Source organism: Galendromus occidentalis, unplaced genomic scaffold (genome assembly GCF_000255335.2).
Source record: "Galendromus occidentalis unplaced genomic scaffold, Mocc_1.1 scf7180000075612, whole genome shotgun sequence".
Taxonomy (NCBI): domain Eukaryota; kingdom Metazoa; phylum Arthropoda; class Arachnida; order Mesostigmata; family Phytoseiidae; genus Galendromus; species Galendromus occidentalis.
The window spans coordinates 1,780,543-1,840,949 of NW_003803602.1; the positions used below are offsets into that span (position 1 = coordinate 1,780,543).

The 60,407-nt window shown below is 52.6% G+C and overlaps 6 protein-coding genes across 6 annotated transcripts; all 6 read left to right on the top strand.

The window, feature by feature from the left end:
- Positions 1-2,691: 2,691 nt before the first annotated feature.
- Positions 2,692-8,305, top strand: LOC100909191 (uncharacterized). Its single transcript, XM_029111974.1, has 8 exons — positions 2,692-2,938; positions 3,289-3,506; positions 3,802-4,044; positions 4,224-4,961; positions 5,071-5,087; positions 5,307-6,389; positions 6,494-8,136; positions 8,298-8,305. Exons 1-8 carry the CDS (start codon positions 2,878-2,880, stop codon positions 8,303-8,305), a joined length of 4,011 nt encoding a protein of 1,336 aa, XP_028967807.1. The 5' UTR covers positions 2,692-2,877.
- Positions 8,306-8,374: 69 nt separating this feature from the next.
- Positions 8,375-13,374, top strand: LOC100906143 (uncharacterized). Its single transcript, XM_003737710.2, has 2 exons — positions 8,375-12,530; positions 12,678-13,374. Exons 1-2 carry the CDS (start codon positions 8,376-8,378, stop codon positions 13,308-13,310), a joined length of 4,788 nt encoding a protein of 1,595 aa, XP_003737758.2. The 5' UTR covers position 8,375; the 3' UTR covers positions 13,311-13,374.
- Positions 13,375-17,120: 3,746 nt separating this feature from the next.
- On the top strand, positions 17,121-48,083 carry Ptp36E (protein tyrosine phosphatase 36E). The gene is made up of 17 exons (XM_018640120.1): positions 17,121-17,270; positions 17,613-18,275; positions 18,710-18,868; positions 41,639-41,884; positions 42,000-42,087; positions 42,627-42,703; positions 42,837-42,873; positions 43,711-43,934; positions 44,096-44,383; positions 45,876-46,025; positions 46,134-46,233; positions 46,319-46,395; positions 46,575-46,706; positions 47,039-47,167; positions 47,265-47,457; positions 47,690-47,820; positions 47,925-48,083. The coding sequence occupies exons 1-17, from the start codon at positions 17,121-17,123 to the stop codon at positions 48,081-48,083; spliced, it is 3,003 nt and encodes a 1,000-aa protein (XP_018495636.1).
- A 4,566-nt stretch (positions 48,084-52,649) lies between these two features.
- LOC100897226 (MFS-type transporter SLC18B1) lies at positions 52,650-53,986 on the top strand. The gene is made up of 2 exons (XM_003737811.1): positions 52,650-52,740; positions 52,899-53,986. Exons 1-2 carry the CDS (start codon positions 52,650-52,652, stop codon positions 53,984-53,986), a joined length of 1,179 nt encoding a protein of 392 aa, XP_003737859.1.
- A 2,856-nt stretch (positions 53,987-56,842) lies between these two features.
- On the top strand, positions 56,843-58,171 carry LOC100897370 (lipase member K-like). The gene is made up of 4 exons (XM_029111986.1): positions 56,843-56,884; positions 56,985-57,128; positions 57,243-57,397; positions 58,015-58,171. Exons 1-4 carry the CDS (start codon positions 56,843-56,845, stop codon positions 58,169-58,171), a joined length of 498 nt encoding a protein of 165 aa, XP_028967819.1.
- Positions 58,172-58,333: 162 nt separating this feature from the next.
- LOC114828325 (gastric triacylglycerol lipase-like) lies at positions 58,334-59,534 on the top strand. Its single transcript, XM_029111990.1, has 4 exons — positions 58,334-58,345; positions 58,609-58,800; positions 58,917-59,081; positions 59,208-59,534. The coding sequence occupies exons 1-4, from the start codon at positions 58,334-58,336 to the stop codon at positions 59,532-59,534; spliced, it is 696 nt and encodes a 231-aa protein (XP_028967823.1).
- The last annotated feature ends 873 nt before the right edge of the window (positions 59,535-60,407 follow it).

Below are 60,407 nucleotides of genomic sequence, written 5' to 3' on the forward strand. Positions count from 1 at the left end.
TCCCGAATCAGGATTATATCCAGAACGAGAAGCTTTTCCCCCGAACTAGAGCTCCAAGAGTCCTTCGCGATAGAAGAGTTACTAACCGGCAGGCTGGAGGACATTCCTTAGAGCAGTTTTCGAACTTCGATCGTATGTTCTCGACACACATGACTGGAAACGTAAGGTGAACTGAAAACTTGAAATCTCGGAAGGATCCAGATTACCGGATAAAGTGAATGTCAATAACCTCCAGGATACGTACTTGACGTCACCAAGGAACAGCACTCGTCGTCAGCCGATGAGTACTGGTGCAAATGGCAGACAACGCAGCCACAATTCGCCCTCTCGACATTTTTCATGCAATCGTGTACGCAGGCGTCACGTAGAGCGTATCCAAAGGTTTCGGCATGGAGACCAGAAGCATCGTAGTTCTTACAGTTTGATCGAAACGGCTTCGGAAGTCTCTCGGAGATGGTCTGTTTCAGGAAATCTCTAGATCAGTCGCCCTCGATTATCGACCTGAATCTTGCTCTCATAGCTAATGGAAAAAACTGCTCAGCGGAAGGAACTATTCACGTTGATGAGAAAAACTATTAGCGACCATGGTTCCGAGATGATTAGATTGTGTCTGTCAACGAAGGAGATCACATAGTTCGTCGATTCAAACGAACCTGTCGCATGTTCAGAGAAAAATCCCTCCCGGGCTCGAGATAGATTTGAGCAAGCTGTTCAGGTACAGCTGTAAGAGGTCGCTGGACAAAAATCGGCATCGAGCCCGTGTCCATAATCGCCACGGTATCGTTGGTCCAGACGTTTGTGATTTGCAACTCTAAGGTCCGGAACGAACAAGGCGAAAACCGTCAGAAAATATCTCCCATCACATCGCACAGCGAAATCCGACCGCTTACCATACATCCATTTCTTGGTGCACTTGTGGAATGGGTGGATGCTGCTCGAGTACATATAGTTGTCCATCGTGTAGCAGTATTTCGACGATGGCCAAAACATGGTGCGAGCCATGCTGTCCGGTTGATCGAGAAAAATAGTGATAAAAATGATAGTGGTAAAAGAAGCGAAATCAGATATCTATATATATAGGATCGAATAGCTTCCGAAACATCGCCGCTACCGCCGCTATGCTCATCGGAATCTTTTTCTAAGGAAACGGACTCACTGGATCGAGCAATCGAACGTCGGGCATTCCGCAACCAGAGACTTCATAACACACTTAAATATGTCTCGCGGTTCATGTGCCATAGACGGAGCCATGGCCGGGTCGAATTGTACGCGAAATATTCCGAAAGTTATGTGTTGGCCTTTCCACGAACATAGTTCCGGCTCAGCGACACATCTCGCCGACTTGGTATTCATCCTTCGATTATCAAGAAGAAAAAATGGTCTTCATTTCGCATTCGGAAGATACGCGGGAAGAGAGAAGAAAAATGCTCTTTGCTTACAGGCATTCGAGAAGCCTTTTAACCTTTTCTCGCTATACTATCTTGCGGCCTTTTCGCTCAGAGGATAGTGTGATCGGAGGGATATCGAAGATCTGGCGAATCGTCGAGTCACAACGTCCATGAAAAATTACACGAGCGGCCGCACTCACCAGAAATCTGTGCATATGGTCACCGAAGGGAATTCAATGTTGACCGCACGTCTTCCGATCAGCAGCACGTCGTACGGGGACGAGTTATAAAGGTTGTAAAGGAAACGGATCTGTAAGCTGAAGCCGACGAAGCATCCGACGAATGTAAAAAATTTCGCCAGCGAGCGCAGAGCGTTCAGCACGGAAGAACGTTCATTCAGACGCATTCTGTTTTCTGCAGTGATCAGGCAGCACAAGAGGACTCCTGCTCTTAGGAGTTACTCGAGATAGGTCTCGAACGAACATCGAGGAGTTTAGCGATCTAGGGAGGACGACGACAAGAAAATTGCGGTCCATCGAAGGTATCGATTTCGTGTAGAAGTCGACTGACTCATGAAGTTTCGAGACGACGACGTCGACGACAATAACGCTGAACGCTCGACCATTATCGAGGTCGCGTACGAAAAAAAATCGAGGATTTCTTAAATGTCCCGAAGCGGAGCCCGAGAATTCGCGAGCCTTCCGAGGTCATTCTCTGTTTATCGCTGTCCCCTCCCACTCGAATTTGAGGCGACCATACCGCGATCGAGAGCAAATCCGAATCACCGAAGCCGTCTCGAAGCTGAGCTTTTCGCTCGGAGAGTAAACAAAATGCATCCCGATAATCCGGCAGACCGTCGGTATCGCGCTACGCGACGCCGCTGGTGGGCCAGCCTCCAAAAACAGCATCGAGACACGACGACGATCATCGCGAGCACTTCGGTCCTCCAGCGCCGCCTCGGCAGTATGACAGTCGAGTACAGGTAGAAATTATCAGAATGATATGACACTACTCCCAATAGGCTCACTCCGCGGCTCGCTCGGCAGACTGGTTAGCGAGTTCGACGGTCGGTTAGTTAGCCGGTCGGTCGGTTGGTAGCTCCGTCGGTCTGTCTATCCGTCCTTCTATCCGTCGGTCGCCTGGAACGGAAGGATCGTCTTTTCTTCGAGAGCTAAGTAGAGGTTGACCGATTCTCGAGCCGCGCTACAGCCTATCCAAAAAGATACACCGTTACACTTCTGGCCCCCCTCGCCGCCGAACTGGCCAGTTCACATATAAAAGCATCGGTTACCCTCAGAGAGCTATGCTTCGTGGTCTGTTAGAGCTTTAGCGATAAAGCGTTGGCAGATCGCTGGAAGCGTCTGAGTGGATCTCGACTGCGTAAAGTTAAACATCGAATTGAGCCGCGTACAAGTGAACGAGCCAGGATACTGTCGTGTTTGTTCTGCAGTGCAACTCGAGTCTGGGTCTCTCTTCGAACCGAGCGACCATGAAGGCTTTCGGGTGTGTAGCCGCGCTCGTTTGTGTCACAATTGGATTCGCATCTGCGGGTGAGTTTTCCTCCTCTTTTTGACTGTTTGTGTTTTAGTTTTTTATTTTTCTATCGCCGAAAAACATGCGTTTTCCGGCAGACTGTGCCATCGACCTTTTTATTATTTGAGTGACGTGTCTCAACTCGGCATATCTCGCTGAAAATCCGTTCCTCATGAGTATCGAGTTCTCATACGAATCATGGGAGGAAGATGATCGTTGAACTTTTTCGCATAAAATCCCTTCGGTCAATAGAATCTGAGGGCGAACAGGAACGCGAGTCGACGCTGTCTGAGACCCTCAGGTTCTAGGTAAGACGTAGTTTTTCAGGTTCTATCGGGCCACATTAGAAAAGTGCTTCCTCTTGCAGGTCCAGTGGCCGTGAGCGGCGATGGCAGCACTTCCATGTGTGATATCCAATGCGGTACTCAAAACAAATTCAAGTACAGTCCCGGTCAGAGTTATGTCTACAAGTACTCGACGAAAACAGAAACCGCTCTCGAGCAGAGCTCCGACGAGAAATCCACCATGTATCTCGACGCTGAAATCAGTCTCCACGTCATCGATTCTTGCCGATTCGCCCTGAAGGTCAGCGTTCGAACCCAATGATTCTGATTCTCGAGTGTCCTATCGCCTGGTGGATCAGAGAGAGACAGAGGGAGGGAGATAGAGATCATGCGTCGGCTACGAACTGTTGAACATCTTTGGATTATTTTGGAAAACTTTCCAGTATCTCGTATGTGGGTGTAGAGGATGACGTCACGAATCCGTAACGAAACCCCCTGTTTTGGGGTTTGGATCAGCGCTGAATGAGCCGCTTTTCTTTTTCGTCCGGCTGAGTCAGCTGAGTGGCCATTAGGCCTCATCGATTTGCAAATTCCAGGTGGACTCTGCAAAACTGGACGAGGAGCTTGCGGGCGGTGTCCGCAAAGCTTCGCTCGGAACTCAGGAACTCGCCGAGTCTCTGATGAGGAGCCCGCTCGTTTTCAACTATGAAAACGGCGTCGTGAGCCGACTGTGCCCGGCCGTGCACGAGTCGAAATCCGCTTTGAACATCAAGAGAGGAATTCTGTCAATGATCCAAAACAAAATGGCAGATTTGACCAAGGACGACACTACTTTCGAGGTCAGTATCTTGTTACCCCGAAATCCCGAACTTCACGACAGGGAATTGATTCGAATAATTTAGACGCGATACCACCTCCGCATCTTCCCCAAGGCCTCGCCCCAGGCAATGGATATGCTCTTTTGGAAGCATCTCGTAACGAAGATTGATCCCCGACTCAATGAATTTCCCTCCAACAGGACGACGTCGTCGGAGAATGCCGCGCGGTATACACTGTGCAGAAAGGTTTCGGCAATCAAGTGAACATCGTCAAAGAGAAGATGTTGTCTGAATGCAAGCGCGACAACGACCAACAGGTTATCAACGCAATCGCCCTGCCCCGTCGAATGGCGAAATCTTCGTCGATGATCAACGGAACTCAAGAATGTCGACAGGTCATCAAGGACTCAATCTACCAGAGTGTGGAATGTCACGAGCGTCACGTCGTGAAACCCTTCAGCCGTCAGGAGAAAGGCGCCGCGACCGAAATCCAACAGAGTCTTCGATTCCAGCGAAGTGGAGCGAATATTCCTGTCAACGAGTTGCGTTACCCTGAAGCCGAGGAGGAAACCATGCAATTCGACCCCATCGCTGAATCTGAAAGCGCGGACAACCAAATGGAAATGAGGGCCAAGGCCATCATCCAACGGCTAGCGGGCGGAAAGAACGAGGACATCAAGGAAACGAACGCTCAGTTCTCGGAACTCATGGAATCTCTCCGCAAATTGCGCTACGACTCCTTGAAGAAGCTCGCGACCGAGTTCGGAAACGAGCCCCGATTCGTCGACGCTCTCACGAGCACCTTGAGCGGTGACGCCATGAAACTCGTTGCGGAACGCGTCAAAGGACGACTTTTGAGCACTCAAGACGCAAAACTCTGGCTCTTCCGAGTCGCGCTCGCGACTGATGTTGATGCTTCCCGAATTCAGATGCTCATGGTAAGGAATTCCCACCCCCGAATTCCACTCCCTTTACGGGAACACTCAGCCAGTTTGATCGGGGATGCTTGTCTTTCTGAAAAATGTCTCCTTCCCCAATTGTATTCAGGGGAACACCTCTCTCTTGTGGGCTAATGCCTCAATTTTACATCGTACATCGATGATAGCTAGGGCTCGAATTTCGTCGCGGCTCTTTAGCCGGAAATTCGCGGCATTTCCAAGCTCCCAGAGACTTTCGATGGGAAATCGCCCCGCAGTGCAACCAAAAATCGCGGTCACGGACCGCGACGAAAGTCTAGCCCCAACGATAGCTGATTGGCTATAATTGCTCCCCGATCTACGGAGAAAATGGTGCCTGATATTTGGTCGATGCGTGATAGCGTCCCGTGGCTGGGCTTTGACTTGTGACGCAAAGCGAATCGTGGACGAGGTCTGTGACGCGAATCGCGCCTCGGTCACAGCTAATGGAGCGGTCGAGATCCTCAATCATTGTCCTTGTTCATTTGTCAGAATACTCAGAATACTCTCGTTCTTCCCTCAGCCCCTGCTCGAATCAGAGGACATCGTCGTTGAAGCGCACCTCGCCGTTTCTTCACTCGCTAGAACCTACATGGAAGAGAATCCGACGGAGATTCCCGAGGAGATCCACGACCTGCTCCGTAAGCTCTACGCTCAATTGAAACCCGAGACTGATAGCAAAACCTTGTTGGCCACCCTCAAGGCCATCGGCAATCTCGGCATCAGCAATGGCCAAGAGCAGAAGCTCCTCGAGACCACCGCTCAGAAGAGTCTGGAGACTCGCCTCGCCGCCATCGAAGCCTTCCGCCGTTTCCCCTGCGACACGGTCAAGCGCGATATGCTCATGAACATCTTCACCCGGCAATCGGAGGACACTGAGCTTCGAGTCGCCGCTTATCTCAACTCGATCATGTGTCCCACCGAGAAAATGCTCGCTACCGTCAGAGACACGATCATGAAAGAGCCGAAAGACAGTCAAATGTCCTCCTTCGTCTTCACCCACGTCACGAACCTCGCCAAGCGCTCATCGTTCCACGAGGACGTCTCTATCATCACGTCGAACGAAAGCCTGAAATCGCTTGAGCTCGACCGGCCGCAGTATTCGAAGAATTATTTCTACGAGATGTTCTTCAATCCGTTGGACATGGGATTCGAAATCGACGCCAACTCCATCTTCACTAATAAAGTCAGCTCCTTCATGCTGAACAGCACATTCGATATTTTCGGCCACAAACTCAACATCTTGGACTCCAAGGTGCGTGCCCAAAACGACCTTGCCCATCTCGACGGTTTCCTTCGATTCTTCGGAAAGGAGGTTCTCTACAAGAGCGTGAACGGAAAGAGCCACCACGCAGAGGTCGACGCCCTACTGAAGTCCGTTCTGTCGAACGCTGGCTGGAAGTTCTCACGGTACGTACCGGAACCCGAAATCTTTATCCTCCTGCTCGGGAAGAAGTCAAGTTTTTCTGTTTCCATATTTTTTATTCCCTCCTAAAACCTGGGGTTGCCTACAGATCGATGACGCTCCTCGACTCGGAGTCGATCATCCCCACCGGAACCGGTCTCCCGTTGGTCGTTGCCGTCAACGCCACCGCCTCGCTCGACGTGGTTCTGAAGGCCATGCCCCCGCAAGGACAACGAAACTCGAAGTTCGTCGCTGACGCCCGCTGTGCACCTTCGCTCGCCGTACGTTTCGGAGTCTCGATGATGACGAAGGCGCCGAAGACCACGTCCGGAATCAGGATGGTCGTCACCGGTTCCTCTCAATGGGATCTCAGTGGACGCATCAACGTCGACTTGTCGGACTCCCGAATGATTCGCAGTATCCAGATCGATGCCCCCCGTGACCGTTCTGACATCATCGACATCAAGTCGGACGTCTATCTCGTCGGTGCCAGCTCGCAGCGCGGAATCGAAGCAGCCGGAACCCAAAAGAAAAATTGGCAATGGTGCTCCGGAAGGAACACTCATGTTGTGACCGGACACGAAGCCTGCGTGACCGTCTCGTACCCCGAAGCGACCCGCGGCAGCGACGCCCCCCACGTTCTGCTCAGGGGCCCGAGCCGTTTCAACGTCAATTGGATCAAGACCGACAAGTCCCTGAAGATGTTCCAGATCCAATCGTCTTTCATCTACGGACAACGAGAACTTCTTGAGCTCGCCTTCGAGATGGACACCCCCGGCTCAGAAGTCGACCGCAAGTTCCAGGGCAGGCTCTACAGCAATGTCCGCGATCACAAGTTCGGTCTCGACCTGATTTCCCCGATGAAGAAAATCAACCTCGAAGGAACCTACCAGGAAACGCCCTCCAACAAGAAGACACAATTCCTCGTGAAGATCGACGGAGCCACCGAGATGTCCGTCGTCGGAAATATGGACGTCAAGCAGGGCCGCACCATGATCCTGAGTCCCGTCGTCGAAGTGTTCTGGCGCAACGAGCGCGTCATGCGGGTCAAGTCCGAGATCGCTTCCAACGGAAATCAGAAACTCGACGGCGAAGTAGAGATCCAATCGATCTGGAATCAGAGACCCATCAAGATCGACGGGGAGTATTCCATCGTGAACAAGGACAGGCGTCTCAGCCTCGGATTCGATTCCGCCTGGCTGCAGTCCAAGATCCAGTCCAAACTGACGACTAATCAGGGTCGTAATTGGGACGTGTCCGCGGAAGGCGACTACAGCTACCGGCAGGGTCCGAAGAACACTTTCAGCATCGGCGGTAAAGTGATCGACGACCACGACACGATCGCTATCGATGGTCACGTGAACAGGAACGGCGTTTCGTACGCGTCGGGCCGAGGAAAACTCGCATGGAACCTTCCCGCCAACTTCGACATGGCCTTCGATTTTCTCGAGGGTCGCTACAAGGGCGCCCTGGGCATCGCCACCGAAAACGACGAGATCACCCTCACCGCCATGGGTTTGAAGGACAAGGAGAAATACGCGACTTCGATCAAGTTCCAGCAGATGCCCCGTTTGACCTCTTTCACCGGGAAATTCGACCTCCCCAACAACGTCGAAAAACAATTCTCGCTCCAATACGATCTCGCCAGTCCCGTCAAGAGAGTAGTCTTTGAAACCGACCTCGTCGGCAAGACGTACAGCGCTCGGATGTCGTACACGCCCACTGGATATTCTCACAAGATCAGCGCTTTCGGTAAGATTGGCGACGAGAGCTTCCAAATCACCGGAGCCCTCGCTACCGATTCCGTCTACCAGACGAAACTCGACGTCAAACACAACGGAGCTAAGCTGCTGTCGTCTTCCTTCGGGGTCAATCCGAACCTCCGCAAGCCCGATATGAAAATTTTCCTGCAGTTCCGTGACCAGGTGCTCGCCGACGTGACCACCGACACGGTCATCGACCCGCAAAGACTCTCCGTCGACATGAAAATGATGGCTCCGCTCCAGCTCGACGCTATTTTCGGTGTCAAGAAATCTGGTTCCGTAGCCAACACCCTCAGTCTGGAGACCGAAATGGAGATCCGAAGCCCGGACGAGACGATCAACATGGGACTCACGTCGTCGGCGAAGATTTCCCTCTGGCAACGAAGCAACAAGGTCGACATCGAGACCACCGTCAATTCTTCCGGAAGAACGTCGACGATCGTTTTCAAGAACGTTCTCGACGCGACATCGTGGAGCATCGATTGGCGTTACCGAGGAGCCAGGCAACCCGAGCAGCGCATCCTCAGCTCTGGGACCTACAACCTCGAGCTTCCGAAACTCCACCTCCGCGGAGTGTTCGAAATGGACATGCGCCCTCTGGGAGAGCGCTTCGTGATCGAGCCCGTGGCTCTTAACTCCGAGCTCATGCTCCACCAGAACGAAATCGGTTTCCTGACCGAGCTCAGCGAGAACACCAAGGACACCATCCTCCGCGTGGCTGCGAAGGCCATCAACGAGCGAGCCCATAAGCAGCTCGACCTCGACCTCAACATCAGGGGCAAACCGTACCACGGTCGAATTCAGATCGACGGACAGGACCTGGGATCGGGATGGTCTCTCAACGTGGATACCAGGAACGGCGACAAGTCGTTCGGAGCGAGAGGAGGCCTCCGCCTTGAAGGGAACTCCTTCTCCGCCAATGTGGACCTCGAGTCGTCCTACCCGGAGTTCTCAAACGCCAAGCTCCTCCTCCAGAGCCAGAACGTCAAACCCGGCAGCCTGCTCCTCAACGCCGAATACGCTCTCGGAAAGCACTTCATGAAAGCTGAGGCGACCGCCACCTCGAGACTCCTCGAAGCCGACGTTCGCAGCTCGTTCGAAGACTGGAAGAACGTCAAGCTTTCGGCCGCGTGGAAGCTCGAACCGAAAATCAACGTTGTCGTCAACTTCTCGACAGTCAAAATGGCGAACAACGTCCTTGACGTCGAAGTCGATCCCCGCGACGGACTCACCGCCCGAGCGCGTGTCACCGTTCCGACGATGTACAACGGCAACCTCCTCGAAGGGAACTTCAGGTTCTCGAACGGCAAGGGACGACTCGATGTTCTCCACCGTGGAGTCCAGAAAGCCAGGCTCGTGTTCGACGTCAAGAACGACGGTGTCTTCAAGAGTCTCGCATCCGTCCTCTCCTACGACATCGATGGCGTTTCCGATCGGTGGAATTTCGATTTCGGACTCGAGAACGACGCAAGGAAGGTCTACGACGCCAAGGTGAAGCTCGCGAAGAATTCGAATCTGATTTTCGAAGTCAGCTATCTGGGTGCCTTGAGCCTCGAGAACGGTGTTCTCCTCAAGAACCGAATGGAAGTTCAGACGGTGATCCCCGGATTCTGGAGGAGGGCCTACGTTTTGAACGAAGTCGTCGCCAACTCGGAGAACTTGCGCTCCCGTCACGAAATGGGAAAGTCCGCCAAGGACGTCCAGTACAGCATCGACGTTTCCGGAAAGCTCGTCAACGAGCGCGACTCGTTCGCCTTGGAAGGAAAGCTCGACGGTCGATGGGAACGTTCGCTCCGAGGATCCGTCTCGGGTGAGCTCAAGAGCGACAAGAAGAACACCATCGCGTTCGAGAGCCGAGTCGAGTCGAACCGAGCCCCTGTCTGCTCGAGCAAGTTGACGCTCGCCCGTCGGCGGCGCCTCGTCGAACTCGAGGCGAGCTGGGAAGCGCCCCGTATGACGCAGGGCATGTTGTTGAACATGAGGTCCGGGATCGAGGACAACGACGCTTTCGTCTTTGACACCAAGCTCGAGAGGGATCAAGCGGCGGAGAAGACCACCGAACTCTCGGTTCGGGTTCCCCTCCAGCTGAGGAACATCGACGGCCACCTCAAGATCAAGATGCCGGAGGAATTCGGCGGTCAAGCTCTCGCGTTGAATTTGATGGCGAAGAACTCGATGTTCAACGTCGACGCAGGAGTCTCGATGGACGGAGGTCGTCATCAAATGTCCGGGCAGCTCGCTGCCTCGTGGGATCGAGATTTCACACTGAACGGCATGCTCAGGAGGAACGGTGACAACATCGCCAAGGCTATCCTGAAGGCTTCCTGGAGACGTCCTGAAGCCTACGAGGGCTCGGCCGAGATCATGCACAACGGCGTTTCCTACAAAGCCAACATCGACGGATCCTGGACTCCTGAGAGTGGTGACATTTCGCTTGGGGCGGAATCCTCTCAATGGAGCCGCAGACACACTCTCCGCGGCGGCTACTCGATGGCTTCGAAGAGCGGAAACATGAAAATCGACATCGCCAACCTAAAGATGAACATCGACTCGATGATGTCCGGCCCCTACACGGTCCGAGGAAACGCTCAGTACCGCGGCGAGCAGGTCGGAGAGATGGATCTCGTCTTCAATCCGAACTCGAAACAAGGCAATCTGGACGCCACCGTGCGAGGTCGCCGCGTGTCTTCGAACTTCATCGCCAAGCTCGACCAGGGCCAAATCAAAATGGAATTCCCCTCCGGATCCAGCGGTCTCACGTGGAGCCTCAACCAGGCGGAGCGAATGTCCATCGACGGTCATTGGACTTTCCGGGACGATAAGTGGCGTCTCGAAATTTTCCTGGACCCTCACAACGCCCGTGAGGCTGCGGCTCTCGTGTACTTCAAGGAGAAACGGGTTGGAGCCATTGAGGCTCTCTGGAGACCGAACGACATGGTTTTCAACATCGCGTTCGAACACCAGAACGAGCAGCATGCTTTCAAGATCGGTTTCAAGAAACCCGAAAACTCTTTCCGTGGATTCTTCAACTTGAACTGTTTCTGGATCCATCCCGAACGGATCGAGTCCGAGCTCAACGCGGAATACGGAGGATCGAAGCTCGCTGTCAATAGCAAACTCCAAGTCGGATCGCGAGTCTACTCTGTCGCGATCGACGGCAACATCCAGGGAGAACGCATCAACGGCTCGATCCAGTACACCTGTCCCACCCACGGAAAGATGAGCGCCCAGTTCGAAGGGGCACTCGTCCGGAAGGGACTCTACAACGGATTCAAGGCCAAGCTCGTCTCGGACAAGCTCCAGAAACCGCTCGAGATCGAAGGCTTCGTCGCAGAAAACGGAGTGATGTTCGCGCTCAAAACCGAGGGACACGACTCGAGATTCACCGTCTACATGGGAAACAAACCGAATTTCGAGCTCACCGAGAAGGCGGGCTCTCAATCCGAGACCAGGCAGCAGTCGACCGGAAACGCTCCCCCGACCTACGGAGTCGAGGCTGAGTGGTTCGGAAAGAAAGTTCTCGCGCTCAAGTTGACCGGAAAGAACGAGCACATGCTCAGCGGTGTCTTCGCAGGGAACTTCGATTTCGGCGAGAGCTCCGGCAAGCACGAAATGATCGTCACCTACAGTCTCGAGAACGTTCGCTCGTTCAAGGTCGAGTTCGACGGAGAGACGATCCTCGAAGCCAGAATCCAGACGGGGAATGATCATCTCGTCGATCTCAAGTGGAACATGAAATTCGCCCGGGCCGGAGACCTCGCCCTCAGCTTCAAACACCAACTCGACAGGCAGACATGGACTAACAAGCTCGAGCTCTCCCAGAACGGCAAGAAACTCGGCTTCGCAATGCGTCTCAACAAGGACATCCACGGCTCTATGCTCCGCGTCGACACTCCCCGCCGAAGCGTGATGATGGAGTTGGACAGCAAGAAGCCCTCAGCCGACGGAAGCTTCGCCGGACGTCTCGCCTGGGACCACGACCGCGACCCCCAGAAAGTCATCGAAGTGATGCTGTCAGGTGAAAGCAATAACAAGGGACAAGGAGCTCGCAGAGAGCGACTTCTCATCGTGTCGGTTCCTACTATCGGGGAGAAGATGATCGTCCGCCTCAATGAGACCGATGGAGAACATCAAATCCAGATGCTCGACGAGAAAAACTCAATGCACTCCCCACGGATGAGCCTCGTTTATTCGAAACAAGGAAAGCTCAAGATGGTACTCGGAAACCTTATGATGCAAGCCGAGATGTCCCCGAAAAAATCCGAGCTCATCCTCAGACGTGCCTCGAGCCACGAGGACGACATCAACATCGGCTATGCCATTCAGCGCAACACTCTGTCTGCCCGTCTCAACTGGACTCCGCGACTCATGGCCGACTACGAAGTGAGTAGGAAATTTTTCGCGATGATTCTCCGAATTGGATATTCGTTAGTTCGTGCCCGTGGCAATTCCAGAGTCTGAATCCGGACTATTCGATGAGCATATGATGCACGTTTCGGTGGTCTAAATTATTTTTGTTCGGTTTTTCAGTCTGCGGCCAAGAACATGCTGAAGGAGCTCCAGAAGAACCCCGACAACAAGCAGAACAGACAATGGAAGAAGATTTCCGAATTCGTCGCTTCCGAATCCCGGGCTTTCAGTGAAGATATCAAACCCATGATCACTGACCTGAAGAGGCTCTATGAGCAGAACGCCTTGCATTTGAAAACCGTCTCCGAATCGATGGTTCGCGCGGGTGAACACGTTTCCAGTTATGCGAGATCTGTTTCCGACCAAACAGACGAGATCATCCGAGATTTGAAGCGTACCGTGGCACGTTACAACCAGCGTCTCGTCGTCGCCTCGTCGGTGATCGAAGCCATCCGACAGGAAATCGTCGAGGATATCGTGCTCGCTATCGAACGCTGGTTCAACCGGGTCGAGAAATCGATCTCCAATGAGAACATGCGGAAGCTTGTGCACAGTGTCATCGAATTCCTGAAGGAAGAGTACGAAGTCATTGTCGGAGCGCTCGACTACGCCGTCGACAAGTACATCTGCGAGTTTTCGAGCGAAGAAAGTCAGCTCAACAACAAGCGATGCGGCTTCGCCTACGAACTCAATTCTCAGAACCAGCAGCAAGGGTTGGCGATGCGGGTGCCCATGTTGGCGATGAAGTCATAAAGATTACGATTTTAGTTCTATGTTTATTTTGTGTTAATAAATGTTTTTGATTGACTTCTTCCTATGATTGCATGCTTCAATCGATGCACCTTCCCATGGTATGCTCCGATGCATGAATGTCGGAGACGAGCTCGCTTCCCGTCGCGGAAAGAATTGTTCAGCTCGCATCGACTCTCGGAGACCCCGAGACCTTGGGACGACGAACCATCCATACATCGAGATTGTCCCTTTCTCCTTGGAACCGATGTCCTCCTCCCGTCCTCTAAGCCCACTGGGCTATGGTTCCGGGGTCACATCGCTGGCGGTTGCCACTGGAACTCTGAGAACAACATCCGACCGGAGGGATGATTCGTAAAAAAAATTCCGACGCTATGAACTAGTTCGTCATGTACGCAACTGCTAAATTTCATCTGCCTCACGTCTCGCAGGGTTCCAGCCAGCGTTATGCGATACAGGGAGGTGGTTCCCATCGGTGGAGTCCCACCATGCGAAGCTAGATTTTGAATGAGTTAGAGCTTCGACTCTTCATTTGTGAGTGATCCCGTTGGAAGTGAAGGGAGAAGAAAAAAGGGAAAATCGCTCCTCTGCTCGACTGATTCCTTCAGTGTCCCATGGAGTTTTCCGCGAACAATGCCATGGACTGCGACAAAGTGAGTCTTTATCCGAGGTCGAGCAAAAACTTATCTCCATGGCCCTGAGCAGGATAGCTCCGCATCCATTGTCCACGGGTCTGCTGGACTCCGCCGAAGCTGGCGCAGTTCGGCTGTTCCGACTAGTACGAATTCGTCGCCAGTGGAGATTATTGTGGACTTCCAAACCCGAACAATGACCGCACATGATTTCTCACAAGGATTGTCCGTACAAGCTGGGGAGCGTACCGTGTTCAGGATCGTTGGAACGTCGACGAAACCACCGATCCGTCGTCGTCGGAACTCGTTCGTCGGATTCGAAATGGGCAGCCAAAGTGGACAACGGCGAAGCTGGCTGCCGCTGATTGCGGAACCCGAGTACGGACGATTTAAATTGTTTTCCTGGCGTCCGCAAATCAAGGACGCAAATTGAAAGGGGTGATTATGACATGGCCGATGAGAGGTTCTCGACTCCGAAACTCCAAACCACAGCGTATTACGTTCCCAAGTCGACGTCGTCAAGACGCCGGCGCCGCCGAACCTAACTGATCGACGCCTCCGTTGCGATGCGAGAATTCCCCGTTCAGAAAATGCGTCATTCACAGCTGCGGATGTTTGTAATGATCCTCGGAAGCGATGCACGGAGATTTCCAGCTTTGAAAACTTGTTGATACTTTGTGCGGAGCACGCATCAAGGTCACTCGCAACAGGAAAACATTCCGGATCGACCCTGTTTGCAGAGAGATCCGGATGGGTTTGCGTCCCGCAGCGGAAATGATTTCCATTGAAGGAACGACTTCTTTCACCGCGGAGACCGGGAAGGAAAGCGCTGCCGAGAGCACATTCAAGTGACGTTCGAGAGATTATTCCGTCTACTGCGACGACGCGTCGGGGACATCCCGCGCATTTCTCGCGTCGAATGAAGATGAGACTTCGAATGAGACTCATGAGTAGATGGATCCGGGCGCTGCCATCCGAGGGAATGTGTCGCTGTCTCCACTGATAGGGCTGAGGCGGACTGCCAGACCTTCATGCGAAAAGATCCGGAGCCGGGACGCTCCCGGACGATTCCCTGGACTTCTTCGAGAAAATCGATACTGAACATGAAGTGTACGAGACTTGCGACGTGACGGATTTTTCCGCATGTCGCGACTGTGAGACGACAGCAGCAAAAGCTTAAGTACTTCAAAGGACTGCTGAAACTATGGCGATGCAAAAAATTGTGTCAGACCTCGGCACTGAAAATGCTCCCAGCGAACATTAGAAGCAACGTGAATAGCGGCGTTGGGAGGGGAAAAAATTACCACACATTACTTCACGCTTCCATCAGTCGGTCGGTCGGTCGTTCTCTCTCTCCGAAGCTCAGCGGCAGCCACTCGGATCGACTAGACGTGATTCAAGAGCCGGCTCTGAGATTGAATAGTTCTTCTTTTCGCTTTCTGCTGAGCTCGAAAGTTCTTGAAACGTGACTGGAGCAAACTCTGCGTGCCGGCAAGACCGACTTTCGGGGTGGAACAAGAATAACTTCGATAAAAGCCACGAAGGACAAGTCGACCGATTCTGAATTTTTCGGAGATAGTCTCGAAAACTCCCATGGCCGGGACGCGGGCGTTCTCTAGCTCAAGGCTCAGGGATGTTGAGTACTCTTGAAATTTGATTGATGAAGGACCCTGATTCGGTCCGGCCCCGATCGCGAGAAACCCGAACTCCGTCCCTCCCTGCCTCCCTGTCGACAGGTTCCGAACAGGATCGATTGGGACCATTATTAAGGGTCCACTTCCCCGTAACTCATGATATATTGGGGACATCGACTTTTAATCGTCGACGCGACGACGCAGTCGAGGTTCGATTAAGGGACGAGAATTATTGAACATCCGACGCAGTCTACCGATCCGGCGAGCGGTGAATCGGAGTCGCTTCGCGGCGATTTTCCACGATACCGGATCTTGACGTCACCACTCCCGAAACGAGAAATTGCACTCGGAATCGACACTTAGGATTCGAGTGAAACACTGGAGACGCTCTCCGCGCGACAACGATATCAGCATGGTGATATGATGACGATGATGATTCTATATGACAGTGCTCTGTTTACACAACAGGATAAAACGTTTCTGAACGATGTGTCGGAATTCATCGCGACCGCCTTCACTGCAGAGCCGTCGAATGATTCTTCTTAGAGCTGTGTTTTGAATCATGCTCGAAATGAATCGAATGAAGCTTGAGAACATATCTGGGGCAGGTCTCACGGAGCACAATCACGAAGTGATTTATCATACGTTCTCATTGAAGCGTTGATCGAGGTCGTACCGGAAGCTCCTGCCCAGCTGCCTCATTCTCGTCGTCTCGGCGGCTCTTAGAAAATGTATCTCTCTATTTCCGTGTATGGGTCATATCCGATTTCAAGAATGACCGACTTGTTTGAGGGGGGAATGTACAGCTTCGACCGAAATATTCGACAGACTCCCATAGAGATGATCCTCCGCTTGAGAGGCAGAGTGTTCCGGGAAGAGCTTGGTTTCCATTTGACCATTGCGTAAATTCGTGGGTTTTCGGCTCTCACGCCTACACGAGACACTCGTGTAGCTCTGAGCAGTTGATAGAAAGCGCTTGCAAGAGCGGAGCTTCAACCAAGTGAGAACTGTAAATCCGAGCTCCGCTAGGCATCGACTTCTCCGGCCGCGTGCCCATTCGAGTCAGACAGGAGGGACGACGGGTCTTCATCGAGCTATCATTTCAAATAGACTGTCAGTAGGACCCCTGCTTCCGATATTCTCCTGAAAAACTTCCCGAAAACACAATCTATGATGAGTTCCCGAGAGAAACCAGACTACCTACTCAGTCGGACGATAGGAGGACTGATCTTTTTTCGCGCTTCACTCGACCGGTCGGTGCGGAGCGAACGCCAACAACGAGTCTAAACAAAGCCGCCGGAATTCTGACAGATTAACCATGCCGTCATCCGTTGCGTTACATAACCGGCACCCATGCGCATCTGCTCGGTGCCAATGAATAAGAGGAGACGACCGTGAATTTCTGTGAGCCTGCGGATCTCCCTCGCCTCCCTCTGGGTTCCATGAGAGCTTGAGGGAAAAGCAGAGTATAAAATCTGATACCTCATACTTTTTCCTCTGCCTCGTTCGTCCACCTGTATGCGTTTACAAGCGATACTAAATCCACAATGTGGATACTCTTGTCCGCAACTATCTCGTGTGTGCTGTGGAGTGCTCAGGGTTTTTTCTTCTCTTTCCCCTTCCTCAACCTTAAGAAAGAATTCCATCTCGGGAAAGGATCGCCGTTTTTCGGAGGCGGAATAGGGACCGCGTTCGAGGTTTGTGCGTGCTGGCCATTCGGTCCTATAATAGAGCCCGCCGTCGTGCGTCTCGATTAGGTTCGATTTGACCCTTTTCCGCCACTCGGATTAGGAGCTCAACAACAGGGTTTCAGAAGTCGAGAGGCAATTTCGTTAGAAGAACGTATTCTTTCGATTATCGTCACTGAGTGGGGCGTTCCTCAGAATGCCTTCCATACAGTCGCAAATGGAAAAGGAACCTGAGTCTCTGTTGATTTCCCCAACATGAGGCTCCACGAACAGAGTTTCCCGTTCGCCCCCCGTATACATAATCAAAATGAGATGAAGACATCTTTGGCTACGATTTCAATTTCGTTCCAGCTCAACGTCGGCAAGTACCCCGCTTTTGGGAAAGGCGCCTATGGCTATGGTGGAGGCTACGGGGGAGGTTTCGCTAAAGGTTTCGGAGGAGGCTATGGAGGAGGCTACGGCGGCGGCTACGGTGGAGGATACGGAGGCGGCTACGGTGGAGGATACGGTGGCGGCTACGGTGGAGGATACGGTGGAGGATACGGTGGCGGCTACGGTGGAGGCTATGGAGGAAGATACGGAGGAGGATATGGCGGGGGATACGGAGGCGGAGGGGGAGGCAACCTTCTCGGAGGAGGAGGAGGAGGCAACCTTCTGGGGGGAGGTGGAGGCAACCTTCTGGGGGGAGGTGGAGGCAACCTTCTGGGGGGAGGTGGAGGCAACCTTCTAGGGGGAGGTGGAGGCAACCTTCTGGGAGGAGGCGGAGGCAACCTCCTGGGGGGAGCATTGGGTGGACTGAGGGGCTTCGGCAACGCATTGGGTTTCGGAGGATCTTATGGAGGCGGTGGTTCTAATGGCGGCATAGGAGCGAGGCCTTTCATAACACCCGTCGGTGGAATAGGCGGTTTCAATTACGGCGGCGTGAGCCATTACATGAAGAATTTCCATAAGACAATTTCAACCCACGTTTCGGAAGGAGGATCTGCCGCTGGAGGTGCTGCTGGATTTGGACAGGTCGCGCCGTTCGGCGCTTACTGGCGGAGACGCTGAGCAATAAAACAAATGCGAGTGGGATGAATCCTGAGTGTTCTTCTTGTAGATTGCTTCCGTTCCTCCCTCTGGAATCCTTATTTATATATATATCTGTTATTCGTTCAAGCATCTTAATCCTGCGGGAGAATTCGAGCAGAACGTCGGGCTAAAGTCATCCGGAACTCGTGCCGAGACGACTTAAACAATTTCTACTCCCACGAATCTCACGAGAGGCAAAAGTCTAAACTCTCAATCCCACGCTGGTGCCTGGCTTTGGCTAATCTGAAAGATATCGCTGGTTGCCCCGTGAGCAATCTCTCCGGTACTGCAATAATTTCGTCTTTTTCAAAACAATCCCATCACGATGCAATGCGATAGCGTGCCCGCCTGCTCGTCTACGTTTCGTTCGCTCGCAGAGGCCTCAGAGGCGCCACGACTTCGTCGGGGCAAGCTTGGAGGCCATCGTCTGTATCAATGATAACGACAACATCAACAAAGACAGTTTCGACGGCAAGACTTGCCACGGCGACAAATCAGTGACACGATTCTTTCCGAGTGCGGAGGCGGATGCAGAGGTGAGAATGGCAAGACGGGAGGCCGGAACTCGTTCGGCTTCTCTCTGAGAGGTGTCATCCCTCATCCAATCAGACAGAATTACTCTTCCGCGTCACATCTATGTAGGTATACAAGATGGAGAGAGCGACAATTCGCTCTCGTCCAGAATGGGAAACAGAGCTAGGTCTCACAGGAGTACGCGGCTTACTCCTAAACTCCGAAGAGGTACGCTTGAGCTCCTTCCGATCTCCACTCCGAATCTGTATCCTTTTGGATCTTCCCCTGCCGAAATGTTTCAATCGACGCCAAGCTACGGATCACTCGATCAGCACTGATTCCACTTGATTCCACTGATCCCTTGCGAGCAGACGATTCTCCCGGACGCATCCACGCAGATGCCCCAATCCTGAGGGCAGCGAGCCCCACCGCAGGCGTTGCTTTCCTATTCACAGCCCCTGAGGAGCTCGTCCACGGACACACCGCCTCACATTGGTTCAGAGGTCCAGAAAAGCTGGAGAGTATCTCGTGTCAGCCCGGGTCGATATCGTGTCACTTGAAGCGATGCTTTTCAGATTTCGGTGGTCGAGCGACTGACAATTTGATCGAGGCGACGGCGATGCCCAGAAACGGAGCATAGGCCGCAACCTCGGACTGAATTCTAGCTTTGATCTTCCCTCTCACTCTTTCACGGGTCAGAACGGCATTGCGACATGGGTTTCAGCTCCTCTTCTTTTCAAAAGGCTCTCCCGAGTCCAAATAAGCGCCGTCGCTGAAATTGTTGAGTTAATCATGCGTAAGAGGAAGGGAGCTCCAGACGACGACGATGGCAGCGGGGGCGGCGGAGACGTCTGAGATGGAAAAGACGTTTTGTGACTCCTCCGTGTCCTTGATTCGCCGGGCATTTTAGTCGCTGCTCCGTTTTGCCGAAAAAGCGAGCCGTCGGTTGTTGACCGCCCGCCGGTGGCGTCCCGGCCGCGACATCCATCAAAGGGGGAAAAAGAAAAGAACATCTGAAACACGACCCTAGCGGCTATCTCGAGTCAAAAGATGACTGTAGTCGTGTGATTTCGCTGCTCTTACCTCTACTCGCTACGAGTGAGCTGCTGGCTCAACGCCCGAAAGCTCTCACTGCCGCTGTCAGCAAGCCAAGCGGCCAGTCGATGTCGTTTGCCAGGATCTCCTTGGGGAAACCCGAACTGTTCCCCCAGACGAATTTCTCCCTCTCTGCCCGATCATCCATCGATTCGTGAGAGCAGACCCAATGCAAGAGGAATAGCTCCTGGAAAGGTCAATCCCTGTAGCCGGGATTTGTTCTGACCGGAGTCGTGCCCTCGACTACGACATCTCCTGCTAGAGATAGACAAGAGAGACATATCGAGTGAGTAACAAAATATTTGGACAGAAAGAGGTCAGGGAGAAGGAATACGGAGACGAGGGTGGCTCCCAATTTTATTACATTGTCGCAAACGAAGTATCCGTCCTCGCTTGAGTTCACTTGGCCGGCCTCGACAGAGACAATGTGATCACAGAGGGTTCGACGGAAAGAATTGGGGCAGGGACGTCGATACAATCATCGGCGCGCCTGAGGAGTGATTACGTCATACGAGCGTTCGTCCGCTCGCGCCTTATTTGCCGAGGAGCCAGACGATTTTTCCTTCGCCGCTCTCCCGTCGCGGCACGGAACCGATACTGCCATCCTTACTAGAGCGCTCCCCGGAATTCAGCATCGAGTGTCTCTACGAGCTCGAGCGGGGGGACAAACCCGGTCAGAATATCTCCCGGCTTTCCTCCGGCGGAGGGACCGATCGCGAGGAAAAACAAATCCACCAGCAGATCAACGGAAGGCATACAAAGTACAAGCGATCGGATTGTTCTGAGGGTTCAAACGGTTTTTGGCTTCGGTCCACCTCGGCAAGGCAACATTGCCGCCGCTACCGCTGCTCGTTCGGAGAAGATTCCGAGGCGTCCGAATGCTGGGGTCGGCCTACTACTAGTACCCAGAGCTGAGGCTCGCAAGGGAAAGCAGAAGCCGGCAGGGAGATACGAGAGCAAGGGGCGGCAACGAAGAGTCTCGGGAGAATGCATTCTGGCAGGACTCGAGCAAGCTGTGCGGCGAAGTCTTGAGAGCTTCATGACTTACCCGGCGGATCGGAGGGAAGAGCTCTCGCATGGCTTGCGACGGCGATGGAAAAACAAGCGTTGGCTTCGTGGAAGGGAATGCATTGGATGAATTTGGAGCCCGGGCCGGAGTCAGACTCTAAGTGATACGCATCACTTCAACATTCGATCATTCTGAAGTAGAAGAATAATCTCGCCCGATTTGAGCGCAAGAAAAAGGTCTCGCTTCGCAGAACGGAATGTCTTTGCGTGTGATACGTAGTCGTCTCGGTTTCCTCGGCATCCGTTTGCTCTATCGATCCATGAAAGAACCTCTCGGAGCAATCTTCGAGCGACCTTGCCAGCAAGAAGAGAACAACAGCAGGACGTCATCTTCGAACGTCTGATGGACGACGCAAGAGCGACCACCCGAGCAAGAACAAGCCAACCTGAGATGAATGTATCTCCTCCTGACTGGTGACTCTCAGCAGGTTTCAGGCCTGTCTCGCCCCCCTTCCCCCAAAAGACGTCCCAAGCCGAACGCCCAAGCCCTGCCCCCTCCCCTGACTGAATACATAAGTTAGCCCTCTCGGTTCCGTTCGTTTGCAATTCTCGAACCGCTTCGCGTCTGGCGGTGGATCCGCAAGGCAAGCCAGCATATCGCTCCGTTAGCGCATTCTGTAGAGGAATGCATGAAAGAATTCCGTTCGTTCGTTGGCGTTGCGTCGATAATCTGGCGTTATTTGTCGTTGTCACGCCACCGTTGCGGTCGTCCTCGGCGCTGACGCCGGACGGGGATCCGTTCTGTTCGACAAAACTGAATTCCTCATGCATACCTACGTAGGTAGGTACGTACGTTTCGTCATGTTTGCGCGCACGTTTGGGGAATACATGACTCGTCTGAAAGCTGCTCGATCAGACACCGGGACCGAACCTCAAAGGTTCGATGCGGCTCAGGACGCGGTTCGCTCCTAATTGGGATCGTGTCGTCTCGTCGCGATTGCGTGTTCGAATTTTCACTTCATCGCTACGTCGGCGTCGCTGCCGATACAACAAGCGCCGGGCTGTGTTTGCGAGAGGACGCATTTTGCGAGCGTCATCTACAAGCTGCGCAGAGTGGCCTTGTGTCCTTCTTTCTATTGAAAGTAAGTGCTGCGGCAGAAAGCCAGGAATGTTGTAACGCTTTTCTCCTGGCTGCTGCTTCCCTTGCTCCTCGAGGGACTCATTCAACATAACTCACTATGTGGCGGTGAAGGCTAAAGTGACATCGGCGGCCATTAGCTTTATAAGCAATGTTTACATCGCGAGCAGCGTAAGAACGTGACGTCATAAAACTGGAATAACGGGCCGCTCGGTTCCGGATGCCTATCAACCTCCGATAGACGCGATCCGCGAGGCAACGAGCTTGGAATCCGATAGCGAAACTGCTCGTCAGGTAGATTCCACGTGATATCGATTGGGGAGGGGTATACAGTGCAGAAGCTCGGGAACCGGGCGTGTCGCCAAGGTTTTCATGCGAATGAGTTCGAGAGCTCGAATTTTCGGGTCGTGCTTCTGTCCCGATTGTCATTCCAGGAGGAGTCCGTGCCCCGGACGCGTCTTCTTGGGTCGAGTGACATCATTTCGCTCGAACATCGGTGGAAGTGGGGAATCCGCGCTGTATAGAAAGATGCTGATCGGAGCCATGAACTTGCGGACAGCGGGAGGATGAGAAGTTCTTGTCGCTCGCCGGCTGCTGGAAATCACTGCCTCGACTAGTCGTTCACTGAGAAGGCCGCGACCTCGAGAGGAAGAGGTCCTCGGTGAGGGAAAGGTCCCAAGAGGAAAGGGAAGCTTGCCCGCCAGTCGCCTGTGTCGATCTGAGGATCGAGATCCACCGAGCGAGACATGAAGGCCTAGAGCGTATAGAGACCGGCGCCTGAGCTCCGCCGCTCTCTTGCACTCTCACTTCAAAATGTGAGTGGGTGATTTAACTTTCTAGTCGTCGTCATCTCCCTGTTTTCGCCCTTTCTCTCGTCACTCCTAAATTCCCCGAACGAGAAACGATATTTTTCTGGACAAACAAGTCGAATCTACCGTATGGATTTCGGGTAAGGTGAGTTAATCTGCTCGAGCATCTAGAAACTTGTAGGTACCATAGATCAGAAAAGGTTCAATTCGGAAGAAACTGTGTAGAAAATTATGACCTCAAGGGATTGTTCAAAACCGATCAGCTTTGATTCAACTTCGACTCGGGCCGGGTCTGACTGAGATGGAAATTCGGGGTAAACTTCTGCAGCACGCGATTTTCCCGGTCATACGGAGGGAGGAAATCGTTTTCTCCTGCCCTTGCCGGGGATATCTCCTCCCCTCCCCGCCCCTCGTGATGCATAAAGAAAATATAGCGAGGGAAATCATCAAGATTCCGTTGATTTCTTCGCCTACTTCTTTGCGCACACCTGATAAGATTTTCGTAGATTGAAAGAACGTCGAGGTCTATACCCTTTGTTTCCTAAGATCTTCCGCGTAGCTCCCCGAAGCACTTTATTCCCGTGACTGCGACGCGTGCTTTCCCCGTGAGTTTCCCCCCCCCCCTCCTCCCAACCTTCGAGACAGAGATTTCACTCAGCCGTGTAGGAGTAAACACAATTCTACCGAGACGAAACAACTTCGTGGAGTACTCGAAGTCTCTCCTTTATCCGTGTACAACTTGTTGAAGTGTTCTCTGGCGAATCACGGTACTCGTGGGCGGATAGCAGTTCCGGCCGTGTAATATAAGTAGCGGATCAATATGTTCATCTCGAGGTTTGAAGTGCGCGACAACGACGTATGGTGGCCTTCATTGGAAGCATTCAAGCTGCATTTCTGCAGAGGTACTCCACTGGGCGAGTTGCTTCTCGAAATCGATTCATTGATTGACTCGCCGTCTGAAGTCTACTGGACCGGAAAGAATGAAGCTGGAAGCTCGAGCGAACCCTGTCGTTGCCAAAGCGATTGGAGCGGTTCACGTACTGCGAGACGTATCGATATTGCGAAATAGAAACAGAGGGACTCCCACATGCTGCGACCCGAACCCAGGAGTGAACTCATCAACGACTGCCTCTGCCACCTGGAGCGTCACGTTGCGATGGCCATCTGCGACAACGGGACTGTGATTTTGTACATCTGCTGACCGCAGAGCGCACATCTGCGGAGCGTTCTGGGAAATCCGACCCGGGGTATTCGAAACGGGAGGAAGATCATCGAGCGCGAACTTGCCGATGTTTCCCAAGCTTTCCCGCGACCGAGACAGGCTCGTTTTCTGCGGGTGCGAGCGACTTGGAGAAAACTTGGCTCGCGGCTTGACATCAGCCTTGAGTACCTTCAAATGGCTGCCCATCATATTCTCATTTGGAAATTCGTCAGTCATTCAGTCGGTCCGTCGGACCGACGGACGTGCGGACGGACATTCGGAGCCGAGGACAAACCCACTGACGGCACGGAGGGACGCGGCCGTACGTACTGAGCCACGGCTGGACGAGCCGAAGATACCCTTCGGAATCGTCGTTCTTTTCCCGAAAAACGAAACGTTTCCTCACGCCTCCGCCCCCCTCCCGTTTTCGTACCGCGGTGTCCGAGAGGGAAAAGCTCGTTGGACAGGATCGGGTAGGGGAGCGAATGACGACCGAAAAGGAGAGTGCGAATGAGGGAAAAACTCGTTCCTAAACACTTCAGAGTCTTCCTTCGCTGGCAGCGTTGTTTCCTTGGATCCTCCAGCGCAATCTGTGTGGCTCTAACGGTGTTGATGGAAAAGGCTGCGGAATCGCGGTTGGATTCTGTTCCCGGTTCTGTCGGTGCCGTCGTTCCGGACGGCAGTTGTCGGGAAAGCTTTTCGCAGTTCCTCTTCATTGCGGGCCGGCCGTCGCTCCTCGACGACCACAAGCGGAATGGCCAATTAAAAAGGCGATGCCGATACCACTTCCAAGAGCAGCTGCAGCAGAAACGGCAGCTGTAAACGTAGTCGACAACGTGGAGCGACCGGACCCCGACCGGCGACTGCTCCAAGTCATTCCCTCCTGTGAGTGGCGTCGGCGCCGTGTCGTCGTCGATTCGGCATAATGTGTACTTATCGACCTCAAGAGGGGCAAGATAACATGCTGAGTGGATTTTCTGCTGCTTCTGACGCTCGGGAGCGCTTCGTGTACTGCCGGAAAGCATTCATGGACTCTTGTCTCTATAGAATCTCTATTCTATCGGGAGAGACCCCGCTGAGCGAACAAAGCTGCTGTTCACTAATTGCTATCCGCAGACAGCGGGGGGAGGGAGAGGGAAAAAAGACGACAACCACGGACAGAACGAAGAGAGCGGACATGGAATCGGAAAAGATTCAGCCGCCGCGCCGTCGCCGACGTCGATCAGAGGTAATGCCATTCAGCACGGTTTCGTCCAATCCTGCGTTCGCTCCGGGCCAGACGAGCGGTGGTGAACGTCTGAGTTACGGCTCTTCTCCGATTCGACTTGTTCCTTTTCGGTTCCCCGTCGGTACACGACCGGAGCTCACTCTCAGCGACCGACCACTCCCTCGGACCTTAATCTTTACTCACTCACCGACGACTCAAACCCATGAGACAAACGACTGACTGAGATTGCTTGGATTTCGAAGTTTTTCTCGGATGAAATTTACATGCATACATATTCGACTCCTCTCAAGGCTATCTCCATCTAGCTCTGCATTAGCCCAGAATCGGTTTTCGAGAGGTATAAAAGGGAACGAATCCAGAGAGAGCTCGAATATCTATTCCTGGGGGAGTTTGCGATGATGACTCTGGGGAGAGTCTTGGGAGTAGCTCCCAGGGAACTTTAATGATCGGCTCGAGAAGCGAGCAGACGCCGGGGAAGAACTCTCCGAGTTCCTTGTATATACGATCCCCTGAATTCTACTTGTCCTAATCTCACTCAGATTCGTTTGCGAGAGCCACCAGAAACGGAAACTTCGGCTACCGCAGCGCAGCGACCTGGAGCTCTCAGCGAAGCAGACTGCCAATCATGAGGACTTGGGGGTCGCGAGGACTCGGGGACGCACTTGAAATTCCCATGGCCCCATTGTTCATTCGAGTCGAGAGCCCAGTCGAATGTGAGTCGTCGGAGGGACTGCGACCGGGTCCCCGGCGGCAGGGACTTGTGGGGAAAATGCCCGAGAGAGGTGTTCAAGTTGAACTTCGAGGTCCACAGGTGTCTGCGCGCGAGACCAGGCCTCGGAGAGAACTCCACGCGTCGAATGGATGAGGATCGACATCCTGCGTGTTTCGGGAATTGTGAATGAGCTGCGACCGCAATCGTTGTCATCTTCCATCTTTAGAAGCTGCGGCAGCGATGAAATATCGAAGGATTCCTCCCCCTAAACGAATTATTCTCATCGAGTAGAATCGATACCTTTCTGAGATTCCGACCTCGATCTCGGACCCAAAGGACGGGAATATTATTGTCACCGACGACTCCCAGAGTTTCGCCGACTGTTTTTCCGGAATTGAAGCATATCCGTATAATTATAATCTGGAAGGCTGGCGAGGAACCATCAGGGTCATTGGCGAGTTCAGCGTTGCAAGCGGAAGAGTAACTCAGCTCTCGCCAGATGACAGAAGCTACGAAATCGGGTTATTCTTGTCAACAGCTTCATTTTATAACACCTTCGGGCAAAGCTCAGAGAGGTAATGGAATATTTTTCCCGACGAGGAGGGAAGCTGCCTCCTATGTCGTGCGCACTTTGTTGTCCGGCGAGTTTCCGAAGCGGCAGCCACAATTACGCGCGAAAACTTCCATAGCGCTGTCGTCACCATCCGAACTACGAGAACGAGCGGTCGAGTCGAGTCAAACCAGGGTTGTTTGTCATCGTGTACATTTCCAACGGCCCTAGAACGAAGACTGCTCAGTTTGGCCGACTCGGCGAGATGCGCGAAACCTCTGGAGCTTACGTCGTAGCCTCAGGAGAGACCGCTCTTGCGTGTTTGCCTCGCGAATTTTGAACAGCACCATGAGACCAACTGATTGTCCGTCTCGTGAACTCATCGTGGTCGGTGAGCTCGTGGTCGTCGCGCGGTGTCGGGCGCTTTCTCTTCAGAGAGGGTCCGTTGGCATTCGCGCTGAGAGACTCAAGTGAAGAACAAGCCCAGAGCTGTCTGCCAACAGATTCGGACCAGTGCTGCGGGTGCTACCGCCGCCGCTGCCGAAAACAAAACCTGTACGAGCTCGCGGGAAGTCTCTGCGAATTTTCGACGCTCAGTACTCACGCTCCGTCGGCTCGCCGTAGGTCGGTGGGAACACAGACTTTCGGCTTTCGGAAGCGAGAGACGCGTGTTTGTGCGTGCGGTGATTGAGTGCTCCGACGGCAAAGAGACAAAAATTTCAAGAGTGTTTTCGTTTCTTTTGACAGGGACCACAATTCAAGCTGAAAACCACCGAGGTCATGGATTTCAATATTTAGACACTAGAGGTGAGTTTACCATTGAGAACTTCCGCCATAACATAAACGTGTCTTACCCCGTAAACAAGATGTTATACACGGGAACACATGTTACGTCACTAGACCCTACCTAGTAAGCCTCTACTTTGTACACGTTTGCATCGCCCGAGCCGCTGGCAGCTGCTCTGATATCGATTTCCCCACTCGACCGTAGCAATAGGATTCCTAGCAGGCTGGATGAAAGGAATCGAAGATTGAGGGGATAATAAGCGGCTAGGCGTCTTTCGCATAATGAGATCTGCGTATTCTCCGTCCGAATTTCCCTCGATCGCGGTTGCGGGCAGCTCACGCAACAGCTCGTTTGTTGACTACAGTCCCCTCGCGTGGATATTCGAGCGATGGCAAACCGGTCTGGACAGTAAATTGTGAATTCCACGTGAGCTCCACGTCCGGCAACGGGGGCTCGCCAGAGGGGGGAATGTATTCTCCCGAGGCTTTTCCCCAAATGAAAGTAGCCACTTCTGGTGGCGGACGTTGCTGCGCGTGCTACTACACTCGAGCTGAAGTCTTGAATCATCGGCGTCACGTCTTCCCGGCGCTTCCGCAGAGCATTTCCATGGAAAACAGTTTTCCCCACGGCGCATTCAAGTCTTCTTAGACCGGGATCCGAGAGCTGTGCATGCTGCCGGAGTCCCTCACGCACGCTCTCGGGAGTGTAACCAGAAGCTCCGGTGTAGTCGGAAAGAAGCGAATGCGGCTGATTGTTAGGACAGATGTTGCTTAACGGTCATTCGTTAAGAACGCTCTCCGCTGAAGCGTTGCCGATTCGACTACGATTGACCTTGGTGCTGTTTTTCACGTCGGTCGACGTGATTAGGTCTACGCTTGGTTCATTGGCCACCGCCTGGATGTTCGGACCATTGTGTTCGGTACCGACGCGTTCTGACCCCGAGGCCCACACGTCGAACGGCCGCCGGAGATAAGGACCGTAGTTTACGTTGTTTTCGGCGAGCAATATCGAAGTATGGCTCGGTAACATATCGCCGTTGATAAGCACGCCAGGCACGACCTAATCCGAACATCGAAGACACTCGCAAGAGGGACTCTCGTTAGACTCGCGCACGTTTGTCTGCTGATGCTATCACGTGATTCGCAGGCGGAGGAAAATCAAACGAGTACCTCTATACAGTTTCCTTTATTTCCTTATTGAAACTCTGCTTCGGATAGCGTGTTCTGGTATATACCGAAGGGTTATACAGCGAAAGAATTGAATTTTCAATCGGCAGTGTCTCCGTTAAGCTTCGTTCATATCTACCGAGGGCATAGCGACCTGAGAGCGAATCGTACGAGACTTTTCGATCGTTTCGCAATCGCTCAGTCCCGGCCCACTGGTAGGGACCGGGATTCTGTGCAGAGCGAGGGACCGATCTGTCAAACTCGTCCTCGATGTCTCCCCGAGCTAGGGATGAAGATAATGTTCACGAATTTCGGTGAAGTATCCATTGATCCCGGCATACGAGAGTGTTCCAGAGAACGGAATGGGACTCGGAACATCTCTCGCCAGAACCAAAACCGGCTCTGATGAAATGACTACCACCGAACTCTTCTTCTGACGTTCGACAAAAGATCGCTTCCTTGGGCCTTTTCTGCCTCACGCTGAGCATCGCTCGTTCGAGACAGCGTTGAGCGGCTCTGGTTCGAGGAGGAATTTCAACTTATTAGTTCGTCTGCTCATCGTAGGCTCAGAGGCCAAGGTTTCCGATGACCGTGGCCCATTTAGTGAATGAACACGAGAGAGGTCAGTCGCGTCGTCGTAGACAGCTCATGCAGACTCCGTGATCGGGGCGCAACCGGGTCATTACCAGCCAATATCTCAAGGCCCAGATTCTCGCCTCCTCCGCCTTCAAAAGCAGCGGAAACTCTTCAATATAACACACAGACGACCATCGCCACGTGCGGCCATTATTACCACAAATACTGCTGACGGTGGGCCGAAGAATTGCTCGCGGCTGTGTTAGCTATTTTGTCTGCGCGCCATCGGACATTTCTCGAGAGGTAAACTCACGGTTTGAGTGTGCCAAATGAACTGTGACGAGAGTGTCAGAAAAGTATTCATGCCTGCTGCTGTGAGCGTCATTCGACGGCGCCAGTCTAGAAGTCTATTTTCGCTTACGGTTCCCGTCGGAAAAACTCCCAAATATGTGCATAGTCGATGCGTCCCTTCAAACACCCAGAGAGAGGAACTCCTTTTGGACTTCGATGCGGAAGTACGGGAACGTCAGAAGTCGGCCATGGGGAGAAGTAGCAACGAAGAGCTACTTCAAACGAGTACCGGGCTCTGAGCGCTTGTACAACTTCTGGAGTGGAGCGCTCGGAGCAGAGCGTATCATAGTTTCCATCAATCAACGCAGCGAGCCGAGCACTAGGCGGTGCGGCGCCCGGGAACGGGTGACAAGGCGGAATTCGATCCGCGAGCGCCGCTGTCTCTGCTATTCGCCGGGTCGAGGGGAAAAAAGAGCGATAGGGACGACACAAGTTTGAAACGGGAATAGCGAAATCGGAACAATCAGTCGAGCTGGGGCGAAAGGTATTTTCCGATAGCTCGCTCGGTACTTTTTTCTTTCTCGGATAAATCCGATTCACTCCTCCAATAGCGTTTCCGGTTGAAGCTTTTGAAGCGCTCGTCGCCTGCAGCGCAGAGACACGCCGACGGCCGACTAGCTTCGATGTGACCTATTCCGAGCCCGATCTGGTCCGCGTCCTCGGGAGCTATTCAGAGTTTCGCGCCGAACCTCGTCTAATTCCGAGATTCCGCAGGCCGAACGGAAGGGGAAGAAGGGATTCCGTCCGGATTTCCATCTGAATTTGCGCCTCGGTTTCCGCATGCATTGCCGTCTGTCTGGTCCTGCGGGGGATGGGGAAGGGGATGGGGGTGGGAACGGAATCGAGGCAGAGCCTCTTCTCCTCATTCGTCCGATCGTGGGCCCGGCCGGCTGCTCGTCCGTGCGACCAATAGTCTCGACAATTCTTAGACAAGGGGTATGGATTTCCTTTTGATTCGCTCGACTCGGCCGCTCGGAAGAGACTTGACGGACGGTTGGCTGGTTTACCATCTTACGTTTGGCTTAATCCGCGAACTCGACGGCGAAACCGCGCGAAGCAGCGAGGCAAATGCCGCGATGTTCTCGACACCTCGTCCCTCCGACTTAGCTGGCCATCCTGCGGCTAAGCGTCTGCTTGATTCGGGTATTTCCGTCTTCGGAGATACGAAGTAGGCTGAAATGAATTTCTTTCAAGGTCTGGGTCATCCAGGAGCGTGTTGACGTAGAGATGTTAGGGCAAGGGCCCATATTGATGATCGTCTCTTTCCACTGTCCACATTACGAGAGGGAACCAGTTCTACAGAAGGACAGAAGTACCTAGATGTGGTAGATGGGAAAACCGCCGAAATGACGGAAGCAGATTCGCTGAGATGGCGAACGGAAACGTCTCCGTCCCGCGTGCGCGCACAAACACGCGCGCTGTGACTTATGATTCCCCTATGAGTGGAACGTTAACGGCGAAACAACGAAAGCCACAAGCCCGACCGAGCGTTTCCCGGGAACATTCCCGTTCTCGGTGTCGAGTTCTCCATCCTTCCGTGCCTTCTCCCAGACCTCCGTGGCCGCTCTGTCGGGAGCGGAGGAGAAGGATGCGGGCGAGACAAATAGCCGAGGACGGAGGGAATATCCAGTAGCGGTGGGCGGGGGAGGGGGAAGAGACTTCATGAAAAGGATCTTTATCGTTGAAATCCAAGACGCCCTTGCGAAACGCTGATGAATGAATTCCTGACCCGCTTGCTGCGAGATTCCGCTCAAGACGTCGCTCCTTGCCACATGGCCGAAATCTCCACGCGTGACATTCCAAAGATGGAGACACAATTGGCTCATTTCGCTTCTGCACGCGACACGGGCGGCTCCCGCGTGGGAAGCGACACGACCAGAGGAGACCAACCGCGCCTACACGTTTCCAGCTCGTTCCGTCAGATCTGAAGGGAAGCAAGCCCTCGGAAAAATGGGACTCCTGCAATGAACGGGCACAGGAAAAAAGGACTCTCTGTCTATAAGATGGCTGGACGGCGCGGCGGTGACGGGCATGCCTTTGTTTGAAATAAGTTCACTTTTAATGGCCGCGGAAGTGAGGGAAAGTGCGGGGATAAGAGCCGGGTTGCGTTGAGAGAGTGTCACGTGCGGTCAGACGAATAAGTCTTCAGAGTCACCCACGGCTCAACGCACGCTAGAGGAACGCGGGTTTGTCGAGAGCGTCGCTGACGGAGCCGCAGGAGCGAGAAGCGGTATCCGAGAATGGTATCCGACGCATCTCTCCGCGTTCAGGTCTTGGTCATAGACATAGCACGACATACAATTAGGTCGCTCCATCGGCCAACATTGTGAGAGATTATTATGACTAATAAGTGACCCTTCGGGCTAATTCGCCTTCCTCGAGTTAGGTACCCAGTTAAACACCTCGTCGCCCGATCTCTTCTCCGATCTTCGTGTTCATGCTATAACCCGGATGGTACCGCTCTCGCGAACCTATCAAGGGAGCTGATGTACCCGAGTGGCGTGAGGCCGGGCCTGTCGGCGACCGTCGTCCTCGGAACCCCCTCCAGGAAACCCTGACGGAAATCCGGAGTCGCTTCCAAGGCGGGCGTTCCGGCCGGATATGCTGGAAATAATATTTCTTGCGGCCTCTCTCTCGATACCGAGCAGGACTGACCAACGAAGCGTTGTAGGCGATAATCCGACGGGTGATTATGCGGCTCGCACTCTACCGGGAAACCGAAGCATTAATCAGAGAAAGGATTGGAGCGAGTCAGATTTTCTTTCGCTCAAGCCGTTAGCTCCTTACCGGATCCGTCACCGCTCCGCTGTGTCACGTCGTCGTATTCTCGGGATGTGAGCCGTAACGATCGTCGATCGAAATCCGGCAGAGCGGCCTGCGTTGTTGCGTCGGCGGAATCGCCAGATTTCGTGAGTACCGCCCGGAGCGAATGAACGAGTTCGAATCAGCGTCGGCGTCGATCGTCTGAACTCGCTCAGGAAGGGCCCGTGTACGACCAATAGATAAAAATAAACACTTTCTGCCTAAGGTCGTAGACTCGCTACACACACATGCCGTCGTGAAGGCGACGATACTCCCGCTCAACGTCTTTCCACCGAAGCGCGATTCGGGATCCGGACAAAAACGAGAGGGAGTGGAAGCCGGAGGTCGGAACAGCGAGAGCTAACGTCTGCTGGAAGAGCGAGGGTTCCAGCGAATTGATCAGGGAAGATAGATGAAGCATCCAAGGAACGAACAAGCGACCAGGCTGCCTAGCGAAGCGTTCGGTTTCTCCGAAAGCAACTGGCTTTTCCGTCTGCTTCTTAGCTCTTCGTTTACTTTCCGAGCCGAGATTTTCCCTTCGCACAGACGACGTCCGTTGTTTGAGTTTCCCATCGAAGTCCGACCCCTGGTCCTTCTTTTCTGCTTGTCCTCGAACATGCCAACATTCCCCCCCCCCCTCTCCCCCTCCTTCCCCATACCCTTGCCCCGCACTCGAGTCTGTGTTTCCTCGCTGGTGGTCATTTCTGAGTCGAGCCTGATTTTCCAACCGGCCCTAAGATCAGACTCTGGCATAGCCACGGAGACCGACCGGCCATGACTGGCATTTTTCCTCTATTCGCTTCTCTCACATAGATGCTCTCCCAAGACGCTCTGAGCGTGCGAGCGTCTGACTGAACTTTCGGTTCAAGCGGGGTCTAATGTGATTAAATCGCACTCGGCTTGATGTGTTGAGTGGAGTGAAAGGCTGCGTTGCTTGTTTTTTGCTTTTCCCTTTCCATATGTTCTGTCCCGAACGACCGATACAGATCCAATGGGAGCAACATCTGGTGGAAAATCGTCGGCAGACAAGCTCTGCCCCCGACTACACCGAACACGTCTCTCTGGATCTCGGTAAAAAAGCTAGAACTTCTTGTCCTCGTTGAGGCTGACATTAGAGATTTATTGTCGATGGATTTTTTCCCTGCCGCGTTTTTATCTACTCGGAGCCAGGAACCAGGTGATGCCACCGCAGAGGGCACAACAAGCGAAACGTTTCTTGAGCCGTAGTTAGCAAAAGTACCTTTCTGTTCGGATTGGTCAGGACACTGTACGAATGCGGCGCGGCGTAGGGTAACAAAAGATCTTGCTCACTATTTACCACCGCGGCCGGGGCGGAAACTTCGGCTCGGAGCACAAGCTTCCACTCATTCAGACCTTCCCGGGCGCTGCTGTGGCTTTCGGTCAAAACGCGGTTAGCGGAGAAGTGGTCTATTCTTCGTTCTACCGCTGAGAAACTTCGAAAAGCGTTCTACGCGATGTCGCCCAAATGCGAGAAACTCGTCAACAGTGATCGAATTACAGCTCGATCAGAGGTGTTCCACTCGAGGCTTTCTTCGATCGAGCGGAATTCCTGTCGCTTGCTTCCTTTCTGCGGAAGGCCATTCTTGGGCAAATGGAGAGTTCAATAGCCCCTCGCTTCGACAGCTGAATGTATTTCGAACCGGGAACGCCGCTTCGCAGAAATCATGATTGTTTATAATAATTGTGGATGTGGATGCTTAATCACGCTCAGTGGATCGTTCCAAGAACGCGCTGGATCGTTTTGCATGGGTGCGACTGACGAGCGAAGTTGTCCCTTCCATCGAAGCTTCATCAGCAGCGGTTCAACGTCACGCACAGGCGCGACCCAAACAACTCGATCCGAGAACTATTGAGCTCTGCAAGGGGGTCGCCCCTCACCGCTCCTCGGGCATCCGATAATTTAGCGCGAGTGAATCTTTCGCCGTATTTCCTTTCTCCTTTCGCGACTCTCTCTGATTTCCAGTTGTGACCGAAAGGTCATTCTTTCCTCATGCAAACACACGCGCCGCACTCGGAGAAATGTTCAGCGATCTCGGGAAAGCTGCAGAGAGTGCGATTACGGCGTCGGCGTCGCCGCATTCCGCGACCGTCATTAACACGCGGGAGCAACGGCGATGACAAAAATGATTTATTTTGTCCGAACACACATTTTGAATGAATTTTCGCTCGTATGACGAGAGGCAACGTCGGCAAGTCTCTCAGGCGCCACGTCAGCGGATCTGAGCGCGAGCCTGGACCCTGCCCGAATTTCGCAATTCATCCTCCTCGCAGACACCACTTTTTGCACTTAAGGATTCTCTCATGATTCTTTATGATCACGCTGTCGCTCGTTCGTACGCTTGCTCGTCCCTTCATCCATCCGTCCGCCCGCCCGTTACGACCTCCGCTCATTCATTCCTTCATAAGTCGACTACGAGATCATTTCTGACTGAGTGAGTGGAGTTTTCTTCGATCGGGGATGTGCCCAGCGAGCGCAGACGACCTTGTCGATAATAAGTTGCTCCTCGCCGATGCGACGCCGATACTCCAAATTCTCGGACGGACATGATGGAAGATGCAAATCAGAGAGAATACCAGTTTCGGCCAAGGGGCTCTTTGCCATGATCGCGACGAAAGTGACCGCGAAAGTCTCCGCAGGATTCCTTGCGGTCACCGCGCAAGGTTTTGTACGGCGGTGAGCTGATCGCTAACTACGAAGTACGCTCCGTGTCCTATTAAATAATGAATGAAGCCAATCGCTCGTGAGCGACGTCGGTGCAGCTGGGAGCACGTTCCGGCAACCATGGGCTGAGACAGAGTGGGCGGGATAGTCCGTCCGAAAAGAAGCCGCTCGGAGGACTGGGGAGCACTCCACGGAGGCCGCCCCGAAAAGAGATTGAGTCTCTCCAGGAAACGCACGCGGGCTCGTGCACATGCGAGTTCCCGCGGAACGCTGCTCTCCACTGCAACCTCTACCGCTGGGTCGCGGAGATTACACGTCATTGTCCTTGACGTTGGCAAAAAAAAACTCTCCGACGAGTCGAGCGTCGAACCTTTGCAAACTACAGGTCTCCGGAAAGGAATCTCGACTTTAAATTACCCCCTGTCAACAACGCGTGCAGCAACAGAATATTCCACCGAGCTCGGAAAATTACTAAGCGGATTCGACGGTGATCTTTCGCTTGTCAATGGCTATTGATCTCGTAGGCCACCTCAGTGTAGGGACGGAGCGGAGAGGGTCTCGTGTGACAGCAGAAGCAGAAGTTCCGCGAATTTCGAGGCCCCAGGAAATTGTACTGGGCCGGATCGACTCTGAATCTGAGCGTGTGATACACATACCTTCAATCTGCGCGTGCTCTCTGACCTCGTGTGTCGTACATAATATGTACGTCGTCATTTCGGCACTGCGTCGATATCCTGTGCTTTGTTTGCTCAGTGCACAGCTACCCATGTTCTCCCGGAATGCATCACTCTCCGAGTGTAGCGATTCGATTATTGAATGTTCCGGGAACTCGCTCAAGCCGAATCCGACACGCCCTGGGTTCGATTTCCTCCCTAGGTCTCCGTCCGTCGGAGACGAACCGACGGGTCGTTGTTGCCCCTCGACGATATGAATCGAATTACTCGAATCGTTCCGAATATTAGTCAGAACAAACAATAATCCTCTGAAACATAATGGATGCCCAGAGAACGATCAACTGGTCGGGACCGGCGAGGCAGCTCTGCTTGGGGCCGACCTCCTCTGAAAGAAAGTTCAGCCGGGTGCATAGTATGCATAGTGAGAGTGCCTCGACCGCTACCAATCCGTTCTATGACGTATCTCTGCTTGGGTCCTGAGAGAAATCGGTGAGGTGGCCGCTTGGTCGACCACCCGACCATCTAGACTTCAAGTCGCAATCGACAGCGGCTACGAACTGGGACGCTTGCCAATTATTCCATTTTCCCCTTTCGAGGGACATCATCTCAATTTATCGGCTGCTGCAGTGCTCGTGTTTTTCGATGAGAGACTTCTGATGTTCTCCCATAGTTTCTCGTTTATCATAATCAGCGATTGTCCAGTCGCAGGACTTTCTCCCGGATTAGACGACTCAGCGCCGGAAATCCGCGCCAAAAGCCTGCCTCGATATGCCGTCGTGCCGTATCCTCGGACGATTTCCTCGCTTCTCTGTCAACAGCGGCGGAAAAGGAAACCAGCGTGATCGCTGTCCCATCTTCTTATGTCCCGACTCATACTGATAAACTTACTCCTCAATTGACGACCTCGACTCTGCGACAGAAACAATTATCGGTGACGGTGGCGTCATCATGGCGCGCGGCTACATGTGTCGGGGTTGCTCGCGCTACGACTCGGCCCCCGCGCGGGTCATACCGGCTTCTTTGAGAACAGGGTTTCAAGCATCATTCCGATGGCCATATCGTCACTTGCCGTGATGAGCGTTCCACCTTCTCCCCTTTCATGCTGTGCGCATGTTCTGTGCAATAAGTTCGCTCGTTTCGCTCTCTCTGACGCCAGGAAGCCTGAAGAACAAGTCCGCTCACCGTGTCGCTCAGTCGGGCGGCAGCTGATCACTGGCGTAATCTTTCGCGATTAGACACTTATTGCCTCAATAAGTAAGCGAGCCGTTGCGGAGAGTATCCGGACCGAGCCTCATGTAATTAAAGCACCACGGACAGGCTCGGGTAGGTTGTTCCCCAAGGTCTCACCGCTCATGTCGACACGACCTCAGTCAAACGATGGTCTACATACTCGCTTTCCGGACTGACGTTCATAGGTACGCTCCAGGATACGTCCTATTGATAAGCCTCAGTCGAACCTGACCAACTGTGGCTGGGGACCAATGGAGGGAAGCGCATTCTGACGTTTGTCATGAATTTGGCGCGAAGCCAAAGTCCGGCTTTGTGCGGGGCCTTTCCCAACCACGTTAGCGGTCCTTGAACGAAAGAATGCGCTCACTCACGGCGGCCTGCAGCAGTCAGCGACCTCACACGGACGGACGACGGGCGTAACCGGATGGCTGATCGTATGTGCGGTGTTAATTTTTCAAAAGCCGCACATTTTCTACGCGACGAGCGACAAGAGCCGCCGAGCCTCATACGAACGAACGTGCCTCCGTCCGTATGATTCAGGAAAAGAGAAGACACGAGCTAGCTGGCCGCAGATAACTGCGCGGCCGTCGACCACGCTATGAAGGTGGTCGGCCGACGGCGTGCCCGTGCATCACTGACGACAATATCTCCCTTATTCTCGCGAGACGGCAGATAAACGTCTAGTACGGCTCTTTTTCGTCTTTCTTCGTCATTTTGCTCCGACTCCAATTGCCTCGAGCAGAGACGATCCTGGGCGCATATCACGACGAGAGACGTTTTCCACTGGAGAGGCGTCCGAACCGCACGTTGTGGAAACTCCGATTTATGAAGAATCACGGGAATTAAGAATGAAGACGCTCATCTTGCAGTCCAGCGCTTCAATTATTGATCGCCGCACCATGTGTAATTCTCTGGCGTTGTCGACGACGACGACATACAATCTTCAGGTCAGCCGCTGCTCGCCGACAGAATGTTTTTATCCTTCATGTGTTCGTTTTCCCTTATTTCACCAGATTCCTTAATTTCGCCGTAATTCTCAGTTACCAAAGGAGCGAGTTCCCACCCCTATCGCCGTTCTCGCTGTTGTTGTCGTTGCTGTTGTTGTTGCTGCTGTGGTGTCGTTACTGCCGCTGCTGGGTAGCTTTCGGGCACGTCATAGACTCGGCACGGCGACAGGCAGACGGCTGAGCTCTCGGCTGCGTGGTGGTAGTGGTGGTGGTATACCATTCATTCTTTTCCTCACTCGATAGAGAATTGCGCGTGTTATGTGAAGCCAATGACGACGGGAAGCCCGCCAAGGTCGAACCGTCGCTGCCGACGATGACGACGATGAAATCTCTCGGATGGTAACGGACAACTTGGTTGTGAACGCTCTCAGAAATCGCTAGCTAGCCAACGATTAGGTTCATGCAACGCGCCGAATCGTTGGTTCTCTTCCATCGCCTCGGGCCTTACACGAGCCGGAGTTTGCGGCGGCCGCAGCCGAAGTAGCATTCTGCCCGGCTGTGTTGGCCGAGATCTCTTCCATCCTTTGCTCCTCGAGGCGGCAGGAGCCTTGCGGCAATTTTCGACTGTTGCAGGCCGCATCCTAAAAATATCAAAAACGTTCGCTGCATCCGAAGGCGGCACCGTGTGTTCGAGGTATGCTGGTAATCGGGACCGGCACCAAGAAGTCTGCCATTGGATATGACTCAGGGAGTCCGCCGAGAGTTGTCGGGGAAGAACTCGAGGCGGAGCGAGATAAGTGAAGTGGAAAAGATGTTCTCCCCTCACATGGAAAAGATTCTCATTCGTTCGTTTGCTTATCTCGACCGAACTCATGTGAACAAGGAGCCTTCCCTCTACAAGGATCAATCCGAGCGATGCAGACGAAGCTGGCCGTAGGTCCCTGACTCCTGAGCCTTATCAAGAGGAACACTCAATATCACATCTCCGGGAAATCGCCGATAAACAACAGCTGACCTGGCAGGGGAAGAGTTGAGCCGACCAACGGGCGGCCGATGTGAGGCGGGACGTCCAGTACCAGGAATGCCTGAGGAGTTGCCCGGCCACAAAAAACCGCTAGTGACTATCTCCAGACGGGTTCGTGAGGACTTCTGAAAGCTTTGTCTGCGAGGTCACCGTGCAGGGCTTATTTCGAACGAACAAGTTTTGCGTTCCTCCCATCGAACTTGTGCAGAGTCGGCATCCGTCGAACCGAATCTGGAGCGTTCCCTCACTCCCGCGGCTAATCTGACATCGAGAAACTCGGAGGGTTCGCCTTCAGGAAAGGATCCAACATTCTGCGGAAATAAAATGAAGCGGATCATGATTCCGAGTCGTAATTGAATGAAAATGAGGTTCCGATGAACGAGTACAGATCCTCTCCATCAGTAAATTGTTCGTCGCAAGGAGCGTCGAGAGAAAGACAAGCGCGTCGGAGACTTACCCTTTGTTCCTTCGGTCCTGGTCTGGTTGTTGTCATGAACACTCATGGTAGGTACGATCGATGCTGGACACCACACGCTGTCTAATGATGTCTCTGGTTCCCGGGTCATTGACTGCCAGGGTACCCCGATGAGCTCGCTGTAGCGTTCAGGGGCTGAAGGTTTCCAGGGCGGGTTTTTCTTCAAGGTGCTCTGCTACGCATCAGGTCTCAAGCTCCTTGACAGCTCCGGGTTACCCAAAAGACACGCGGGTTTGCCGGGCTGTAAGTTCCGGTGAAAGTCACCAACTTGAATTCGTTCTTGAATAACCTTCATCCGGCATCGTCTCGATCCCTCGGCGCGAGAGTTCAGACGAGGCTAGATTGAGCGAGTCACAAGTTGATTCGAACTAGTGCTATGGCAGCCGAAACTCTAATATGAAGCCAGACAGTGACTCCGAACGTGTCTAGGCGTAGCAACTTCCGCGACATCGACCCCACGACGACGCAGCAAGGGAACTTGTTGTCCTTTGACGCGCCGAAGGTCGGAAGTATGTCGAGAGTCGTGAGGGGCTTCACATTGTCCTAATCCAATAACGAACCGTACAAGTTTGAAGCACAGATGTTTATTCGAGCCATTTCTGTTAGCGGACGAAATTGCTCCATAGCACTAATTTCCCCGTCTCCCATTGCAGGAAACACAGTGATGTGCTCGTGAATACGGCCTACGTTAGACGGTTGGCCGAGAGCTGGGCCTCCGTAGTTTCTGGGGAAGGAAGCTGGGGAGCGGAGGAGAATAGGATCGGGTCGGAGGGAAATAGGCTAATTTAGCTGGAGCCCTCGGGCTCAAGTTCCCAAGCTGAGGCCCATAGCCAGAGCGCGTTCGGTTCGGCCCAGGCCTCCGCAAAAGCGGACGGCATAGCCAGTCGGGAGCGGTACTCTCCAACACCTCATACTTCAAGATCTACAGGTGCTTCTTCCGACGACGTTTCACCACACGGTGATTCGGACACATCGAAAAACGTGAGTCAGAGTGCGATCTTCCGGACTCCCGTGTCTTAATCTCTCAGTTTCCCGGCTGCATCGAGCCTCGCGAGAAACTATCGGTGACGATTCGGACGCCCGCGACTTCGTCGTGCATTACGAATTTTTGCGCATGAATTTCACCGTCCTCAGCATCGCTGGAATGGATGCGACAGATATCGGGCATGCGGGAACGGCGGAGACAATAAATAAATACAAAATATATCTGGTCACAGCGCGTAGCAGAGAGGATCGAAGCTCTAAGCGGGGTCTTCGGAGGGCGGCGTGGCTCTTGCCATATCCTGCGCGAGCTCTGCGCGCTTTTGCGCGCTCATTGATTTCCTAGCGCTTATTCATGGGACACCATTCTGTGGGACGCACTTCCTGCACTCGGATCAGGACGAGCGTCGTCTTGGCTACCTTCCACCGTTGCCGCTCTTCAGCATATATTCGTCATTAGAACATCTGCAGCTGATAGAATCAATGACTTAATGAAAATACTCCCAGCCACCAGCGTTAGCCTAATGGTCCGCTGCAGCGGGATGAGCGGGGAGAAACTTCGAACAATCCCGCTCAGGAGCGTGTTCAGTTCGTAGCTGTGGCAGCTCGTTTGGAGGGCACTGATCACAGCCAGCGGTTCGCATTTTTTCTCACAAGAGTTCCCTCGATCGTGTCGGTGAAGCCAAGATCATCGGCCCGGTTGTCAACCCAGCGGTTTCACCCCGTGTGACCTTGTGCTTTGTTTATGAAGCAGGACCAGTTGCATGATCTGGCCCCGCTGCCGATGGACTTCGAATATGGAAGTCTGTCCCGTCAGGAGTGAGTGGCTCCCCGCACCACCCATGGCTGTATATGGTCTGATCTGAGAGGCATGCGGACGACCCGGGGGCTGTAGAGGGGAGGAGGAGACAGAAGGGACTCACGTCTGCCGATGACGTTCCATTGTGGCATCCAGCTACCACCTCCTAGCGCTTGAGTTCGTCCGGTCAGGCGACGGCAGCCTCCCTCCCCCCCTTGCCAACCACACTGATTTCATGAATAGCGATGAGATACTCTCCGCCGCCTACAGCCCCCATCTCCTTCTCCCTCAGCGAGGTCTTCACGTCACCGTATATATTCCTGCCTAATTATCTCCCCCGACGTAGAGGAGGCTCAAGAACATGCCCGGCCATTCTTCCCCACTGTCGTCCGTTCCCGGCGAATACTTGATTCTCCGCCGATCGTAGAGTGAAAAGCCCTCCCACATCGCTTGACAAGAGCGGCGTTCGAAATGGGCAACATTTCTGATCACACCCCCAAGTGACACTAGGTGCGACTTTTCCGTTCGCCCCCAATTGATTCTCACATTAATTGCAGATGCCTGTAACCGTGAAGACAAAGCGGTCCGGCAGGCTAAGTCGGAGCGCAAAAAGGAGCCGTCGCAAAAGGACAACAACGTTCGATCCTATCAACGCTCTGAACCAATCATTCATCAATGTGGGGATCGCATCGCTATCGAAAGGAACCTATTTTGTTCCGAAGAAAGCCTTGGCTTTCACAGACTTTTCACGACACTGCAAACTGCTTCACAAGAACAAACATCTCCTTCGAACGGAGTTCATGGTAGGTTCCTTTTTTCCGATCATTAGCATCCGCCGCCACGCCGTCGATACTCCGCTCGAGAGCGTTCCGTCGGCTCGAGTTCCCTCCAAGAGCAATAATGGAACATTCATTTCAGTTGGCCACCAAAGCCGACACCCATTCGCAACGGCATGCCAACAAACCGGCGAATGATCTGAAGAATACTTACAAAAAATTACTGCCATGTAAGTGCTTCTGCTCTTCTCTCAAGTAGGCACATAAGGCTGCGTGTACGTGGTCTCTGTCGGCCGGAGGCATGGGTAGAAAGCTCTCCAAACATCGCTAGGTACATGAGTTCGTAGAGCGTGACCACGTGGAGCTTTTAGTTGAGGCGACCGCTTTGAAAGGTTACTCAAGTACGGAAGTCACTCCGTCCATCGGTTTTTCCGTCCGCTCGCCGATTACTCCGTGCCCGCAGAGAAGAGTTCAATGCGCAGCCAGACGTTTGGAGGTTCTCGCTAATTCGCCCAAGGAGAAAGGCAGAACGTGGTCCGAACTTCGCTCTCCGGCTCTGCAAGCGAAAGAACAATTATTCGCTCTGTTTGCCGATCGGGCTCGCGCGAGCCCGCCTTGCGAATTCCGATGCGAATTCCAACTCAATGCCCACCAGATCCGCGGTCAACCTTGAGAGAAAATACGTACCCCAGCAGCTCGTCCATCCATACCGAAGGCTCGCTCGACTCGGGGGTGCCTCGGATACTCAAAAAGGATTTTCACCTTTCAGACGACTACAATAGGGTTGTGTTGTCCACTGTCGATGATCAGGAGGACTCCGATTACATCAATGCCACCTACATCGACGTAAGTGTTCCACATAGATCTCAAACATTCGCTGACGAGTGAGCGATCTTTGCTGCTGCGCCGGGTCTGCATATGCGTGGGAGATCATCTAAAGATATTTGAAACACTAACAGATCGTCTCGTTGTTCCACAGAGCCTCCTTCGACCAAATGCGTACATTGCTGCCCAGGGTGAGTTTTGTATATGGTAACCTCGGCGCAGACAAAGGGTTAGGCACTCGCAAACTCTAAAATCCCTCTACGGTCGGGGTCGAACGAAATACCAGTCTGACGGGGAACAAATCGCGCTTCGACAACCATGTTTACCAAGGTTCTGCCCTTATTTTCTTCCCCCGTGGAAACTGTCCACTCTTCGCTCGCGGATAGCAACTCACAAGAGCACACAAAGTAAAAGCCTTTGCCCGCTTGGGAACAAAATTGGCTCAGATGAGCAAAGCAATCGTCGGCGGCCAAACGAGGCCATCTGTGGCGGGACTTGATTTCAAGAGCAAATTGTCACCGACATCGGAGAGCCAACAGACTTCTACCGCGGAAGCGACATTCCGTTCATTCCCATTACCGAAGGTCCGTCGTTCCACGAATCGAGAGCACGTGTCAGTCGGAAATTTATGGCAAAATATAGAGCTCGCTAAACGGATATCTTCTCCGCTCTCCCTGGAGCCGAGAGCGAGCTGAACTCATTCTGAAGGAAGTCGCCCAGACATTGGAGCACCGAGATCCGAAAGCGTTTTGTACCCGGTCGATGGAGAAGGGGCGGGGAAGGGAAGAAGACCCTCATGTACCTACGATGTCATTTTAGATTGGACTTCTGTGGAGCCCATTAGACCCGAAATCTAGGTCGGAGATTTTGTGCGGTACCTTGTTCAGTTCGAGGTTTCGTCCGGAATCGCTGACCGGTCGTCTTCTCGGCGATTCATGGCGATCCATGCATCATGAGACGTGCATTCCCCTTGACGAGGGGGCGACGCGAATTTTCCCCGGATTGAAATCCTATGTTCTCCCTTACAGGACCTAACGATGAAACAGTGACCGATTTCTGGCGCATGATCTGGGAGAGTAAAGCTTGCGTGGTGGTGATGCTGACTCGGGTGTTCGATTTCGTTCGGGTCATGTGCACTCAATACTGGCCCACAGAAAATCGTAGGGTAGTTGAACATGGTAACATCACGATCACTCTACTGCGGGAGGATACCTTAGCGAACTTCACTTTGAGGGCCCTCTTGGTCAAACAGGTGAGCTCAGAATTCGATAGCGCTTCCTACGAGACTATGAGGCCGAGCTGATAATCGTTATCAGCACGAGTCGAGTGGAAGGCAGCATCGGCTCATCCGAGCGCCTTCGCTCTCGTTCCTGGCTTGAATAGTTCATGAGCGAGTATCTCCCACGATTTCAGGGCAGCGAACAGCGACAAATTCACCAGTTCCACTTCACTAACTGGCCCATTCACACACAACCGTTCTCGAACGCGTTGCTAGATTTCCGTCGCAGGGTCAAGGCCGTGTGCCAGCAATATAACTCGACAGCCCCTCTCATCGTACACTGCAGTGATGGCTGCGGCCGAACCGGTACTTACCTGGCCATCGACGCGAACCTGGAGCTCGCCGAGGAAGAAGCCGTCTATGACGTGTTGGCCTATTTGAGGTTGATACGATCCGCTCGCAAAGGCATGGTCGAATCAATGGTGAGCATTCCGCGGGACGGTCGCGTTCTGTGGGAACGGCTAGCTGGGCGGCTCTCGGTGCGGTCGCGCATCGTCCGGAAAACTCCGTTTTTCTCCCAAGTGACGCTATCTCCCGAATGGATGGCTTCATGAGAATGTGCTTTCCAGCAACACAGCTCTCGGTGTCCGTCTATTGAGTAGGAGAAAGTCAGAGGGAAAAAAGATGAGACACAGAAAGGCCCCAGTTTGTCGCTGAAAACTCCGAATTGATTCAATGCGGTGCGAGACCATCGAGGGAGGGGGTTGTGGCAAGAGGCTCGCTTTAGAGGCTTCAACAACGTCGACGACGAAGGCGACGTCGGCGACTGAAGATGTTGATGACAGCTGGAGCAAAACGCCAAGATGGATTGTGCACGATGTCGAGCCGAAAGTGAATCATTCCTCGATTCCGAGCAGAAGGGAGATCGTTTCTTTTCTTCGAACAGCGATTTTCCAGTTTTTCCCGATGACTTGACCCTATTTCCCTCTGTGTTGTCTCAATTCTTCACTCATGAATCCGTGACGAAACCTCCCCTCTATCAGTCGGTCGCGAGAGGGTTCTGAATCTCTTTCGGAGTTCCCAGCAACACCGAAGGAAACACCGGGCCCGAACACTTTCTGCGACCAACTGCGATCCGTCAGAGGAGGGAATTTCAAAGACGCTCAGGGGGGGAGAATTCCCGAGAAACTGTGATGTCATGACGATGCGCTTTCTCCGTGGACGTTGCCCGAGGCCTGCCGGCGGCCGTGGCACGTGCCTCCGGGAGAGAATGGATTTTATTCCGCGCAGGAAAAGCGAAGTCAGTGGTCGTTATGAAGGAATGTGCGGACTCCGAGTTCCGATAAAGGCCCGGGGGGCCATTCGGTTCCCGTTTGGTTATCTCTTACGTCTTGCCGTGCAAATGAGCGAGCGTTAGAGGTTTCATCCTCTTTCTATTTCCTTCTCGCCTCTACTTTCCCCGAGACTTACTTAGTCGTTTCCTCTCTCCTCCACAACCGTGAGCCCTATTTAAACTATTCGCTCTCGAACGGAAGAAGAGCTGAATCCTCCGCTTTTTGCGGTAATCGTCGACCTTCAATCTGTTTCGCGCAAAAGCCATGCGGACATTGCGGCGCAATCGCGTTTCAAAGCTTGAGAGAGTTTTCGGCTCTTCGTTTTTGTCAAACACTGGCTCATTCCCAGCGTTTCCGGGTGCTTTCTCTGTGAATACGGAGCACGGTTTCTACTCTGACCTTCCTCCATTTCCGAGGGCTGACTCGCTTTTCTTTGGCTGAAGATTACTCTCAAAGCAGACTGCTATACCACAATCTCAAGTTTCCCCGAGGCCAATTCCGATTTCGGAATAGACGGGGACGCCATCTTTCCTTCTCCTCACCGGAATCTGCTGGCAGGCTGAGATTAAATTCCGCTTGAACGCATGTACCAGGGTGGAGAGTGCACTTCTCTCAAACGAATGGGTATTCATCGTTACAGGAGCAGTATTTGTACATCTACGACACGTTAGACGAAGCTTTGATGTGCGGCAAGACCTGGTTCAGTGTCACTGAGATAGCCCACAAGTTCAAACAGAAGTCGCAGAAAAACCCCATCACTAGAGTCAACGAATACCAGAGGGAGTACGCTGTGAGTTTTCGATCCATGCAATCCCAATAGGGCGACCTATCAGCCCCGCTCTGAGATGATATGCGAAATTAACGCACAGCCGTAGTCAAAGTCTCTCTTTCCCGTCAGAAAATTTGCAAAATGAGCACACGGCTGTCGATCGGTGATTGCGCCGGAGGGCATAGACCCGAAAACAGAGAGAAGAATCGCGATATTACCACAGTTCCGCGTAGGTTCAGAAAAATATTTTCAGTGTTCCATATTTGTGATCAGGAGAGAGCTTCGAAACTAACGGAGCCCTTCGCTATTTCCAGCGGATAACTTCCGGCCCTACCTCACCACTTTTCAAAGCAATGACAACACTGACTACATCAACTCGGTATTTGTAGACGTGAGTTGACATTGAGATCGAATAAAGTCCTCTATTCGGAAGCTTTCGCGTGACGACGAGGAGGGGTCAGACGAAAGAGGAGGGGCGTTGTCTCGGGAGCTCACGACAGCCGACGCGAAAGCGGGAACTAGGGAAAAAGTCTGTAATAACTAATATCGCATACGTTGTCCGGCACGCAGGGCTACACTCGATCGAAAGAATACATTGTGACGGAATGGCCCCTCCAGAGCACCGCACAAGATGTCTGGTCTTTAATTTATGATCACGGCTGTAACGCCGTGGTGATCCTCTGCGATCCACCTCCATCTCACGTGAGTAGCTTGTCCCTGAATACTGAATGCGGGCCCGCTCGCTTCCTCGCAAATAGAATAAATACCGAGCGAGTCATTTCGAATGCAAGCTCCATCCCTCCCTGGCCGCACTGCAGAACCATCTCAGCGAAGGTATTCTTCTTGCCTTGAGTTTAATGACAGAGAACTCGGTGCTCACGGGAAACGAATCGGTCGGCCGGACGACCGACCGACGGAGCGACCGTCTGAACGACCGAGGACGCATTCAGCGTGTACAAGGAGCTCGACACGCGCAGGGCAATTTGTTATCTCTGAATATGCTCATGCTGCGACAGAGGGTTTTTTCATCACAGACTTTCCCCGCGTTCTGGCCGACGGAACGAGATAAGCGAATGAAGTACGGACCCGTGTTTACTGTTGACGTGGTATCCTACTCGCACTATCAGAAGATCAGATCCTGGATCTTCCGAATAAACAAAAAGGTAATGATGAAAAATGCTTATAAACGCGACCTGGCTCAATATTTTGCGTCGACGACGCCCGGCGGCTCCGATCTCAAAGGTTTTCGGCATATTGCAGGTCGTCTCTCTTACCGAATTGATGGCAGGAGTCAAAGCTGAACCGAAAACCTGCCAGTTTTTCCAGATTACATGCTGGCCCGAAGGTCACAGGGTTCCCACATCTACGAATACCTTGGTCGAAATGATGAACATGGTAGAACGCTGGAGACAGAGAACTACCTATGGTCCAGTTCTCGTCATTTCCCAGAATGGTAGGTTCGAGGTTACATACATCGGGCGGGAAAATTCTCTATGTGGATAGATCCCTCATTTACTCCTCTGGTCCCGCGGACCATGAAGACGAGGAGAAACTGATTTATTCCGTCCCAGTATCAACTTTTCAATCCACAACGGACGAATTCAGGCATCGGGAAGCGCTGCGAGTTTTTATGGACGTGCGCATTCTCACTCCGGATTCTATAACGGAGCTACGGATCTTTGCAGGCAAGAGCCGCGCAGGTGTTTACTGCGCCGCCAACGTAGCTATAGAACAGGTGATCGAGCACGGAGAGATTGATGTCTTTCAAGCAGTTCGCACGGTGCGCCGTCACAGAGTGCAACTGGTGGAAAACATGGTGAGTTTCTCGGAGGCAGACCTCCCTCCGAGGATTCTCCCGGAAGTGTATGCCGCAATTCTAGGGAGGTATTGACGTTTTCTCCTCCGTCTTTCTCGTTCCAGACCGAATACAAGTATTGCTATGATTTGGTACAGCATTATGTTGTACACTACCTGAACAAGGATAGCGTACGACCAGCGGTTATAGCCTCCAGCTCGGCGGAGGAAGAGGACCAAGCGGGCACTGCAAGACAATTCACACTTCAAGTACCGAAGATTTGATTCTAATCATCCACGGTTTTTTTCGGCGCTGTGGTGACAACGATTGCGAGACAATCTTTCTCCGATGACACTCGAAGTAGAGGACGATTCGTTACGAGGATCGACTTGCGGTTCGAGTTTTTGCCGCAATGTCTACCGAGATACGAAATGTCCCCTTGAGAAGTCTTCCATAGCATCGGAAGGAAGCTGGCTAGATACGGAAAACGGGCAACGTCGAGGTTTATGTGCCCGTACCGCAGTCTATCAGATCAATCAACGAGTCATCCATTACTGGGACCACCGAGAGACTACTTTTTCGCTTGGAAAGCTTCGCGAAACCTGCGATCGATTATTCCCAAAACTATTCAGCTTCATTTTCCCTGCTCTCGCCGCAGCTTTTTTTCATTCGGTTCCGTTTGAGTCGATCTGAGTTTCACCTATCGCGCATCTCGCAAGCGAAGGAGAGCCATCAAGCATCGCTGCCCGAATCACGTCTATTTTTGATAATGCTTGATGGGTAGCGGTATAAAGATACTGATTGCAAGTCGGATGGATTCCGTTCCTCGATAACAGAACGTAAAGCGAGCGATCGAGGCAAAGAGAAATTCAGACCTTCATCTATTAGATGGTGTGAGGAAAATCAATTCGATCGAGATGGCGTCTGCCCACCGGTCCCGACTCCCGACCCTTAGGACCAAGGTCCACAGTGGGTATCGGTTTCCGGTCGGAGCGCCCACCTGTCTACGCGTCCGATCGCTCACCTGTCTCCCCGACTGCCAACCTGCCCGCTCCCTCGTCCTCCCGTTCGACCGCCCGTCTGTTCGTCCGCCATTTGTTTTGGCAGTGTGAACGCATATCAGGGGCCAATTCGAAGCCACAAGAGAACAACCTTCCTGTCGATAATGTCGTACCGAAACGAAACGAGCAGAAAGGATTCTGAAAAACGATAGAGCTCTTCGTTCACGGGACTTTGAATGGTCTACCAAGGCTCGCAGCTCCGCCGATGGAAGATGCCGATTCTTTGTCCCATGTTGTCAATCCACGGATTAATGATCAATCATTATCACGTCGGTAGACCCCTGAAATTCGAGGAAGTTAGCATTTGGTGTGATCTACTAAGTCGGAAACCTCCCGAATTCGCAGCTGTTCGGCATGTTTGATCGCGGACAATACCAGAGCCGCGTTCTAGCGTTTAATCGTTTCGACCCCACACGGCGGCACAGCGTGAACCTTAAACTTCCGAAAGGCAGCGCTCGATCAAAAATCTCGAACAAACATTGTCCGCAGAAGATTGAGGTCTTCTCATAGATATCTGGGCGTGGTGCGTAGAGGCCGTCGATGGTGATACGAATGCGAACGTAAGAAATGCACTTTCAGCTTAAACGAATAATCATACCGACCGACTGATGCGAAATTCCCTAAGATGAATGCAGCTGGTTCGAGCGCTGCAATACTGGTCGCAAAAGCCTTAAGATCCTTGCGATGAGCTCCTCTCTGCGTCCCCTGGGTTCGAACCGATGCCTCTGGCCAGGGTCACAGCTGTGCACGAAACACACAGCGACGCATTTCAACAACATCTAATAATGATTGAAGTAATTGTCGAGTACACGGAAATTCCGGTCTGCGACGAACATACCGTTCGCAAGTCTACACTTTGAATGATTCGGACGGATCCATGTTGTACGAGCAGCCGAATAAATGTTTCGGCTGATAGACCAATCGTCGACCTAGCCTTCTCTGACGACTTCGTCGAGATGTGAAAAACGACAAAGAAAAAAACCGTAGTTCCGGGTGCCGATTGGGTCGAGCGAGCGAGAATACGTCGATCGATTTATATCATAGCATCTCGTCCCGAGCAGGAAGCCCCGCGAAACTACGAGTTGTGCACTATGTATAAGCCGAGATGGAGAGAATACAACTATTTATGTAATTTTCTATGACCGAAAGCATGAATGAGCTGTTCAATTGATCGTGCATCGGATCAAGACGACATCAATCTGGATACTTGACCGACTCAAGCATACACTCTGATGGGTTCATGATCCGGAATCACCGGCCAGCGACTCGTGTTTTGGTATGAAATTATTGTTACCGTCTCTATTTCTGCAAGACTCCCACCGTGGATAGATGACGCCCCTGGAAGAGGGAAAACGTACTTAGCATACTTTGTGTACACAATAAAGTTTGAAATATCCATTAGAATGTGTCGTGTGCGATGGAATCGTCGGGTCGCCTTGATCCCTTAGCAGTTAGTGACAGGGAAAAAATCAATCGCAGGTTGGCTTCGTCGACGGGGCATCGCCATTATTTGCTATACTCCGATTGGATTATTGCGCTCGAGTCGACTCAAACCACACTTGAACCAACGAGGCTCTAAAGGCTCAGTTTTGACCGCTAGGTTTCGGAAGGCGAATATCCAAGCAGTAATCCACTGCGGTTTCCCGTGACGAATCATCGCGAGATCAGTTTTCTAGAAATCGGACGTCAGAATTTGGTGCTATCCAAACGGGGATACTGCCGGGCTCGGGAGTGCTTCTCTTCCCGGAGTGCCGCTTCTAGCAGCCTTGAATAATGGATGAGTCTTTGTGGGACAATGTGGGAGTCGAGATTACTTCAAGTCGGCAAGTGCGGAAAATCCTCGGAAAAAAACGCCAGATGTGTTCAGAGATTTTTTGTGGTGTCCGCAAAGCCGATTAAGACATTGGTAAAGCATTTTTATTTTCGTAGCAATCAAGTCGACCACGCAGCTGGAGAATATATCGGTCACTTGAGGGCTGATGATGGGCACTGATGCGTCCCATAGACTTTACATTATGTAGACGCTCTTCAACCTGGAAGCCGTCCATCCCGCAGGGCATAAAGCCTCCAATAATTAGCTCCTCGCACGGAAAAGCGTCCGTTGTTTGGTGATACACTGTGAACGGGAAGCGTTGTGGCATGACTCAATCCAGAAACTTCTCACTCGAATTTGGCAACATCGAGCGAATGATTGCAGTTTTGAAACGCCGCGAACACTAAACTTCTTTTCATGACCTGACAGGGCTCGAGCGGAAACACAGGTATCTTCCAAGGGAGCTCACAAGGCTGTAGATATGATTAGCGATATCATCTCTTGAGCCGAATCACCGCATCGCAAAGAATGAATGGCTTGATTGGTTGCTCGGCCGCATTCGGATCGAAAACTTGTCGGGAATTCCTGCTCAGGAGAGCTTGAGAAGTGGCGCACCGACGCTGCGTGGATCGAGTCATACGAGTTTTCTCGCAGCCTGAATCGGAGCGTAAGTCGACGGGACCAGAGGATCTCTCAAAAAACTCAAGGCACAGCTCATACGAATTCCCTTGTCTCAAGAGAAGGCCATGGCAGATCGATGAGGTCCCCAATTCATCACCTCTCCTGAATCGCATAAGGAAGTTAGCCGTGATGTGGATGAGACGTAGTAGAGAATCGAACATCGATTTTGTGGGGACAGGTCGCAGACTGTCGTCGTCGCTTCGGGGAAGAATTCGTTCATGCTCCTTGCGAAGATCCCCTGTGCTGCGGGGGAAATATGCATGTTCTCCCCGCCGAAATCCTCTGCTCGATGCGAATCAGCACTCGCCTGCAGTATCGCTGAGGTTACGCTCCTTTGGCTCCCGACTCGATACTATATGAGGTCTCTCCCGAAGAGTTCTTATGCAATCCACGACTCCTTCCCCTACTCAAGTTTCCCGGCTCTAGGAACAGAGAGTCGACGATTCAGCTAAATATTTTCGTTGTGGCATCGTTTTGTGGAACCTCGGAGCTCTCGGCGATGTCAGAGTGCGACTCGGATCACACGGGAAAGGCCCGAGCAGCGTTTGTTCCCCGCTCTCCAGAATTGTTCTACATCCAGCAGAGCCCGACCGCATGTGCGCAGTTGACCACCTGACTCATACTCGAATGGGTCGCACGTCGCCCCCTCGCAAATATTAGAGTGGTCAAATGTCTGATGCCGGAGCTTGCGCGCTGGATTTCTGAGATACATACTTATTCTCGGTAGGAAATGGAAATTATCGAAATAGAATCGAAATCCTAGTAGCTAGGCTACAGCTCTGGAGCTGTAGCTCTGGAGCTAGGCTACAGCTCTCGATCAGGAGAATCGATCGAACATTCTGTCTGCGTCCCATCCGCACACCGGTGCGGTACCGGAAACAGGGCCCGGTGTAACTACGATATCGCATCGTCATCGATAGGATAGATCTCAAGTGGATTTACCCGTTATCAGGCCTATGAGATTGTTTCGCAGGGTGGTTGACCGAAATGATTGTCGTCGAGAGTCAGGCATCATGATTTCCGCTCAATCCCACCCCCAGTTTTTTTCAGAACGCTCCCAGGAAATCATCTGAAGTTAACCTTGGCCTAGAAAGAAATGTCTGGGACATGATCCAGGTTCGATTGGATTTTGTTTCGATTTCTTCTCGATTTAAGCGTTAATCCACGTAGCCTACGCGAGCGCTTCCACGTACTGTCTCCTGACATTATTCGGAGAGAATTTCCAACGCGGTTGAGTCTCGGCCGACGAGCAAGCGCTAGGGTATCCGTCGATCGCATTTCCACAGTCTCAGCAGATGTCTCTCAATCGCTGCGAGGAACCTCCGCCGCCAGCTCTGGTCAGAGCGCATCCGGGAGAGCGCGAGACGAATCGGACTTCAAGTGCCAGTAGGAACTCGGGAGATGTTATACTGGAAGCCGGGGATAATGTTGCCCGTCGGAGAAGGAGGGAGAAGCGAGCTTTCCGCAACGGAGCCACTATTATCTCAGTGAGCAGTTTTTCCTGTCATGCTGTGCGGCTCTACAAGCTCCGGTGCTGCCCGCAGAGATTTCGAGGAGAAACGTTCCCAAATACTGGACAAGTGTGATTTTCATCGCTTACTGGCTCGTACTCGCGCTCGTCACGACCGCCCTATACCGTCGAGCGTTCCGATGCAAAACCGTGTTACTCGCAGGTTCCGCGTCAGTGGCACTCGCCGTGATTCTGTTCGGACTCCTGGAGTTCGTACCGTGCAATACAGGATTCGTTTTCCTGGCGGTTCTGCTACGGTGTATCGAGGGCGCTGGCTGCGCAATGTTCCACGACGCGAGCGAAAACTACATCCGTTTCCATTTCGAGAACAAAAGATCAATGTACCTCGGAGCGAACCAAAGCCTCTACTATTTCGGATTCGTATTCGGACCCATCGTCGGCGGGATGATTTACAGCGACGGATCGTTCTACTATCCGTTTTTCGCAGCCGGCGGATCCGTGATAGTGTGTTTCGTGACGCTGACGTTCGTCGTGGATAAACACTGTCTCGAAGACCGACTCACGGTCTCCACGCTCAGCTACACCGCGCCTTTCAAGTTGTCGAAGTTTCTCTTCGTCGTTGTGCCATACACTTGTCAAGGTTTCAACTTGTGCACCCTATGGTTCCTGCTCGACGGATCCTTAAAACTGCCGCCGCTCGCGATCGGTGGACTGGTCGCTCTGCCGGACATCGCGAGCTGCTTGATGACGCCGGTGTTCGCTCCCTTCGTCACGCCGGACTCGTGTCTTCCGATGTCGCTGATCTACGCAATCGGATCGGCGCTGACATCCGCGTCGGTGTATCTCCTGGGACCAGGCTATCCGACGAGTCGGGTCTTTCCCACGAGCGCGCCTCACGCGAGTTTCTGCTTATTCGGACTCGGTGTCGGTCAGGCGTTGCTTCTGCTGGCTCCCAGGGTCACTGAAGCGGGAGCCCTGAGAGCTTTCGATGCCGCCTTCTCATTGGTGTCTGTCTGGGCTTTCATCGGATCAATTTTGGGAGCCTGCCTTTCGATTCCCGCAAATGGAATTCTGGACTTGCATTTGGGCTTCACCATCACCAGCGCCCTTTCAGCGGCTCTGGGGACCGTGGGTGTCGTGAGCTTCTTAGCGAAGAATTAGGATATATTATATTCTCGATTTGAGCTCGGAACGGGACGCAAGGAAACCGCGTAATTCGGACGCCCCGTTCGCCGCTGACGGATGAATCGTCTCAATGAACGATTCCCATTCGGGAGATGGACACCGAGTCCACGATCGACCCACGGGCGTCTTCTACGCGAATTCGACGCGATGGAATCAGGGCTGAGAGGGAAAAGGAAGCGATCTCCTTTGCCATACAATTCGTCTCAGAGGAGATTTCGGTCACTCCTCGCATTACGATGGGGACCCCTCCCCTTTTTCTTACCCACGTCATCACGACCGAGCTTCTCGAGCAGCCGAAAAAATGGAGCAACAGCGAATTACGGGGGCTCGAAGTTCGAGCATCCTGCGTCCCAAATAGTGAACACACCTCGAATAGTTTTGTGATGTTTTCTGACATCGAACGGAAGAAGAAGGGAAAGGAGTACGAGTACAAAAAACGCACAAAATGGAAATGCGAGTTTTTGAACATTGGGGCCTATAGATTGCTGTTTATTGCGTGGAAAAACGTACAGAGATGTTCCCGATCTCTCTCACGTTGAGAGCTGCTCTCGCTTCTCTAGGATCTCACCCCATGATACTTGATTCGCCGACGCATCACGTTAACGACGGATCGATTCGGAGTCCGAGGATCACTGGGGGCCTCGTTCGGAACGGAGGTCTCCCTCGCGTCCCTGTGATCGAACTTCAAAGCTGTCGCGCTACTCGCAATGGGACGGAGAATTCGGAATCGACAATCGAGCATCGCGTGAGCGGAAATCACTGCTGTTGTCAAAACGAGTCCAAGAGACTTCCACCACCTGGCCAGGACTCCGATCGATTTTCGCTTTCCTCCCCGAAGTTCGATAGGATTGTAAGATAGTATTCATAAAGGGACAATAAATTGAAAGATCTGCCCTTTCCTTCCTCAGTCCCATGAGGGCATTGTTCTCACTTTATGCCTGAACTTCGAAATGATTGTCAGGGTCCCGCATCGAATGAAGAGCAAAGCTTCGAAGCTACAATACGGGGAATGCAATGAGTCGAGGGATGAAATTGAGGCTAAATTACCCGAACTACAAATAGGATGTTGCGAAAGCCCCTCCGACGATCGAGGCGAGTTCACGCGCGTGAGTATCCGACAATATTGACAAGGAAAGGAATTTATTGATGGGATCCGATTACTGCTGAACGATACCCATTCCGCCAGCGGAAAGCGGCTAATTTGTATCATGCTTCGGACCGACCTTCGGCCGCGAGCATTACCCGAGTGGAAAATTGAAATTCCTCAAGAGCGCGATCTCGTCTCTCCGTATAGGACCGCCAGAAAACTCCCGATCGAACGTTCCGATCTTCGATTACCCTCACCAGACCTGGCTGTCGACAGGTCCAAGCCAGTCGCTGATTCTCGGCATTAGTAACCACTGCCCTCAGGGAAACTGCTTCCGGCTGATGCGGAATTAGGTCCTCGACGATTGGCCCTCGTTATATTGTAATAAATGCAGGATCACCCGCGACCCAAATGACTTCTTTCCAAGCTTACAGCTCTGAAGCCCTCGACTCCTGACTCCGTAGCGGGCGCGAGGCGGGCCACGGGTAACGTGCGGTCGATAAGCTCGACTGGATTGGAGCAGGAAGTCTCTCGTAAAACGGGACCCACATAAACATGCTCCATGCATCCCTATACCGAACTCATTACACTTCCCTTTTGGCATTGCCCTTACCACATAGCAACCGCTCGTGTGGATTACCTAGGATTCGGTGCATCTCACCATTTGATCTGAAGTTTCCGCATGTCGGAGAATGCTCAAACTAATCGTCCTCGTAACGGGTAAGCAATCTTCCGATGATGGCTCAATTCGTGAGAGCGGCGAAACGCCATGAACTCTCAACAAGCACGGAAGCCGGCGGAGACCCCGCGTTCGGAGATCGGGGGCCAATGACCTTTCGGTTCCGCCGGCCAGTGCTGTTTTCACACTCAGACTACGCGTCTACGGCTTGGCGTCGGCGTTTTCCTGTGAGGGTATCCCCGAGTTGAATGCGGGTCGAATTCGAGGGCCGCAATCTACCTCTCGATAATATCGACGATATCGGGAGAAACTCTGTACTCCTTGACATGGGCGGGGCATAAGTTACCGAAACGAACTTTTCAGCTCTGGTCGGTGGTACAATCTCCTTGAAGCTGCTCAATACGGTTCGAGATGTGACGAAGACAGTTTCAAGCCAGCTGTTCAACACTATCGACAAGACAGTGGATAGACTCGGGGAGCGATCTTCGAACGACCCTGATGTTTCCAATGTCATCAAAAGCGTGGCAAGTTTATGTATTCTTGTCATTAATATTATGTTGCAATCATTCCCTATCGCACCGGGTGAATCATCAGTCGAGAGAGTATCCCGTTCTGAAAAATTCCACATCTCCTGGTCCTGCTTGTGCGAATCAGACTCATGGAGAGAATGTTTCGACGGGAAGGAAAACCAGTGCCGTTCTGTAGATTTGAGTGGAACGAATCTGTGCGCATATCTCATCCCACGAGTCAAACTTCACTGAAACAAGCTACCTTCGCCTCGCTTCGGATGTGGCCCTTAGCCGGAATCGCGCATGCTCCGGGCTCCGGGGCGCAGAAATTGATCGCCAAGCGAGATCTGCCGCGAGTTCACGGCTGGCATCGACAAGTGAGGTGGAATGGCCCAGGGCGGATCCACCTTTTTTCGTCGGGGGGGGGGGAGTCAGATTTCTAGGGGGCCAATGGCCGAAATCATGACGCGCCCCCTCGTGGCCCGGGCTATAGTGTTGGGACCGAAGGTTATTCGCTGGGGGGGAATTCGATTCGCCACTAGGAACAGCCATTCACGATGGGTTTGATCCCCGAGCTCTGCAAGAACGATACGCCCCCGGTGAAAGCATGCGATTAATTGTCTCGAGGGCTGCATAAAACGGGAGGGTTCCTGACCGGAGGAGTTTCGAGAGTCTAATTGAGAACACTCCCACTCGCAGGAGTACTACGTGAAGAGCTATGGCTATGATTTTCATGAGTTCAACATCACGACAAGCGATGGAGTGATACTGACGATATTCCGCGTCAGGAATCCTCGGACGTACTCACCGAAGTCCATCCCCGTAATTCTGCAACACGGAGTGGTGAGTCAAAAGTGGATTTCCGCACTTCCGTGGGGAAACCGGAGGATGAGCGCGCCGCATAAATACTTACCTAGCATGCCGACGGATCCAGTAATTTTTTCGCTCCGAACTCAGGTCAGCTCTGGTTTCGACTTCATCGCCAACCCCCCGCACCAGGCCCCCGGTTTCTTCCTGGCGAATATGGGGTATGACGTCTATTTACCGAACACGCGGGGCAATAAGTTCAGTTCTTGGAGCGATGCAACGAAAGAGAACTTCTACTATATCAGGTCAGCCGCGTCTTCGTCTCAGAATACGGTTCCACCATACACGAGCGGAAATCCTGCTCTCATGCTCGCAGCGCCGACGACAGAGAGCGGAGAAGTCTTCGGAGACTGTATTCTCTCGAGCAAGTCTCCATATTGCTAGCATCAGCGTACTTACTTGGAGGAAATGTTCCTCTGTATGTATTCATCCAACCCCACCCTCCAAGAGGAGGGCCACCATGTCAGATCTCTATCAAGATTTTCCTGCATCCTGGCAGAGCATCAAAAATCTTACGATGCTCCGGCAGCCGGAAGACGCAGAGCTCTCTCAGAGACAAAGCGTTCACTCACATCAGGTGAAATGAGAAAAGTATTATGCTTCCTTGGAGACTGAGGAAATCCCGGTGAGGCCTGTTTAGACGCTACTTCGGCATCTCGTTTTGGGAAGCTTGCCAACGCAGAAGCCCATCGGCGATCCTATGCGATGCTGACGTGCCTCAATGCCACAAACCCGTGTCCCTTGGACAGGAAGGGCTCAAATACCACCGCGAGTCAGAGGCAGATGCTCTCACAGCGTCGCCGAGCATCGTACATGTAAACCTTCATGATTTATTTTTCAATGTTTCCGTTTCCGTCGTCAGCTTCATGGAAATGGCCGAGTTCGACATGCCCGCCATCATCGACTCGATCTTGTCGTTGACGGGCTTCAAGAATCTCCACTACATCGGCCACTCTAGAGGAACGACCATCTTATTTGCCCTTCTAGCGACGAAACCAGAATACAACGAAAAGGTGTAGTGGACCGAATTGAGAGCTCCGCGTATCTCGGTCTTCGGTCGCGGGATTTCCTCTGTCCTTGACTCGAGTCACAAATTATTTTCACAGATCCGTCTGTTCACTGCTCTTTCCCCGATTGTGTACCTTGACCTTAGTCCCGCTTGGTCGATCCTGAAGAGCATCATGCACGAGCTGGTAAGGCAAGAGCTATCGATCCTTCCTCGATCAGAGCTTCATTGTATTTTCGAACAACTCTAATCATGTTCGCGGACGATAATTCGGGTCTCACTCCGTCGTGGAGAGTATTCAGAAATGAGCAACCGAATCTCATTGCATTTCGCGTCGGGGGTATTCCCCCCAATCCCGACCACCTCGCGACCATCGCGACTTCAGCGGAATTCAATTCCATCGACACTGACCCTACTGAGCCTCTCCATTTTCTTCTTTTCGTCCCCCAGAAAGGAGTGATGGATTGTCTTGGATACTCGAAAAATCGAATATTCGACAGCTCAAAAGTCAATGATGTCGGCTTCACGATGATGAATCCCCTCGTATGTTCCCTCGGCGGCGGGGCCCTCTGTAGTACGATGCTGAATGTTGGCATGAACCCGACGCTTCTGCGGAATGTGGAACATCCCCGATTCAACAGTGTAAGTTCTCTTCTCGTTATCTACATTTTCGGAAGCTTCAACACGGAAATTCGCAGTCCGTTGCGTGTCTCGCTGGGAAGAGAACCTGGAGTCTCTCAGATGTTTCTCGATTCCAGTCCAGGGTTCCGGTCTACGCCGTGAATTCTCCCGCGGGGACGACAGTGCAGGACTTCGTTCATTTCTTCCAAATAATCGAATCAGGACGGTTCGCGAAATTCGATTATGACGATAAACCGACCTGTTATCCAGGAGTCAAAACAAACATGGCCATCTACGGCAAGGTCAGGGGGCTATCTGCCGGCGAGTTCGCGAGCTCTCGTTTGTTCTGCTCGCTCGGTTGAATGTCGGATCTTGACGGAGCGGAAAGCGATTGTCAACTTTCGAATCAAGGTTCTGTCGCGTTTCAGAAACGACCTCCCGAGTATGATCTCGACAACGTTCGGGTTCGTCTGATTGCGTTCCATTCGAAAGATGACACTTTCGCCGGTCCCGATGGCGTGGCTCTGCTGTACCCGAAGGTCAAACACTTAGTTTTTGACAACGGCTGGTATTCGATAGAAAAATCCAAGTTCCTCCACCTTGATTATTTATGGGCCATGGATGCCATCGAGCTGGTGTACATGAACGTTCTGAATCACATGCGTAAGGTCGATCGATTAGAAGACGGAGCCATCCGAGACCTGGATGAGCTATTCAGTATGTATCAGACTAACGGGACCAAGAACACGATTTGAAGGCGATCCTGCTCGGCCGGCGTGCGGCCGTTATATATAGGCTCGTCCCATTCAACACCCACCGAGGAGTAACGAATAAAATTCTCCCTAAGTGAAGATATTCAGAATATCGGAACTGTGTTCTCAAAGTCGCGATTGTCAGGAGAATGAGACGTTGAAAAACAGATCGAAAGGCTCGCAAAGTTTCGCTTTGGATGAATGCAGAATCTCGACGAGAGATCGATCGTCCCAGCAACAACGCTCCCACGAGGAAAGGCGGGGGGTTCCCTGAGGATTGTTGAGATCGCAGACCGTAATTTCTTCGAGACAACGACCGTATCTCCGGGGCGTCTTCATATCGTATTCGGGGCCTGGCTTCTGATTTTGACTCGCGACTTCCATTGCTCATAGTGAATCCGATGAGCGGGAAGAGTCAAGTTGACAAGAATTAGGAACCTTGTGTCGAACGAGTTCACGATCACCTCTCACCTCACAGTTTCATATCGTTTGCTTCGATGAGACTGAAGCACGGAGCCAGGCTCACTCTCCTCGAAAGGATGAGCGACAAGGAGCTTCCTCGCAGGACGCTCGTCAATGAACGATACCATATTATGCTCAGCGAGGAGAATTTCCGAGTGACCCCGTAGGAACTAATGCCGGTCCGCAAATCCTGAGATTTCAACGCTTCCTCTGGATGAAAGTCAGATCCGCATCAACGTGACTCGTCGGGGTTTGTAGACTCTTAGGCGAAGGCACACCCTGAGATCGAAAATACAAGATACCAGTCTGTCGACTTCGCGTGGAGAGCGCTGCGCTATCAGAGGGTCTCCGAAGACTCCGAGTTGAGCGGAGTTCCCCGGAAACTCGATATATGATCGGGAAAACTTGGCCTCT

Excerpts from the sequence above, each read along its gene's own strand:
- LOC100909191 (XM_029111974.1), top strand. The coding sequence starts at position 2,878 with ATGAAGGCTTTCGGGTGTGTAGCCGCGCTCGTTTGTGTCACAATTGGA. Across the intron at positions 2,939-3,288 it reads AATTGGATTCGCATCTGCGG|GTCCAGTGGCCGTGAGCGGC; the intron begins GTGAGTTTTCCT and ends TTCCTCTTGCAG. Across the intron at positions 3,507-3,801 it reads CTTGCCGATTCGCCCTGAAG|GTGGACTCTGCAAAACTGGA; the intron begins GTCAGCGTTCGA and ends TGCAAATTCCAG.
- LOC100906143 (XM_003737710.2), top strand. The coding sequence starts at position 8,376 with ATGGCTCCGCTCCAGCTCGACGCTATTTTCGGTGTCAAGAAATCTGGT. Across the intron at positions 12,531-12,677 it reads GACTCATGGCCGACTACGAA|TCTGCGGCCAAGAACATGCT; the intron begins GTGAGTAGGAAA and ends TCGGTTTTTCAG.
- Ptp36E (XM_018640120.1), top strand. The coding sequence starts at position 17,121 with ATGTGGATACTCTTGTCCGCAACTATCTCGTGTGTGCTGTGGAGTGCT. Across the intron at positions 17,271-17,612 it reads GAATAGGGACCGCGTTCGAG|CTCAACGTCGGCAAGTACCC; the intron begins GTTTGTGCGTGC and ends ATTTCGTTCCAG. Across the intron at positions 47,168-47,264 it reads TCTTCCGAATAAACAAAAAG|GTCGTCTCTCTTACCGAATT; the intron begins GTAATGATGAAA and ends GGCATATTGCAG.
- LOC100897226 (XM_003737811.1), top strand. The coding sequence starts at position 52,650 with ATGTCTCTCAATCGCTGCGAGGAACCTCCGCCGCCAGCTCTGGTCAGA. Across the intron at positions 52,741-52,898 it reads GAATCGGACTTCAAGTGCCA|AGATTTCGAGGAGAAACGTT; the intron begins GTAGGAACTCGG and ends TGCTGCCCGCAG.
- LOC100897370 (XM_029111986.1), top strand. The coding sequence starts at position 56,843 with ATGGGTTTGATCCCCGAGCTCTGCAAGAACGATACGCCCCCG. Across the intron at positions 56,885-56,984 it reads GCAAGAACGATACGCCCCCG|GAGTACTACGTGAAGAGCTA; the intron begins GTGAAAGCATGC and ends TCCCACTCGCAG. Across the intron at positions 57,129-57,242 it reads TAATTCTGCAACACGGAGTG|GTCAGCTCTGGTTTCGACTT; the intron begins GTGAGTCAAAAG and ends CTCCGAACTCAG.
- LOC114828325 (XM_029111990.1), top strand. Across the intron at positions 58,801-58,916 it reads AACATCCCCGATTCAACAGT|TCCAGGGTTCCGGTCTACGC; the intron begins GTAAGTTCTCTT and ends TCTCGATTCCAG. Across the intron at positions 59,082-59,207 it reads ACATGGCCATCTACGGCAAG|AAACGACCTCCCGAGTATGA; the intron begins GTCAGGGGGCTA and ends GTCGCGTTTCAG.